At 38.5% G+C, this 72,089-nt stretch overlaps 1 protein-coding gene and 1 pseudogene across 2 annotated transcripts; both read left to right on the forward strand.

Annotated features, from left to right (window-relative positions):
* Window positions 1-14,537: 14,537 nt before the first annotated feature.
* Window positions 14,538-15,090, forward strand: LOC307055165 (large ribosomal subunit protein uL22-like; annotated as a pseudogene). The gene has a single exon. The product of its transcript is annotated as a large ribosomal subunit protein uL22-like (transcript).
* A 17,405-nt stretch (window positions 15,091-32,495) lies between these two features.
* QRFPR (pyroglutamylated RFamide peptide receptor) lies at window positions 32,496-60,072 on the forward strand (the record flags this gene model as incomplete). The annotated part of the gene is given in 6 exon segments (XM_079711458.1): window positions 32,496-32,832; window positions 43,071-43,165; window positions 54,841-55,080; window positions 57,183-57,188; window positions 57,192-57,276; window positions 59,828-60,072. Coding segments are annotated over 6 exon segments (1,008 nt in total).
* Between the last annotated feature and the right edge of the window lie 12,017 nt (window positions 60,073-72,089).

Raw genomic sequence — 72,089 nt, forward strand, 5'->3', positions numbered from 1 at the left:
ACATGTTCAAATATTTCTTTTAAGAATTAAATGAGCTAATGTATTTGAAAGCACAAACCCAGGATGTGGCATATGGAAAGTGTTCAATAAAATTTGTTGGATTTGAAACTAAGTCTTGCTTTTTTATTAAATGCACAAAGACACTATTCTTTTTTTAAATTTTCATTTTATATTGGAGTATAGTTGATGAACAATGTTGTGTTAGTTTCAGGTGTACAGCAAAGTGATTCAGTCATACATATACATGTATCAATTCTTCTTCAAATTCTTTCCCCATTTATGTTATTACAGAATATTGAACAGTGTTCTCTGTGCTATACGGTAGGTCCTTGTTGGTTATCTATTTTAAATATAGCAGTGTATACATGTCAAAAGACACTATTCTTTGAAACAAAGTGGAGTAAAACATGGCCAAATGCTTCCTGAATTTCCAGCTTTGCCATTTTCCATCACAGTCCTTCTGAATAGCTAAAAGTCACACACATTTGGGTTTCAGTCTCTAGACCCCTGACCGGCTCTTAGCTGATTGCTGACCAGTCCCACTATGCTGTTAGTCACTAAGGTATTAAAATAACTGTTAATATATTCTCCCTTCAGGGATCTATGATCTTAACTGGTGAAAGAGGATCTTACCATTGCTCTAGTCTTGAGAGCCCAAGCGGCTGGCAAGAATCTCCCTCTCTCATTTTACTCCTCTCAGGCCTGCCTCTTAGGTTAGTAAATTTTGTGATGGACAAAATACAAAAAACAAAATGAAGAGATGTATAGATCCCTGACAGTAATGAGCTGCTAGTTAGACGGAAGGTGGTTTTTTTTTGAGATTTTTATTTATTTATTTTTTTGTGAAAGGCAAAATTAGTGAAAACATTCTAAGTTTAAATTATTAACCTTAACACTTCTTACTTTTATGGAACACATTCTAAACATCTTCTCAGATCAGATGGAGAAGTAGGAATATATAATTATTGCTATTTTTAGTATAAAAAGAAACTAAACGGAGGAATGAAAGGATGCTTTAAAGATGTTTTTACTGACTTTTAAATTTTTTATTTATCACGTCTTTAAGCAATGCATACCAATGAATCATAAATAAATAAGTTTTTCACCAATGTGTACAAAACTGTACCAACTATTCTCTTTTGGCCTTTAGTTTCAATAGAAATTAATTATTCCAATAATAATTCAAGGAGAGGGGGGTTAAGTAGACTTAATTTTAGTATTGTCTTTGGATTCTCAAACATACTGAACTGTTAATCAGAATTTTATGAGAGCTGAGTCCCCTATGTGAGAAAAGCAAAGATTATGTAATCACAGGAGTTAAATTCTTCCCACTGAGCAGAAGAAAGAACTGTATTTAATTTCTGATCACTCTTTTAATATTCCCCACAGTTCCAAGTACATTGGGAATACAGTGAGACCCTGATTAATAGATCTTTTAGGAATGAAATTCATCTATCAAAAAGTTTTAAAAATAGTTCAACTCAAAAATCAATATATTATTTAATCAAAGTTGCACAATCCATGGGCCTGAAGGGTCAAATCCGTGTATAGGTTCTAGTAGCCACCCCCAGCTGAAGGTTCATAAGTTTGAACTAGACAAAGTTGCGATTTCCAAATTTTATCTTCTATTCGTACATTTTCTTGAATCAACTTTTTAAAAAATTCATTGCCTTTTTTATGATTTCCTCTACTTTTCTAAAATAGGAAAGATTCTGGTATCCTTCATTCAAATACTGACCTTTATTTCCCTTTTATGCCTTTAATTTTTAATTCTATACAGTCTACGTTGGACATCTACAAGCAGGTAGACCTTTGGTGGGGCTGACAAGAGTCACTGAATCACATTTGTACCCTTAGATATCAATTCCCAGGGGGTTCAGAGAGTAAAAGTGTCTGTTTTCCTTGGGTTTTGAAATTTGGAGTCTTTTTTTCCCACCATAGCTCTATCTTCTTTTTAGATCTATTTCCAGCCTCTTTCCCACCTCCCCCTCTGAGCAGGGAGGCAGGGTGGCGAGATAGAAAGAGTTTTGGGAGCCACACAGACCTGGGCTTGAGCTGAGTTATGAGACTTGGTTTTTCAGCTGAAAAGAAAACAATACATACTTTCTGGCTTGAGACAGAGGGAATATATGTAAAGCCTCTGATACATTATAGACACTGAATAAATGTCAGCTGTTACTGCACATAATACAGACACTCCTTTACACAATGTAACCCGTCTCTCCACTGTATTATTGCCAACTCATATTTTCTGTTTCCCAAAACACTTGATATTAATTCAATTAGTATTTAATGCAACTCTTCTGAACCCTTAGAAAGTAGTATAATCTAGTAGTATTTTACCTCTGGTAATTAAATTTCTGACCAATAAATGTATCTTTGGAATTATCTTTTTCATTAACAGAGACATGAGTATATTCACTATTCTTAAACACTGACTGATTATCTGAATTCAGTAAACAATAGATTTAGCTGTCTTCAGGCAGAAGTTGATAAAGTATCTTTTGGGAAGAGAGATGAGAAGAGGTTCTTTTGATCTCTTTCTAGATTATAGAGCCGGAAGAGATGTTTTAAAAACACACTTTTTCTCCAGATGTAGAAATAGAAGGCTTTGGACCTGAATTGCCTACACTTGGAAAGCTAGGAGTTCTCAGAAAAAGCCAGGTGATCTGACTCCTTAGTTTGCTCCCAGTGGGAGGGTTGACCAGACAAACACTGTGTCTACTGCAGCTAGTTCTTTGCCCCTGTTTAGTTGCTGGAAGAAAGTTCCAAAGAGTGACCTAGAGATCAAGATGAGGGTAGGCTTTAGGCCATCTCTGATCCCTATCTTTGTTATATGCTCCAAAATTCTGCATAGACATCCTTCACCTCTGAGAATCAGAAATTAATTTCTCTAATTTGGGAAACTAAAGAATTCATTGGTCTCCTTTTGCTCCTTCAGAGCTGTCTGTTTCTACCTTCTTTCTTCCCTGGCTGCCTTGATTATTCTTTTAGCCAAATGCCATGGCACGTGTGGACACCTGTGGATGTGAGAATGTTCTTTTCTTCTTGTGGTCATGAATGGTTATATTTGCTTTATTTTGATTCTTAGTAGTGGGCTGCCAGGTCTAAACTGTGTTTACTTTTTACCTGCAAACTCCCCAGAGAAAGCACAGCTATTTCTTAGGGCAAATGTAGCTGTGTATATATGTTTTTCATCTTTCTATGCACAAAAGGTTATAATGCATTATAAGTTTGACATCTAGAGTAAGAAATAAGAATCTCTGTGGTCCACAAAAATATCAAGTGCAATGAAAGAAAGATTACTATGATGTGGAAGACCTAGGTTCTAGTCTTATCCTTTTTTCTGTGAACTTATTTCTAACATATGGTTTTATATCATTTCTGACATCTTAAAACATCTGGGTTTAATCATAAAACAAGTTGACTGGACTTAATAAATTGTTCTCAAACTTGTTCGGACAGCAGTTTCTGTAAATCAGTATAATTTTGAGGAATACGGATCTATTTAATTCCATCAAACTAGTGAGTTACAAATTTTACAATTAGGTTATATAATAATAAATCACAACCACTAAAAGTATTAAATGCACCCGTTCAATTAAGATAACACTTAATAGTAAATGAAGAAACGATGAAATGACCAAAAGTTTATGAAAAAAATGATAGGAAAAAACACTTAAAATTCCAAGTATTTTAAATACTGACTAAATATTTTCTTTATATTGGAGAAAATGCCAGAGTCCAACATTAGATTTAAACCCCTTTTCCAATGTGCTGAAGACTAGGATTCTTTAAAAGAACTGTTTGAGAATCTCTGGATGTATCTACAAGCTCTAAGATATCTAAAATACCTCTTGATAAAAGGTTACTTCTTTTGATTTTAATTGTTTTTCAGTTGCAGATACCAGGTAGGTATTTTTTAACTTACTATAAACTCTAACTCACATGGAATAACCATTCAAAATGGAAATTTGTTTCAGGTACAAATTGTACTCTAGACCAAAGCTTTTGGAACACAGTGCTTTTTCCAGTGGTACTCCGATGTCTCCATGGAAACACTCTTTCCCACAGAGGAGACAAAAGGTGCACCCCAGGGTCTGGGTATGTTGAGGCCCATTGTAGGTACATGATATCTTTGAAATCTGGATCCTGTCTTTGAGAATTATGTAAAAAAAATTTCTTATAAAATTAAAAAAATTACTTATCAACAGAAACAACAACAACAACAACAACAACCCTACAGTTGGAACTGAGTTCAGATAGCTGTACTCTCTCCTGAGACCCACTGCTCTGTGGGGGGTGGCGGGTAGGGGTGCACATCCTTCGCTTTGCCATCCTCATCTCGGCTCTTGACTTCTTTTTATCTATCTAGCACAGAACCACCATCAAAATATCACTGCAAGGACAGAGAAAATTTCAGTTGACCTACAATAAAAACACTGGTTGCCCTGTTACAGACTAATTGCTGTGAGCAGGGAAAATTAAAAGTAAGATTTTGTTAAATGCCAGGTTTTGTGTCCATAGTAAACACTAGGCTGCCTGCAGCCATGTGTTGACTCAGCTCCTAAGTGCACGTTACATAACCTCAGGATAGCAGCTTTTAGTGGGAATGGAATACAATGTAAATTCTTTTAAAACAGGAAGGAGACCCTCCTTTGCAATGCCTGAATCCTGGGTGAAAGGAAACTGGTAAAAGACAAAAAAAAGAGAGAGAGAGAGAGAGGTGAAAGAGTATGTTAATTAATATATGCTCTTTTTCAAGGTAGTATTTATGAGGCAGCTCAAGCTGCTTTTGAAATATTTTAACCCTCCTGAAAACATTCTGAATATTCAGATAGCTGAAATTACAAATATCCTGTATTTTGAATCAGATAATTGCCTCAAGTTTTCATTTTACTCCCATTGTTCAAATCAACACCAAATGTCTAAGATACATTGTGTTATTTCCAAATATGAGAAGCAGAAATGAGGGGAAACATTGCCTATTTATATCTGTTTTACAAGTTCAAGATTAAGTTAATAGACACATAAAGAGAAGTATGTCTTAGATTAGTATGCCTCCATCTCTACCCCTAAATCTCTCACTTCTTTGTCCTTTTATGGAAACTATCCTCTCATTCATTCCTTCAACAAATAAATTTGAAGTTTCTATGATCTTTCAGAGACTGATGTTAGGTACTGGAGAAACAGGTATAAGATGATGCCCCATCCCTTGAGAAGTAGACATACAAGAGCGGGAAGGGCACATACAACACCAGTAGTGATTAGTGCTACATAGAAAAATAAAGCAGGATAAGGTGATAGAGAGTGCCCAGGCAAGACTATTTAGAAAGAGTGTTCCGAGAGAGCCTCGTATAGCAAGACATGCTATCCTTGACATTAGTCTTGGCAATGATTTCATTGACGTGACACCAAAAGCAAAGGCAATAAAAGTAAAAATAAAGAAGCAGGACTACATCAAACTAAAAACCTTCTGCACAGCAAAGGAAACCATTGATGAAATGAAAGGGCAACCTACGGAATGGGAAAAAATATTTGCATATCATATATGTGACAAAGGGCTAATATCCAAAAGATATTAAGAACTCATATAGCTCAATAGCAGAAACAAACAAACAAAAAACCCACAAACAATCTGATTTTAAAATGGGCAGAAGATCTGAAGAGACATTTTTCCAAAGAAGACATACAGATGGCCAACAGGTACATGAAAAGTGCTCAACATCACTAATCATGAGGGAAATGCAAACCAAAAACCATAATGAGATATCATCTCATACCTGTTAGCATAGCTATCATCAAAAAAACAAGAAATAACAAGTGTTGCGAGGATGTGGAGAGAAGGGAACACTTGTGCAATGTTGGTGGAAATGTAAAATGGTACAGCGACTGTGGAAGACAGTATGGAGGTTACTCAAAGATTGAAAAATAGAATTACCATTTTAATCCAACAATTCTACTTCTGGGTATTTATTCAAAGAAAACAAAATCTCTATTTCAGAAAGATATCTGCGGAAGACGGCGGAAGAGTATGACACAGAGATCACCTTCCTCCCCACAGATACACCAGAAATACAGCTACATGTGGAACAACTCCTACAGAACACCTACTGTATGCTGGCAGAACTCAGACCTCCCAAAAGGCAAGAAACTCCCCACGTACCTGGGTAGGGCAAAGCGGAGAGATTCCCGCAGAGAGGATCGGTGCCAACCGGCACTCACCAGCCCGAAAGGCTTGTCTGCTCACCCGCCGGGGCAGGCGGCGATGGGAGCTGAGGCTCGGGCTTCAGTCGGAGCGCAGGGAGAGGACTGGGGTTGGCAGTGTGAACACAGCCTGAAGGGGCTAATGCACCACAGCTAGCCGGGAGGGAGTCCGGGAAAACTCTGGAGCTGCCGAAGAAGCAAGAGACTTTTTCTTCCCTCTTTGTTTCCTGGTGCGTGAGGAGAGGGGATTAAGAGCGCTGCTTGGAGGAGCTCCAGGGACAGGCGCGAGCCGCGGCTGAAGGCGCGGACCCCAGAGACGAGCGTGGGACGCTGGGGCTGCTGCTGCTGCCGCGAGGCCTGTGTGTGAGCGCAGGTCACTGTCCACGCCCCCCTTCCGGGGAGCCTGTGCAGGCCGTCACTGCCGGGGTCCCGGGATCCAGGGACGGCTTCCCTGGGAGAACGCACGGCGCGCCTCGGCCTGGTGCAACGTCAAGCCGGCCACTGCCGCTGCAGGCTCGCCCCGCACTCCGTGCCCCTCCCTGCCCCCCGGCCTGAGTGAGCCAGAGTCCCCGAAGCGGCTTCTCCTTTAACCCTGTCCTGTCTGAGCAAAGAACAGATGACCTCCGGCAACCTACACGGAGGGGTGGGGCCAAATCCAAAGCTGAGACCTGGGAGCTGTGAGAACAAAGAAGAGAAAGGGAAATCTCTCCCAGCAGCCTCAGAAGCAGCGGATTAAAGCTCCACAATCAACTTGATGTACCCTGCATCTGTGGAATACATGAATAGACAATGAATCATCCCAAATTGAGGAGCCAGGAGTCAGTGCTGTGCCTCTGAGGTGGGAGAGCCAACTTCAGGACACTGGTCCACATGAGACCTCCCAGCTCCACATAATATCAAACGGTGAAAATCTTCCAGAGATCTCCATCTCAACACCAACACCCAGCTTCACTCAACGACCAGCAAGCTACAGTACTGGACACCCTATGCCAAACAAATAGCAAGACAGGAACACAATGCCACCCATTAGCAGAGAGGCTGCCTAAAATCATAAAAAGTCCACAGACACCCCAAAATACACCACCAGACGTGGACTTGCCCACCAGAAAGACAAGATTCAGCCTCATCCACCAGAACACAGGCACTAGTCCCCTCCACCAAAAAGCCTACACAACCTACTGAACCAACCTTAGCCACTGGGGACAGACACCAAAAACAACGGGAACTACGAACCTAGAGCCTGCAAAAAGGAGACCCCAAACACAGTAAGATAAGCAAAATGAGAAGACAGAAAAACACACAGCAGGAGAAGGAGCAAGATAAAAACCTACCAGACCTAACAAATGAAGAGAAATAACTGAGGCAGAAGAATGGATACGTGACCTTGAAGATAAAATAGTGGAAATAACTACTGCAGAGCAAAATAAAGAAAGAAAGAATGAAAAGAACTGAGGACAGTCTCAGAGACCTCTGGGACAACATTAAATGCACCAACATTCAAATTATAGGGTTCCCAGAAGAGGAAGAGAAAAAGAAAGGTACTGAGAAAATATTTGAAGAGATTATAGTTGAAAACTCCCCTAATATGGGAAAGGAAATAGTTAATCAAGTCCAGGAGGCACAGAGAGTCCCATACAGGATAAATCCAAGGAGAAACACGACAAGACACATGTTAATCAAGCTATCAAAAATTAAATACAAAGAAAACATATTAAAAGCAGCAAAGGAAAAACAACAAATAACACAAAAGGGAATACCCATAAGGTTAACAGCTGATCTTTCAGCAGAAACTGTGCAAGCCAGAACGGAGTGGCAGGACATACTTAAAGTGATGAAGGAGAAAAACCTACAGCCAAGATTACTCTACCCAGCAAGGATCTCATTCAGATTTGATGGAGAAATTAAAACCTTTACAGACAAGCAGAGGCTGAGAGAGTTCAGCACCACCAAACCAGCTTTACAACAAATGCTAAAGCAACTTCTCTAGGCAGGAAACACAAGAGAAGGAAAAGACCTACAATAACAAACCCAAAACAATTAAGAAAATGGTAATAGGAACAGATATATTGATAATTACCTTAAATGTAAATGAATTAAATGCTCCAACCAAAAGACACAGACTGGCTGATTAGATACAAAAACAAGTCCAGTATATATGCTGTCTACAAGAGACCATTTCAGACCTAGGGACACATACAGACTGAAAGTGAGGGGATGGAGAAAGATAGTCCATGCAAATGGAAACCAAAAGAAAGCTGGAGTAGCAATTCTCATATCAGACAAAATAGACTTTAAAATACTGTTACAAGAGACAAAGGAGGACACTACATAATGATCAAGGGATCAATCCAAGAAGAAGGTATAACAATTGTAAATATTTATGCACCCAACATAGGAGCACCTCAATACATAAGGCAAATGCTAACAGCCATAAAAGGGGAAATCGACAGTAACACAATCATAGTAGGGGAATTTAACACCCCACTTTCACCAATGGACCAACCATCCAAAATGAAAATAAATAAGGAAACACAAGCTTTAAATGACATATTAAACAAGATGGACTTAATTGATATTTATAGGACATGCCATCCAAAAAAGAGAATACACTTTCTGCTCAAGTGCTTATTAACATTCTCCAGAATAGATCATATCTTGGGTCACAAATCAAGCCTTGGTAAATTTAAGAAAATTGAAATCATATCAAGTAACATTTCCAACCACAATGCTATGAGACTAGATATCAATTACAGGAAAAAAAACTGTAAAATATATAAACACCCAGAGGCTAAACAATATACTACTAAATAACCAAGATATCACTGAAGAAATCAAAGAGGAAATCAAAAAATACCTAGAAATAAATGACAATGAAAACACGATGGCCCAAAACCTATTGGATGCAGCAAAAGCAGTTCTAAGAGGGAAGTTTGCAGCAATACAATCCTACCTCAAGAAACAAGAAAAATCTCACATAAACAACCTAACCTTACACCTAAAGCAATTAGAGAAAGAAGAACAAAAAAACACAAAGTTAACAGAAGGAAAGAAATCATAAAGGTCAGATCAGAAATAAATGAAAAAGAAATGAAGAAATGATAGCAAAGATGAATAAAACTACAAGCTGGTTCTTTGAGAAGATAAACAAAATTGATAAACCATTAGCCAGACTCATCAAGAAAAAAAGGGAGAAGACTCAAATCAACAGAATTATAAATAAAAAAGGAGAAGTAACAACTGACACTGCAGAAATATGAAGGATCATTAGAGGTTACTACAAGCCACTATATGCCAATAAAATGGACAACCTGGAAGAAATGGACTAATTCTTAGAAAAGCACAACCTCCTGAGACTGAACCAGGAAGAAATAGAAAATATGAACAGACCAATCACAAGCACTGAAATTGAGACTGTGATTAAAAATCTTCCAACAAACAAAAGCCCAGGACTAGATGGCTTCACAGGCAAATTCTATCAAACATTTAGAGAAGAGCTAACACCTATCCTTCTCAAACTCTTCCAAAATATAGCAGAGGGAGGAACACTCCCAAACTCATTCTATGAGGCCACCATCATCCTGATACCAAAACCAGACAAAGATGTCACAAAAAGAAAACTACAGGCCAATATCACTAATGAACATAGTTGTGAAAATCCTCAAAAAAATAGTAGCAAACAGAATCCAGCAGCACATTAAAAAGGATCATACATCATGATCAAGTGGGGTTTATCCCAGGAATTCAAGGATTCTTCAATATATGCAAATCAATCAATGTGATACACCATATTAGCAAATTGAAGGATAAAAAACATATGATAGTCTCAATAGATGCAGAAAAAGCTTTCTACAAAATTCGACACCCATTTATGATAAAAACTCTTCAGAAAGTAGGCATAGAGGGAACTTAACTCAGCATAATAATGACATATATGACAAACCCACAGCCAGCATCATTCTCAATGGTGAAAAACTGAAACCATTTCCACTAAGATCAGGAACAAGACAAGGTTGTCCACTCTCACCACAATTATTCAACATAGTTTTGGAAGTTTTAGCCACAGCAATCAGAGAAGAAAAAGAAGTAAAATGAATCTGAATCAGAAAAGAAGAGGTAAAACTGTCACTGTTTGCAGATGACATGACACTATACATAGAGAATCCTAAAGATGCTACCAGAAAACTACTAGAGCTAATCAGTGAATCTGGTAAAGTAGCAGGACACAAAATTAATGCAGAGAAATCTCATGCATTCCTATACACTAATGATGAAATATGTGAAAGAGAAATTAAGGATACACTCCCATTTACCACTGCAACAAAAAGAATAAAATACCTAGGAATAAATCTACCTAAGGAGACAAAAGACCTGTATGCAGAAAACTGTAAGACACTGATGAAAGAAATTAAAGATGCTACAAACAGATGGAGAAATATACCATGTTCTTGGATTGGAGGAATCAATATTGTGAAAATGACTATACTACCCAAAGCAATCTACAGATTCAATGCAATCCCTATCAAACTACCAATGACATTTTTCACAGAACTAGAACAAAAAATTTCACAATTTGTTTGGAAACACAAAAGACCCCGAATAGCAAACGCAATCTTTTTTTTTTTTGCAGTACGTGGGCCTCTCACTGTTGTGGTCCCTCCCATTGTTCAGCACAGGCTCAGGACGCACAGGCTCAGTTGCCATGGCTCACAGGCCTAGCCTCTCCACAGCATGTGGGATCTTCCCGGACCGGGGCATGAACCCGTGTCCCCTGCATCAGCAGGCGTACTCTCAACCACTGTGCCACCAGGGAAGCCCCAATGCAATCTTGAGAAAGAAAAAACAGAGCTGGAGGAATCAGGCTCCCTGACTTCAGACTATACTACAAAGCTACAGTAATCAAGACAGTACGGTACTGGCACAAAAACAGAAATATAGATCAATGGAACAGGATAGAAAGCCCAAAGATAAACCCATGCACATATGGTCACCTTATCTTTGATAAAGGAGGCAAGAATATACAGTGAAGAAAAGACAGCCTCTTCAATAAGTGGTGTTGGGAAAACTGGACAGGTACATGTAAAAGAATGAAATTAGAACACTCTCTAACACCATACACAAAAATAAACTCAAAATGGATTAAAGACCTAAATGTAAGACCGGATACTATAAAAACTCTTACAGGAAAACATAGAAGAACACTCTTTGACAAAAATCACAGCAAGATTTTTTTGGACCCAAATCCTAGAAAAATGGAAATAAAAACAAAAATAAACAAATGGGACCTAATGAAACTTAAAAACTTTTGCACAGCAAAGGAAACCATAAACAAGACTAAAAGACCACCCTCAGAATGGGAGAAAATATTTTCAAACAAAGCAACTGTCAAAGGATTAATCTCCAAAATAGACAAGTAGCACTTGCAGCTCAATATCAAAAAAACAGAAAACCCAAACAAAAAATTGGCAGAGGGCCTAAATAGACATTTGTCCAAAGAAGATATACAGATTGCCAACAAACACATGAAAGGATGCTCAACATCACTAATTATTAGAGAAATGCAAATCAAAACTGCAATGAGGTATCACCACACACTGCTCAGAATGACCATCATCAAAAAATCTACAAACAATAAATGCTGGAGAGAGTGTGGAGAAAAGGGAACCCTCTTGCACTGTTGGTGGGAATGTAAATTGACACAGCCACTATGGAGAACAGTATGGAGGTTCCTTAAAAAGCTAAAAATAGAACTACCATATGACCCAGCAATCCCACTGCTGGGCATATACCCTGAGAAAGCTCTAATTCAAAAAGAGTCATGTACCAAAGTGTTCATTGCAGCTCTATTTACAATAGTGGGACATGGAAGCAACTTAAGTGTCCATCATCAGATGAATGGATAAAGAAGATGTGGCACATATATACAATGGAATATTACTCAGCCATATAAAGAAACAAAATTGAATTATTTGTAGTGAGGTGGATGGACCTAGAGTCTGTCATACAGAGTGAAGTAAGTCAGAAAGAGAAAAAAAATACCATATGTTAACACATATATACGGAATACAAAAAAAAAATGTTCTGAAGAACCTAGGGGCAGGACAGGAATAAAGATGCAGACTTAGAGAATGGACTTGAGGACATGGGGAAGGGTAAGGGGAAGCTGGGAAGAAGTGAGAGAGTGGCATTGACATATATACACTACCAAATGTATAATAGATAGTTATTGGGAAGAAGGCACATAGCACAGGGAGGTCAGCTCAGTGCTTTGTGACCACCTAGAGTGGTGGGATAGGGAGGGTGGGAGGGAGATACAAGTGGTAGGGGATATGGGGATATATGTATACATATAGCTGATTCACTTTGTTATATAGCAGAAACTAACACAACCATGTAAAGAAATTATACTCTAATAAATGTGTCCAAAAAAACCAACAAAAAAATAAAACTATCATATGACCCAGCAATTCTACTCCTGTGTATATATGTCCAAAAAAATGGAAACAATTCAAAAATATATATGCACCCCAATGATCATAGAAGCATTATTTACAAATTGTTAAAATGTGGAAGCAGCCTAAGTGTCCATCAACAGATGAAAGGATAAAGAGGATGTGGTGTGTGTGTGTGTGTGTGTGATATATATCACACACACACAACAGAATACTATTCATCCATAAAAAAGAATGAAATTTTGACATTTGCAGCAAAATGGATGAATTTGGAAGGTATTATGCTAAGTGAAATAAGTCAAACAGAAAAGGCAACTACTGTATGATACCATTTATATGTGGAATCTAAAAAATACAACAAACTAGTGAATATAGCAAAAAAGAAGCAGACTCACAGATATAGAGAACTAGTGGTTACCCTTGGGGAGAACGGGGTGGGCAAAATAGGAATGGAGGAGTGGGAAGTTTAAACTATTGGGAGTAAGATAGGCTACAAGGATGTATTGTACAACATGGGGAATACGGTCAATATTTTGTAATAACTGTAAATGGAGTGAAACCTTTAAAAATTGTATAAAAATTAAAAATAAGAGAAAAAACAAGTTTTATTGCAAATATTTTTCCACTATATTATTTTAGTAATCGAAATGCATACCATTCTCTAAGGAAAAATAGGAATGTGTAAATTTAGGATGATGAGAGTTTGCTTGGGACTTAGAAACAGGGTTAGGAGCATAATACAAAAAAGAATGTGTTGCATGTTTCTGCTGTACTTCCAGTGGTGCAGGAGCCCAGTAATTACCACAGGCAAGAAAACAGACAATGGATAATGATCTAAAAGGGAAATTTTGGGTCTAGAAAATAATATTTAATGGGATGGGTTAGGCAATCTAAGTAGCACAGCCAGATTCCTCAAACTTTCAGTCCACTTTGGGATAAACTCAGTAGGCCGATTGGCATTGTTGCCTTGAAATCTACCCAAAGCTTCATTCATAGCTCAAACTTGACAATTCACTCTGTGCTTTTTTTTTTTTTGGAACAAAATAAGGTAAATTTTGAGCTGTATTAATATGATTTCTGGGCTTCCCTGGTGGCACAGTGGTTGAGAGTCCGCCTGCCGATGCAGGGGACACGGGTTCGTGCCCTGATCCAGGAAGATCCCACATGCCGCGGAGCAGCTGGGCCCGTGAGCCATGGCCGTTGAGCCTGCGCGTCCGGAGCCTGTGCTCCGCAACGGGAGAGGCCACAACAGTGAGAGGCCCACGTACCGCAACAACAACAACAACAACAAAAATATATATATATATATAATCTTCATTTTTAAGCATTTTAACACAAATCTACCTGCAAGTCTAGCTGTAAAGAGAACAGCAGAGGAAGAGAGACGAGGTACAGTCTGGAGCAATAGGGTTCTAGGCCAAATGCTCTTCAGGAAATATCCCGAGAAATCCTGGGAGAGGTGTCAAAGTGTTATGACACTTGCACACATTAAGAAGGATGAAAACTTAAAATCCCAAGTGGGAGGGTGTCAGCTGTTTATGCCACTCAGGATGCACGGTGCTGGCATACATTCCTTTTTTACCGCTCTGGGCAGGTATGGCCAGAGGAGCTGCTTAGAGTCATCCTTTTACCATGATGATACCATGTAGAAATTGGCTGAGGGTCAACAGTGTTTTGCCACTAAACCAGCTGAGAGAGTCACTGGCCCATCAAAGATAAAGCTTGTAACGAGTTAGCGAGAGCACTTTGGGGGCAGAATGTCACTGGGTAGCTTCTTTGAGTCCCTGCTGCAGATACGGTGAATTTGGGCTTCAGCTTCTATGTGATATAGAAATACTAGCCGCTGCTTTTCTGGTAAATGGCCTGAGGTGACCTCTAAAAATGGTTTTCTATTCCCTTGACCCAGAAAACCCCACAAAATCATGCAAGTCAAGAGGTTCAAATCTTCATGTTCACTTTAACACTCGTGAAACTGCCCAGGCCATTAAGGGTATGCAGAGCAGAAAAGCTACCAAGCATCTGAAGGATGTCACTTTACAGAAGCAATGTGTCCCATTCCTTTGTTATGGTGGTCGAATTGGTAGGTGTGCCCAGGCCAAACAGTGGGGCTGGACGCAGGGTCAGTGACCCAAAAAGATTCCTGAATTTTTACTGCACATGCTCAAAGATGCAGAGAGTAATGCTGAACTTAAGGGCTTAGATGTAGATTCTCTGGTTATTGAGTGTACCCAGGTGAACAAAATCCCCAAGATGTAGCGCAGGACTTACAGAGCTCGTGGTCAGATCAACCCATACACGAGCTCTCCCTGCCACATTGAGATGATCCTTACTGAAAAAGAACAGATTGTTCCTAAACAAGAAAAGGGGGCTGCACAGAAGAAAAAGATAACCCAGAAGAAACCGAAGAAACAAAAAACTTATGGCCTGGGAATAAATGCCACAAAAAAATAAATGCAAATAAAACTAAAAAAAAAAAATACTGGCCCCTTAGGACTGTGTGGCCATTCATTTTTCCTTGTGGCCGACACTGGCCGAGACCCATAATTGAAAGAGCTGTCTCTGCCCTGAGCATTGCCAACCCCAGAAAATATGAGAAGCATAGGCTTCTGCAATTTCATGTCTCTTCTCCAGACTGTAAAAACGCTGAACAATAAACATAAAAACCAACCAAACAAACCAACCAACCAACCAGCCAAACAAATACAAACAGTGGGCAGAGTTTTGAGTATGAATGGTTGAATCTCATGCGCTGTTTGGTATTCTTGACATCCAAGGAAGTTTATTAACATCCTATTTCCTGATATGAGAGTAATAGACAAATGATGCCCTCAGATTCTTAAATTGCATCCTGTCTGTCATCCTGATACCCTCTAAGTGGGTGTTATAACACAGTCCTCATTCAGGTAGAGATAATCCCAGCAAAACACGTTTCCAAAAGAAGTATGGCTTATTTTCTGCACGTCTGAATGCCAGAGTTGGGACTTTGATTATCAGATAGACACCTGATCCAGGAACATGACTACACATAATGAAGTCAGAAAGGAATTTCTAATTTGAGGCTTGATGAAGATTTACTTATTTCAGAAGCATTTCTATAGCAGTGTGAAGACACTCTTCTAGGTGGTTTACAAATATGAATTCTTTTAATCTACATAACAGCTTTTTGAGAGAAGGTACTTTTATGGACTCTATTTTACAGATGAAAAAACTGCCCAAGCTTCCCCAGTGAGTACATGGCAGAGCCAGGATTCAAACCTGGGAAGTGTGAATCAGTCGTGTTGTGCTGTGCTATGCCGTGCTACCTCTCACATGGACTTGCTGAGACTGACCGTAAATTTATTCTGTGATGGGAATTATACACATTTAAGCATACATGGGCTATACAAGAAGGGTATATGGTAGGTGTGGATGGCCTTTGGGTCTTCACTCAAAAACTGGCCATTGCCTTTGACCAGTGCAGCTAAAGGACTCTTCCCTTACATCCTATGCAGTTCAGAGTTCCTGATACTAATCATAGAGAGATTTTATGCCTTTGTTTATTGTTCCAAATTTGGTCTTTAAGCAGCATGCAATCAATTTCTTCAGAAAATGCTGTTTCTTTCCAAAACACTGCACAAAACTCTGGCTGCCTGCCTTGCTTACCAACCTCAGGAATTTTACAGCTCTCAAACTTTCTAATCTGAATACCCCCGGGTCTGCAGTGATCTTGTGGCTGTGGTCTTTCTGCAATCACTGGATTCTGCCTTTCTAACAGGCGATGCACACACTTTAATCTCCCTTCGGCCCAAAGAACTATCTGCTACTCAGACTCTGAGATAAAAACTGATTTCCCATTCTATGATACTCTGGCATTTCCTGGAAAATGTAGCATCAGTTACTATTTTTGTACTAGTGCCCCAGAAGTGGCCCTGGAGGAAAATCTCTGTTTAAACCAGTAGCATGTGGGCTACACTATCCTGGGAACATCAGCAACTCTGTGTTACCCTCATCATAAACAAATACACAGGAATAATAAAAGCTTCTGAGTATAGTCTTTGCATGAGTTCATACACCATCCTGAGGACAGAGGCCTTTTCCCCCTTGTGGCTCCCTTGATAAAGCATCTGCTCAAATGATCCCTGCTCCATTGAGTTGGCAATTAAATATTGTTTTTCATGGTGTTTACAGTGTTTCTCATAGTACTAGAATTATGTAATACATAAAACAAGTATGATGAACTCAGTGCAAGTACCTCCCAAATTGGGTCACAAAGCTGATTCTTTTCAGTTGGTTTTATATCTGCAGTTTGGTTAGCTGTCATTAGACTCATTTATTATAAAATGACCTATTTAATTAAATGAAACTCATTACTTGAAGCAAGGGAGTCATTATTTACATGAATGATTCTCAAACTTAATTATCCATTACAATCATCTAGGGAGTTTCCATTATATAATAACTCGGGTGGGATCCAGGTGTCATACATCTTAAATGCCCCAGGGGATTCCAACATTTAGCTAAGTTTGGGAACTACTGATTTACAGGGAGATTTAACATTTTTTATATTATTTAATTAGACTTATAATAATTGCAAACACTTGTGATATTGTATCTGCTACGTACCCGGGCACTGCTGTAAGCATTTTATGAATATAAACTCACCTAATTTTCCTTATGACCCTATGGTACTGTTGTTATCTCCATGTTACAGCTGATGGAAATAAGGGACAGAAATTAAGTGACTTATCCAAAGTCACTCTCGTTGTAAGTGGCAAAGTCATGATTTTTGTTCCATCAGTTTGGCTCATAACCATTATTCTTGCCTATTAAATGTTTATGTTTTTAAATAGAGCAGCTGTAGTAGCGGTGGCAGCAGGCGCTCAGAGGCACACTTTTTTTTTTTTTTTTTTTTTGCGGTACGCGGGCCTCTCACTTTTGTGGCCTCTCCCGTTGCGGAGCACAGGCTCTGGACGCGCAGGCTCAGCGGCCATGGCTCACGGGCCCAGCCGCTCCGCTGCATGTGGGATCTTCCCGGACCGGGGCACGAACCCGTATCCCCTGCATCGGCAGGCAGACTCTCAACCACCGCGCCACCAGGGAAGCCCCTCAGAGGCACACTTTTAAGCGCTTTGTATAAAGAAATACGTTGATAATAATGCAAAACTTCCTAAATGCCAACTCTTATTTGTAACTGCTTAATCTAATTTTATTTTTAATTGTTCTGCATTCAGACAAACCTCTTTTTCAATGTTATACAACTGAAATTAAGCCATATACTATGTACCAGGAACTTAAGTTTAACCGTTTGTTAACAATGTGCATTGCTATGAAAATCTCAATGTAATTGTCTTGCCTTTCATTCTCTTAAAAAAGTGATTCTCGGGCTTCCCTGGCGGCGCAGTGGTTGAGAGTCCGCCTGCCGACGCAGGGGACACAGGTTCGTGCCCCAGTCCGGGAAGATCCCACATGCCGCGGAGCGGCTGGGCCCGTGAGCCATGGCCGCTGAGCCTGCGCGGCCGGAGCCTGTGCTCCGCGGCGGGAGAGGCCGCGGCGGTGGGGGGGCCCGCGTGCCGCAAAAAAAAAAAAAAAAAAAAAAAAGTGATTCTCCTCTCCCCAAACAAATGAACAAACACACCTCTTTTGCTCTCGCCTGCAGTCGCATCATCACAGAACGTGTAAAGTCCTCCCTGGTAGCCTTCTCCTGTGTTGCAGGCATTCTTACCCCACGCTAACTGCCTTCCCAACATTCCTGGTTTACCCTCTTTCAGCGTTTCTGACAGCCAAGTTCAGCACAGAAAAAAATAGCTCAGGGGCCGTTAAGATCCAGGGAGAACTCACCTTTCTCTGATGTGCAGCGGCGGGGAGAGAGGGGCTCTTGCAGCCTTAGGCCTTAGGAAGGGGACCCTGTGCTCCCTTCTCCTTGGATCTATTTCCAGCCTGCCTCGTGATAACAGGCGGGGCTCGCTCATAAGAGGCCCTAGAGTTCCTGCAGCTGGAGCCACTTAACTGTAGCTGCCGCCAGCTGAGCCTGGCTGGGGGCCCTGAACTCTTCCTTCATGAAGGGCGCCACGTCACTCTTAAAGTTGGCCCATACATAACCGTGGATATAGTCTGACTTTTAGTCCACTCTCAAATAGGCTGTTGACTTACTTCTGTGATCATATCCTTCTTTATATCTTAGTTTTAAGAATGTGTCTCTGTTTTTCTCTTGTCCACGCTCACCTTCACATTGCAGCCTCTGATGCAGGCCCTGACCTGAGATAATCACCCTTTCATCCCTCTGGGGTCTGTAGTTCAAGCTCCAAATATCTGCCCCAGCCTAAGCCGGCCACCTGCTGCTATATCTTGCTGATATCCACAGTCTGCTTTCATGGCCTTAGGACTATTGCCAGGCCTCTTGAAATCCGTTTGTCAATTTCCCTGTATGTTCTTTGCTTTATTGTCAATAACTGCTGAGACTTGTCCCAGTGACCTTCTCTGTGCCTGCAGTTTTGATGTGTTTCTGATTATTGGTCTTTTCTAGTCTGACCCACTGCAAGTGCCATTTGAGCTGAGGTTTGACAGCCTTCTCTCCACTGGAGCTGGGGTTTATGATAAATTCTTTATATGCAAATGGAATTTTGTTTTTACTGAGCTATGTCACAGGCTTCTAGCAGTTTTCCCCACCTGTCTCAGGATGGCTGGCACAGATTTTTCCTTTATTAAAGGGGCCAGATCCTTTTTAGTAAAACATTTAAAAAACACATTTACACAGGGCATACCTGTAAGCAGGTGCACAGTAGTTTCTTAGGGTGTCACTGGGCATCATTCTTTCCCATGCCCTCCGCATCCCTCATCCACTTCTGCCATCACTGTCCAGCCTCTACCCGGTCTCTTTCTTCCCTCCATCCCTGCACTCCCCTCCTCATATCCCTCAACGGTCGGTTTCAATACCCATTCTTCAGGCTGTAGCTTCATATTAGAGTCACCTGAGTCACTTTTAAATTAAACTAGAGTCTCTTCAGGTGGAGCCTGGGCATTGGTGATGTTAAAGTCTCCTCAGATGACTTGAATGTGCCTCCAAACCTGAGAACTTCTGACTTAGGAAAATTTAGGCTTTGTTCTTTTCTAGGAAGGGCAAGAGGCTCTGCCACCCAGAATTATGCTCTATCTAACTTATCATTTTACTCCTAATATATAACACAGCACGTGGCATATCTTGGGGATAATGTGTGCTTGATGAGTAAATAAATGGACATTCTGAAATGTGTTTACACATTTTTCCTAAGGCTGGAGGCTACGATTTCTATCCACTGAACTCAACTGGCTAGAAAATTTAAACAAATACATTCCAAGCATGTTCTCATCCTATTATAAAAATTTTAGATTTTGACATTCCTGATCACTCTACATCTTAAAATTCAAAATATTTCCGCTGTTTTTATATATACTCATTGTAGGAAAAAATAGAAAACACTTCTAATCAAAACAAAGTAACTAAAAAGCATCTGTGCTTATACCACCACCGCTAACCCTGTATCATCTCTCCATTTACTATAACCACACATTGTTGCACATATTAAATTGAATCATACCTTATTCCTTCAGCAATATATTGTGTAAAATCTTAGTCTTATTAAAAAGTAACTTATAGACAAGTCAGCTAAACATTAGGGAGGTTAAAACTTAAATGTAAAAGCCCCCTAGAAGGACCCTAAGACCTTTCTAACACTCAGATACAATATCTTTCTTGTGTTCTATTGTTAGTCAAAGCCTTTAACGACATTTGTATTTGAAAAAAATGAACCTTAGGAGACTGTGAAATAGAGAAATTTACCCTACATATAGGCACAAAGAAAAGCATTTTAATAAAAATGAAAGCATTTCCTGAGGGTTTTGAGCCTTAAACTCATTATTTTAAACCTATGCTTGCTTTTTTATTTTCACAGAAGAAAATCACAATAACTAATGTTTATCAACCACTTTTTGATAGGCTCCATGCTAAACAATTTACATGAATTATTTTGCTTACTGCTCACAATAGAACTGTTAAGTAGGTATTACAATCCCCAGGTTATAATCAAGGAAACTGAGACCTAGACAGGTTAAAAAAAAGTCATCTTGAACTTCCTCGGTGACACAGTGGATAAGAATCCACCTACTGATGCAGGGGACACAGGTTTGATCCCTGGTCCGGGAAGATCCCACATGCCGCGGAGAAACTAAGCCCATGCACCACAGCTACTGAGCCTGCGCTCGAGCCCACAAGCCACAACTACTGAGCCCGCATGCCACAACTACTGAAGCCTGCACGCCTAGAGCCCGTGCTCTGCAACAGGAGAAGCCACCGCAGTGAGAAGCCCGCACACCTCAATGAAGAGTAGCCCCCGCTCGCCACAACTAGAGAAAGCCCGCATAGCAATGAAGACCAATGCAGCCAAAAAACAAAACGAAAAAGTCATCTGGGTTCTGCAGTTTGTGAGTGACAGAGCTGGGATTCATTCATGAACAGGGTATCCCCTGACCACAGTGTTTTACCATTAGTCTAGCAACACTTAAAATAATGTAGCATTTTGACAAAACTTGTTCTTAATAAAAACCTGTGCTTATAATCTCCCTCCTTTTATTAAGTTACTCTAGAGTTTTACTGGAGCTGGCCTCAAACTTATGGTTTAAAAATCCCCATTTTCCTTCTTGGAGAAATGGAGAATTTACCCATGTCTAGTTTACACTGTTTTTACACTGTTTTTCTTGGTTTTCTGATTTTCTAAAGATTCTCAGCAGTGGTTCTTCGGCCCCATTGGTTAAGTTAGTCATCCTCTTGCTTTCCGGCTGTACAACCTGTTGCCAACCTCCGTGCAGAATCGGAGGGGTCCACTTGAACAGTAGGACAACGCAGCTGAGCCCCTTAACTTTCCTAGCAAATCCACTAACGGTGGATATGCTGTGTCTAGAGCAACTGGATCTCTTTTCAATCAACAGCAGAGATTACCTCATTTATCTCAGTTTAGAGCCATTTCCTATACAGCTCCTGTCCAAAGCCTGACAAATAGAATTGATATTCAGGGCTGGTAGTTTATGAGACATGAATAGTAATACATTCCCTAAGCTTTTTCCTGTGGAATCAAATCACCAGAACGCACCATACCTGCATTTTATTATTTTGGTTTTCCATACACATCATTTTATAGAACTATGACTTGAATTATGCCATCAGCTGGCATCGTTTGCTATGGCTACATGCAGAATGTCCACCAGTACTGAAGACACCATCCATTATGTACTTCAGTGTTTCTTCTATAAAGGCTGATGTGGTAAGTTACTCCCCCACCCCCAAGAGTTCAGAGCCAGAAAGAGCTTGTTCTCTTCTGACATACCAGCATGCTTCCTTTCTTTTTTGAGTAATGAGGATTGCAGTACTTTATATTTTTCTCCTGGCCCTGACTCCCTTCTTGTCAGGAAGCTGGTATCTAAATATTCCACTCAGTTGCTGTAGTTCCTGTAATCTAGGTTCACTAGTATAAATACCTGCTTGGCTTCCTTCATTACCAACTTCATGCCTCAAGCCCCTGCCTCACCTTTTTTTTGGTTCTGTCCTGATAAGTTTATAGCTTTTTGCTGAGTAGTAAAGACAGCATGGGCTTAAAAGCCTGACTGACTGGAATTCTGAGAAACAGACTAACAGTTTTTAGCTGTGTGAACTTGAGTTTCGTAATATTCTCTATGCCTCCCTTTTTCATTTATAAAATGAAAATAATAAAAGCACGGTTGTTGTGAAAATAAAATAATGCAGGTAAAGTATAGTTCAAATGATACTATTAATGCATTTTTTCCTTTATTAAAAGCTGTGTTCAAATACACATAGCATAAGATTTACTATCTTAACCATTGTGAGGTGTGCAGTTTAGTAGTGTTAAGTGCACCCACATTGTTGTGCAACCAATCTCCAGAACTCTTCATGGCTTGCAAAACTGAAATGCTGTATATCCCAACAGCTCTCCATCCCCTCCTACCCCTACCTCCTGGCAACCACCTTTCTACTTTCTGAATTTGACTAATCTAGGTACCTCAGATAAGTGAAACCATACAGTATTTGTCTTTTTGTGACTGGATTATATCACTTAGCATAATGTCCTCAAGGTTCATTCATGTTGTTCATGTATCAGAATTTCCTTCCTTTTTAAGGCTGAATAATATCCCATGGTATATATACATATATATGACCATATATATATATATGACCATGTATATACATATGACCACGTTTTGTTTATACATTTATCCATCAACGGACATTTGGGTTGTTTCCACATTTTGGCTGTTGTGAATAATGCTGCTATAAACATGGGTGTACAAATATCTCTTCCTGACCTTGCTTTCTTTTGGATATATACCTAGAAGTGGAATTGCTGGATCATACATAATTCTATTTTTAATTTTTTGAGGAATCTCCATACTGTTTTTTATAGTAGCTGTGCAATTTTACATTCCCACCAACAGTGCACAAGGGTTCCAATTTATTTGCATTCTCACCAACACTTGTTATCTTCTGGTTTTGTTTTTTAAATAGTAGACATCCTCATGGGTGTGAGCTGGCATCTCACTGTGATTTTGATTTGCATTCCCCTAATGATTAGTGATGTTGAGCATCTTTTCATGTACTTGTTGGCCATTTGTATGTCTTCTTTGTAGAAATGTTTATTCAAGTATTTTGCCTATTTTTTCATCAGGTCGTTTTTTTGTTGTTGTTGAGTTGTAGGAGTTTTTAATATATTCTGGATATTAACCACTTATCAGAAATATGACTTGCAAATATTTTCTCCCATTCTATAGGCTGCTTTCACTCTGTTGATTATATCCTTTGATGCTCAGAAGTTTTAAATTTTAATGTAGCTCAGTTTATCTATTTTTACTTTTGTTGCCTGTGCTTTTCATGTCATATCCAAGAAATTATTGCCAAATCCCATGTTCTGTAGCTTTTCCTCTATGTTTTCTTCTAAGAGTTGTTTAGTTTGAGCTCTGATGTTTCAGTCTTTGATTCATTTTGAGTTAATTTTTGTATCTAAGTAAGGTCCATTGTTTTCTGCATGTGATATCCAGTTTCCCCAACACCATTTGTTGAAAAGACTGTCCTTTCCCCATTGAATGGTCTTGGCACCCATATTGAAAATTGTTTGACTATATATGTGAGACTTTATTTCTTGGCTTCCTATTCTATTCCATTGGTCTATGTGTCTGTCTTTATGCAACTACCACACTGTTTTGATTAATGTAGCTTTGTAATAAGTATTAAAATCAGTAAATGTGAGGCAACCCACTTTGTTCTTCTTCTTCAAGATTATTTTGGCTATTCAGGGTCCCTTGTGATTCCATATGAATTTTAGGATGGATTTTTCTTTTTCTGCCAAAAACATTTGGGACTTTGATAGGGGTTGCTTTAAATCTGTAGATCACCTTGGGTAGTCTTGACATCTTAACAATATTAACATAAAACTGATTCACTTTGTCATACAGGGGAAACTAACACAAAATTGTAAAGCAATTATACTCCAATAAAGATGTTAAAAAAAAATAAAGTTGGTCTGTCACTTAAAAAAAAAACCAATATTAAACCTTCCAATCCATGAACATGAAATATCTTTCCATTTATTTGTATCTTTAAGTTCTTTTAGCAACATTTTATATTTTTCAGTGAACAAGTCTTCTGTCTCCTTGGTTAAGTATATTCCTATATATTTTATTCTTTTTGATGCTACTGTAGATAGAACTGTTTTTCTTAATTTCCTTTTCAGACTGTTCATTGTTAGTGTATAAAAACATAACACAACTGGTTTTGTGGGTTGTGTTGGTACCCTGAAACTTTGCTAAATTGTTTATTGTTACAATTTTTGTGGGATCATTAAGTGCAATTTTTAAAATATAAGTTATTGCTAATCCTCTTTTATGGTAATTAATATGGATATAAAATATCCAATATATATAATTACATGATCTTGTACCCAAATTAGTGGAACCTAGCTCTTATTTGTTCAACTTCTTGCTCTCAAACAGAAAAAAAGCCTTTCTCTCTCTCTCTGGCTCTCTGTGTCTGTTTCTTTCTTTTTCTTTTTTACCATGATCACAAACATTAGTTTATTTCCTTAGAAGTTTTTGTGTCTGTTTTGTGTGTGTGTGTGTGTGTGTGTGTGTGTGTGTGTGTATATATATATATATATATATATATATATATATATATATATATATATGTTCTACCTCACCTCACACTCAGAGTTGACAGCAAAAATCATCCCAAACTTTCTGTCACTCCCATCACACCATCAACTCTTTCCACATTGGTCAGAGTTAAAAACAAAGCACCAGTTCTACCAGATACTTCTTCCTTTTTTTAAAAAACATCTTTATTGGAGTATACTTGCTTTACAATGTTGTGTTAGTTTCTGCTGTATAACAAAGTGAATCAGCTATATGTATACATATATCCCCATATCCCTTCCCTCTTGCGACTCCTTCCCACCCTCCCTATCCCACCCCTCTAGGTGGTCACAAAGCACCGAGCTGATCTCCCTGTGCAATGTGGCTGCTTCCCACTAGCTATCTATTTTACATTTGGTAGTGTGTATATGTCAAAGCTACTCTCTCACTTCATCCCAGCTTCCCCTTGCCCCTCCCCGTGTCCTCAAGTCCATTCTATACGTCAGCGTCTTTATTCCTGTCCTGCCCCTATGTATATATGGAATCTACTTCTTCCTTTTGAGAGACAAGATTCTCAGCAAAGTGAAGAAAACATTCACCATATACTATGTTTTTAGACTACTTATACTTTCAGTCAGTGTCTAGTTAATCCCCCATCTCGGACAATTTTGTAATCTTTTCTGGTAAAGACTTATTACACCCTCTGACTGGCAAAATAAACTCTAGAACATTCCCATAAAGTACCTTTGCCTTTTCTTTTATATTTTTAATTTTTATTTATTTTAACATCTTCATTGGAGTATAATTGCTTTTGCCTTTTCTTTTATATTTATCTAAATAATTTCTCCCATGTTTCTACCCTCAGGAGTAGAGAGTTCTTCATTTCTTCTCCTTCACTTGGTCAGCTTGTTTCTTTTGGAAAAGGAACCCTCTTTCACTACTGTCTTCCAGTCATTTTTTTGGGGGGGGCATGCCATGGGGCATGTGGGATCTTAGTACCCCAACCAGGGATTGAACCCATGCCCCCTGCATTGGAAGTGTGAAGCCTTCACCACTGGACAGCCAGAGAAGTCCTCTCCTAGTCATTTTTATTGACAACAATTATCAGAAGCCAATCCTACCTTCCCTGCCTTACCTTTTCCAGCTTCCCCTATCTCTAGCATAATCATTTCCACCTCAATGCCTTTAGGGAGGCTGTTCCCTCAGTGTTCCCTCCCTCTACCCTTCCTTCTAGGCCTGGGTCACACTCTACTTTCTCTATGCAGCATTTGTGGATTTGCTTGCATTTTTGGAACATGTCTTTTCTGTGTGTGGATGTGGCACATATCACCTTGCTCTGGGTTATGAATACTTGTGTCCATCCTGCCTCCCCAAGAAGATGAGAGGTTGGCAAACATTTTCTGCAAAGGGTCAGATAGTAAATATTTTCTGCTTTGAGGTCCAAACAGTCTCTGTTGCAAATATTCAACTCTGCCATTGTAGTATGAAAGCAGCCATAGACAATATGTAAACCAATGAGCATGGTTGTGTTCCAAACAAATTTTTCTGTTTTTATAGTCACTGAAATTTGAATTTCATACAATGTCCATGTGTCATGAAATATGTTCTCTTTATGATTATTTGCAACCATTTGAAAATGTAAAAACCATTCTTTGTTCATGGGCAGTACAAAAACAAATAGTGGGCCATCTTTGGCCCAGGCTGTAGTTTGCAGACCCCCTAAACTAGAGTATGAACTGCCTAAAGTCTGAGCTGTGTTTTATGCCATTGTGTGCATGCCATGGTGCTTTGTCCATCAGAAGTTACCTCTTAAAGGCAGGGAATGTGTCTGTTTCTTTTTTTTTTTTTTTTTTTTTTTTGCGGTACGCGGGCCTCTCACTGTTGTGGCCTCTCCCGTTGCGGAGCACAGGCTCCGGACACGCAGGCTCAGCAGCCATGGCTCACGGGCCCAGCCGCTCCGCGGCATGTGGGATCTTCCCGGACCGGGGCACGAACCCGTGTCCCCTGCATCGGCAGGCGGACTCTCAACCACTGTGCCACCAGGGAAGCCCCTGTGTCTGTTTCTTGATCACACTTAATTATGAACATAGTGCATGGTTTGCTACTGCCATCTAAAAAAGGTATTGGATAGGGAGATAAGTGTTCATTTAATTTTTCAGCTTTCTAGCAGTAAGCAGAGATCTGACGAACTGGATCACTAACGGTTTTCAGGGTTGGGGTGAGAAGGTCAGGAGTGCCTTGTGAGATCAGACTTGGGCTGTCTTAATAGGGAGCTTTTCACTTGGATGGGGATTGGGAGTAGATGGGTGAGATGGAGGGGGTTGGGAGGATGGGGGAGTAATGGTCGAAGAGGTGTGAATAAGTGGTGGAAATGAATACGTGTACAGTATCAGTAGGGAGAAGAACAAACACAGAATTTGAAACTTTAAAGATGAATTTCATCTTTTTTCATATTTAGCTCTAGTCCAACCCTAATATGAATCATGTATTATTTCAATTAAAATTCTCCTACTCTAGCTCCACAGGGTTTTGAATATATCTCAGGGAGCCACTGAGAGCTAATCTTTCCTTCTCACACCTCCCTGATTTCTAATACTCCTTATCTGTTTGAAGACTGCTGAGTAGACCTAGGGCTGAGGCATCCAGATCAGCACCACCGCTATCCACAGTAACATGGGTCCACATAGCACAGGCGATTGAATATGGTGACACCAGATTCACTCCAGCTTCTAACAGATCCTGAAATTTCTTCTCTGGATTGGTGTGCAGCTGTACTACTAGCCTTCTTTGGTCCCAGTACCAAGGCCCAGGGAGAGGCGGGGCATGTCTTCAATCTCTGTGACTTCTGCACTATTTGAGGGCTATCCTCTGTGACCCAAATCTACAACCCACAGTCCAGAGAATCAGGCTCACAGATGTGGGCTATCAACTCTACAAGGAGGTTTAGGTGGGCTGCAACCTTTAGGACATCTTCCTTTCTTAGGCTTCCATCAATAGTTACAATGTTGAACTTCATTTATCATTGCTTTTTTGGAATGCCAGATTCTTTAAAATATAATAGCACAACACTGTTGCGTTGTTTTTAAAAATTACCATAAAAACATTCCTAGATGTTTGCAGTAACATGTGGGTAGATGCCAATATTAGATTTAAATAACTACTTCATTTCCAATACCAGATGTAGGTCAGCAGGTGTATTTCTGAATATTTATATTCTGAGTTTTTTATGTTTCTCAGCTTTTTATTATCATGAAAGTTAGTGATAGAGAACAATGGCTACAGGACTCATGTCAAATTAAGGAAAGAGTTGGGGAAAAATTAGAAAAATGTAGGTATCTTAGTCTACTTGGGCTGCCATAACAAAATACCATAAGCAGTGTGACTTACATACAGCAGTTATAGAAAATGGGTACGTAAAGAGATACAGTCAAAAGCACTACAGTTAAATCTAAATGAGATGCTAAAAGATGTTTATATAACCCACAGGCAGGAAAAACAAATTAGAGAAACTAATAACAGAACAAACAGAAAACAAACAAACAAATAAATAAAATGGTTGACTTGAATCCTAACATAGCAACAATTGCATTTAATATAAATGGTCTAAATATATAAATTAAAAGAGATTGGAGAGTGGATTTTTTTAATTGACACAAAGATATATTTCTATAACAACCTCAACTTAAATGTAATGATATAGATAGGTTTAAAGTACAAGGAAGGACAAAGAAATATCATACAAACATTAATCAAAAGAAAGCAGGAGTGGTTATATTATTATAGCATAAAATCAACTTCAGAGCAAAGATAACTACCTGGTACAGAAAGGGACATTGTATAATGATAAGGGAGTTACTGCATCAAGAAGACATATCAGTCCTAAATGTGCATTCATTAAGAAATAGAGCTACAATATATGTGGGACAAACACTAATAAAGATGAAATGATAAGTAGACAAATCCACAATTATAGTTGGAGTTCCTCTCTCAACAATTAATAGAATAAGTAGAGAAAAAATCAGCAAGGAAATAGAACTCAACCACACCATCAACCAACAGGACCTAATTCCCTAAGACTGGTGGTAAGACAATGATATCCATTCTCATTACTGCCATTTATCATACTACTGGAAGCTCTAGTCATTGCAATAAGGCAAGAAAAGGATATATAATGCATACAGGTCACAAAGGAAGAAATAAAACTGCCTGTCTTCTCAAGTGACATGATTGTCTACATAGAAAATCCCAAGAAATCAACAACAACAAAAAACTGCCCAAAACTAATAAGTGAATTCAGCAACATTGTAGGTTTCAAGATCAACATACAAAATAATCACATTTCTATGTACTAGCAATGAATATGTGGAACTGAAAATTAGAAATACTATATCATGCACAAATGCTTAAAAAAAAACTTAAGTGCAAATCTAACAAAATACATACAGGACCTTTATGCTGAAAGCTGCAAAACACTGATGAAAGAAATCAAAGAAGATCTAACTATACAGTGAGACCTACTTTATTCACAGATTGGAAGACTCAACATAGTAAAGGTCTCAATTCCTATCAAAATCCCAGCAAGGCATTTTGTAGAGATACACAAATATATTATAAAATTTATTTGAATAGGCGCTGGCCCTATAATATCTAAAATAATTTTTACAAAATTATTTTATTTTACAAAAAGTATAAAGTGGCAGAAATCACTCTACTTGGTTTCAAGACTTACATAGCTGCAGTATTCAAGCCTGTGAGGTATTGGAGGACAAAGAAACACTTAGGTCAATGGAACAAAATAGAGACCTCAAAATGTCAAATGTAAAGCCATAGAACTTTTAGAAAAAGACATAGGAGAAAAATCTGGGGACACAGCATTTGGTGAAGAGTTCTTAGACTGGACATCAAAAGTATAACCTATAAAAAAAATCAAAAGTATAACCTATAAAAAAATTAATAGAACTTCATCAATATTAAAAACTTTGATCTGTGAGAGACTCTGTTAAGAGGATAAATAACAAGGTACAGACAGAAGAAAAATATTTACACACCATTTATTTGACAAAGGACTGGCATCTAGCATATAAAAAGTACCCTCAAAACTGAACAGCAGTTAGGCCAAACAGTTGAATTAGAAAGTGGGTAAACTATATTTTTAAAAATTTCACTGAAGGGCTTCCCTGGTGGTGCAGTGGTTGAGAGTCCGCCTGCCGGTGTAGGGGACACGAGTTCGTGCCCCAGTCTGGGAAGATCCCATGCCGTGGAGCGGCTGGGTCCGTGAGCCATGGCCGCTGAGCCTGCGCATCCGGAGCCTGTGCTCCGCAACGGGAGAGGCCATAACAGTGAGAGGCCCGCGTACCGCAAAAAAAAAAAAAAAAAAAAAAAAAAAATTTCACTGAAGAAGATATTGGGATGGCAAATAAACACATGAGAAGATATTCAACATCATCTGCTATTAGGGAAATGCAAATTAAGACTCAATAAGATATCACTGCACTGCACACTTATTAAAACAGCTAAAATAAAAGTAATGAAACTACCATATGCTGGCAAGGATGTGGAGAAACTGAATCTCTAATGTATTGCTGATGGAAATGTAAAATGGTACAACCACTCTGAAGAGTAGTTTGGCAATTTCTTAAAAACCTAAATATACAGACCATAGACTCAACAACCAAACTTCTTGGCATTTCCCAAAGAAATGAAAACATGTCCACACAAAGATCTGTACCTGGTTCTTCAGAGCAGCTTTATTTGTAATAGCCCCAAACTGGAAACAACCAAAACATCTTACTATGGGTGACTGGTTAAACTGTGATATATCCTCAGCAATAAAAAGGAACTATGGATATACCTAACAACTTGGATGAATCTGCAGAGCATGATGCTGAGTAGAAAAAGAATCAGTATCAAATGTAAATTGATACAGCCACTATGGAGAGAAGTACAGAGGTTCCTTAAAAAACTAAAAGTAGAACTACCATATGACCTAACTATCCCACTACTGGGCATTTACCCTGAGAAAACTATAATTCAAAAAGATACATGTACCACAGTGTTCGTTGCAGCACGATTTACAATAGCTAGGAGATGGAAGCAACCTAAGTGTCCATTGACATGAATGGATAAAGAAAATGTGGCACATATATACAATGGAATATTACTCAGCTATAAAAAGAAACGAAATTCAGTTATTTGTAGTGAGGTGGATGGACCTAGAGTCTGTCCTACAGAGTGAAGTAAGTCAGAAAGAGAAAAACAAATACCGTATGCTAACACATATATATGGAATCTACAAAGAGAAAAAAAGGTTCTGATGAACCTAGGGGCAGGACAGGAATAAAGACGGAGACATAGAGAATGGATTTGAGGACACGGGGAGGGGGAAGGGTAAGCTAGGACGAAGTGAGAGAGTAACATGGACATATATACACTACCAAACGTAAAATAGACAGCTAGTGGGAAGCAGCAGCATAGCACAGGGAGATCAGCCCAGTGGTGCTTTGTGACCACCTAAAGGGGTGGGATAGGGAGGGTGGGAGGGAGATGCAAGAGAGAGGGGATATCGGGATATATGTATACATATAGCTGATTCACTTTGTTATAAAGCAGAAACTAACACAACATTGTAAAGCAATTACACTCCAATAAAGATGTTTTTTAAAAAGGTTTTATACTGTAAGATTCTGTTTATACAACCTCTCAAAATATAGAGATGGAGAATAGATGAGTTATCAGCAGGGGTTAGAGGTGGGAGGACAGGCTGGGTGTGACAGTAAAGGGGCAGCTGCACTGAGGCCTTTGTGGTGATAGAAGTGTTTTCTATTTGATTTTGGTGGCGGTTACAGGAATCTACACTTGGTATAAAATGACATAGACCTACATACACACATATCATACACATAGCAAATTCCTGGTTTTGTATCGTGCCATAGTTAAATAAGATGTAATCAACTGGAGAAACCAGACGAAGGGTGCACTGGACCTCTCTGTACTATCTGTGTAATTTCCTAGGCGCTGTAATTAATTTTTTAATACAGAAAAATAATTAAAAATAAATCTTATTTTGCCTTGGCTAGCCCAAGGAGAAAGAGGAGAAACCGTGAGACTGTGGAAAACCCCAATACTCAATTTTACACATAAGCATGATCTGGGGCACGAGAAAGGGGCTCGGTGGCAGAAACTGGGGAGCCCGGGAGGAGTTTCCCTTGCGCAGAGGGTGCGGAGGCGGGGTCCCCGCTGCTGAAGCCGGGAGTGAGGGGCGCGCAGCCGAGCTCCAGACCCACCCTCCGCCGCCCACGGAGGCGGTGCGGTGTCTTCACCGCGTGGCCAGAAGGCTGGGGAGTGAGAAGCGCGGGCACTGTCGCTCCGGCATTCCGGACGGCCACAGCGCCGGGCTTCAGAGAAGAGCATTAGAACTTTGAACTACGAACATTTTTGGTCAACGGGATCGTCTCCCTCGCTTTGGCTTTCCGCCTGTTGATTGTGAGTTAGAACCCTGCACTGCTTTCCTTCTCCAGAAACTCCCGAGGTGCTGGCGGGAGCCCTCTCGTGCGCCCGAGTCCAGAGCGGAGGCTGCCCCGGCCTGCAGGGGGAGGGAGGCGGCCGCCGCGCGGGTCCCCCGGTAGCCCGCGCCCCGCCGCGCGGGAGTCCGAGCCCCGGGAGGTGGATGGCACGCGGGGCGCGCGCAGCATGTCGCTCAACATCACCCCGGAGCAGTTCTCCCGGCTGCTGCGGAACCACAACCCGACACGGGAGCAGTTCATCGCGCTGTACGGGCTGCGGCCGCTGGTCTACACCCCGCAGCTGCCTGGGCGCGCCAAGCTGGCCTTCGTGCTCACCGGCGTGCTCATCTTCGCCCTGGCGCTCTTTGGCAACGCGCTGGTGGTCTACGTGGTGACCCTCAGCGAGGCCATGCGCACCGTCACCAACATCTTCACCTGTTCCTTGGTGCTCAGTGACCTGCCCATCGCCGCCTTCTGCATCCCGGTCACTATGCTCGAGAACATCTTCAACAACTGGCTGGGGGGTGAGTCCGCGCGCTTTCCTTCTCCCCTAATCCCCAGCCTTCCAGGGGACCCCCTCCCCAACACACACTCTACTCTTCTGACTTTCTTCCATTTTTCTCTCTACCAAATGAATCCAGTGCCCTTTCTTAGAACTTCCTCACCTGCCCTCACTTGGAGATAAGTTTTTGCTCCTTTTGATTCCGTTCCAGCATTTTTCTCCGTGTCGCTTAGAGACACAAGTTAGGGAAATGCTTAGGAGAGTCTCACCGCAGTGGGGTGGGAAGCGGCACCAGTTAGTTCAGCTCCCTTTCCCACAATTACCAAGATTTTTTCCTATTTTTAAAATAAAAGTAAGATAAAATATTTCAAATAATAAAAACCCCAACATCCCCTCATTCCTCTAACCTCCAGACTCACTCCCCAGTTGCCCGTGGGGCTTCCAGGCAGATATTTGTACTGCAAGTATATATATGGACTTAAAACTTTAAAACAAATATAATGCATTTGCAGAAAAAAAAATCTAGTCCTTTTTTTTAAAAAAAAAAATACATGAACAGAGTCATACTTGGAGAAGGAACACAGAAAATATATATCCTCTTGACTGATAAAGGAAGAGGGATTAATTTCTCTTCCTTAGAATGGGAGCAGAAATGGCAGAGAACCATTTGGAGCCATTGTTGGGAGCAGTGTGTGGGAAAAAATAAGACACTGCACTTCTCCAAATGATGCAGTCTTTCCAAAGAGACGTGACTAGAGAGCGTGTTTTGTAACCCATAAATAGTAGTGGGTTGTATTCTCACCGGTGCTTATGGAGTGCCTTGGGGACGAGGAAACATTGATTGTACCTGTGTTTTCATGGGTGGATGTACTCTTGTGAACATCTCAAAATTCTTAGAAAGTGATTGGAAATATAGGGAGAATGTGAGAGAAATGAATCATTGTGTTTCAAACTCTGCTATTTCCACCCCTTCCTTAGCTAATTCCTTTTATTCTCATGGCGGGTGTTTCTTTCATCCTACAATTACCAACTTGAGATCCTCAATTTAAGTCTCTGGCATTGGTTTTTTTTTTTCATTAATTTGCACCAGGTTTATTGTTAGTGGATCAGGTTGCTAAAATCTTTGATTCCCATCCCATCTATGATATATATATTTCCCCCAATACACTAAACATTAGAGTACATAGTATTAGCTTGAAAGTGACACATAATGCAGAGTCGTAAATTGATTTATGGATTATTGACTTTTTTAGGCACTCTGATGAAATCATTATACTTGGGCATTTTAAAGTTGCCCTGTGCAACTAACACCACAGAACTAATGGAAAAACTTTTGACTGGTACATATGGCTTATTTTTTGAGAAAAAGGCACAGGAGCTTTCCCTTTAATTAAAGCAACTCTATACGTGTCCCCCTTTTTTTCTCTTCTTGGAAAAAGGTATATAGCAACAAAAAAATTTGTTTAAAAAAGGAAGAACTGGGGGAGAAAAGCACCCATATTTTTCTATTATTGTCAGAAACTCTTGACTTACAGATGTTACTGACAGATGGGAAGCTGACTATATGAGAATGGGATTTGATTATCTTCCACTGGAAACCTGAAGGAAATCTAACAGAAAAACAATTGTTAAGTGAGAGACATAAGAGCCAAAATAATATACTGAGCTATTTGGTTTCGGCATGGCTTTTATACATCTTTTCAACATGTTTCAGTTCTAGGTAGTGGCAATGTAGAATGTTGTCGACAACTGAAGTTCCTGATGTAAAGAGGTAAATAAAAAAGGGCTGCTTCACTGGTAACTAGAAGATATCTTATTCTGGGACAAATAGTACTTGTTCCTTTTAATTTGAAATTCTGTGGAGGAAGGAGAGGCTGCTGCTTGTCTAAAACAGTTCCTCCAGCACAAGTTATTAGGTCAAGTGGTCATAGGACCTGCTTGTGGCCCAGTTACCTTGGTAACAAAAATATTTGAGTTAGGAAATAATGCTTCCTAGGAGCAAAAGAGAATGTCCTCAATAAATTGTGTACTTTTCTTTCTATTTAGAGTCTAGGCCATGGGACTGCAGCATGAGCATCACCTGGAACCTTGTTAGAAATGCAGTCTCAGTCCCCATTCCAGACCTGGAATCTGCATTTTAACAAAATCTGCATTTAAAAAAATTCCCCATGTGGTCCAAATTCACAAGGAAGTTTGAGATCCATTGTTCTCTAATACACCATTGCTGTGTTCCACTTTAGGGACAGGTTATTTTGACCAATGGTAATAGGCCACCACTGAGCACTTTTCGTTAGCAAATAGACAGGCTAAATATTTCTCTCTGATTGTCTGTTATACCATAGAGGCCGTTACTACAATAACTAGGACTTTTGCCATTAGAGCTTATTTTTCCAAGACATAATTATACCAAGGAGGGTGTGGAATTTAATACAAAATCAACTTTATTTGTCTGCCTGATTTGTTGATGACCAAAATTCAGCTGAACCAAATTAAATGGGTAAAAATTTCCTCAAAGTAAATAAGCTATTATGAAGCTGTTTACTCCGGTTTCCAGAAATTACAATTTTCCTTAATAAATCTCTAGGTTATTGGGTGCTTTTTCTCCTTTCTGTAGCCTATACCTGCATTTTCAGAGTGAAATCTATGGGATGTTATTGACAAAGTACATTCTTTGCATAGACTTTGATATAATTTTTTTCATTTGTTCATTCATTCATTTACTGATTCAACTATTTATTGAATGCCTAATATATGCTAGTCGTTATGCTGAACTCAAATACAAGGGTGAATAGTACACAATATATGTCGTGTAAAGATTTTGAGGAAAGATAGCAGTTTTTCTGGAGAATGTGAGTAGTTCTGTATGCCTGGAGTTTAGCATTCAAAGGGGAAGTGGTGAGAGATGAAGCTGGAGAGAAAAGAAGAGAAATCATGAAGAGCCTTCTAGTGCTATGTTAAGGAGTTTGAATTTTATTCTGAAGCAGATGCATCACTAATCTGAAGCAGCGAATTTCAAACTAGGAGTTGCAACCTATTAATTAGTCATAAGTCATTGGGTGAGTCAGGATTAGCAATTTTTTAAAAAATGATATATATTAGAATAGAGAATTTCAAAGAGCATTTACATAGTAAAAGTTTGGTTGTGTGTGTATATATATGTATATACATATATGTATCCATACATGCAATAAGAAATATCTTTAAATTACGTGTGTGTGTGTGTGTGTGTGTGTGTGTGTGTGTGTAATGTAAAGGTATTTCCTATTGTGGGTCATGGTTAAAACCACTAGTATAAAGGGAGTCAAGTTAGAGCAAGTATGGTTGACCATAAGCAAATTAAACCCATCAGAACTCATCAGCCATGGTTATGTTCCATTGCTACCCTGTGGCAGTACTTCGTTACAGCCAACTCTCTGAATTCGATTACTAAAGTGGTGGAATTGATTATGCAATCTTAAGGAACACAGATAATTAAAAAATTGATTTACCTGTGGTTGGTTGCTAATAAAGCAGAAGTTTTTATTCATCTTGGAATGTGTGGGTGTGGATGAGACTGTGACAAAGGCAGACTGTTTAGACGAGATTATACCAAAAGATGCAAGTCGTGGCGAGTGGAAGAACGGCTATACACATGTTTTTTGCCTAAGGCCACCTAGCCCTCTGACTATTTTTATTACTGCAGTAAAATCAGAGCTGTTCTTGAAAAATATGTGGTGTAGTCTCTCAGAATAATATATTTTAATCCTCGAACTGTGTTAAGTGTAGAGATTACAAAATTGTAGGAGACCCACTACTCAAATAAATTTTAGAAAAATGTTATTCTGACAAGATTTGCAAAGTGGTGTTCATAAAAACAGGGTGGGAAGGAAGCAGGGAAATGTGAAAGATAAAGAGATGAGATGTAGAAAAGAAGAAAAACAGTGATAATCAGCTGTCTGCCAAGTCTTAATATAGAGACAGGTAGAGAATAGAGTTATACTAATTTGGCAAGTAGAAACGTAATTTTAAAGAAATAGGATTGATGCTTCCAAACCATTGAAACCCTAAATACTTACTTATTTTGTAAGGCCTCTTCTCCACACTAATTATGGAAAACCTGTGGTTTGGGGACTGTTTTTCACAGTGGCTGAGAGCATAGACTCTGGAGCCATCATTTTATGGGATATAGGAACAACCTTGGGTAAGTTGCTTTATTTCTCATCTCTTTCTACAGATGGAGGTCATTACAATACATATTTTATGGTGTTGCTGCCAAGCAGATTTTATGAGTTTATGGAGTTAATGCTGATTAGAACACGGTAAATGGTAAAAAGTGCTCTGGATTGGAAGTTAGTCTTTTAACTTTGAACATTATCATCATTGTGGCTCAGTCAGGACAAACGACACTTCTGGCAGGTATAAGGCATAAACAGGGACAAAAGAAAAGAGAGAGCAGAGGAGAGCAGAGATAGACTTTCATGCAGAACCACAGAAGTCAATGAGAGCAGTGCAGGGGAAAGAGATGAAAGATAAGCATATTTATTAGTCAGGGTTCTCCCGGGAAAGAGAACCAATAGTATGTGTGTATATGTATGATGTGCTGTGAAGAATTGGCTCACACAATTATGGAGGCTGAGAAGTCTCACAATCTGTTGTCTGCAAACTGGAGACCCCGGAAAGCAGGTGGCAGTGGTAGTTCGAAAGCCTGAGAGTCAAAGAACCAACGTTGTAGATTCCAGTCTGAGTCTGAAGGCCTGAAAACTAGGGTCCTCAAGGGCCGGAGGAGATCAGTTTCTCAGCTCAAAGCAGTCAGGCAGAGAGCAAATTCCCACCTTCCTCCACCCTTTTGTTCTATTTGGGCTCTCAACAGATTAGGTGATGCCCACCCACACTGGGAAGGGACATCTGCTTTACTCAGTTCACCAATTCAAATACTAATCTCCTCTGGAAACACCCTTACAGACACAACCAGAAGTAATGTTTAACCAGACATCTGGGCATCCCATTATCAATACAAGTTGACACATAAAATTAGCTATCACAGAGTATTGAGTAGAGCTCCCTGAGCTATACAGTAGGTCCATGTGGGGTGATAGGATGTTAACTACATTTATTGTGGTAATCATTCTGTAATATATAATTGTATCAAGTCATATTTTACACCTTAAACTAATACAAGGTTATATGCCAATTATATCTCAATAAAACTGGAAAAAAGAAGAAAAACATTAACTATCATAAGAAGTCATATCTAAAACACAAACTTTCTTTTACAACTAGTCTGTTCAGGAATAGTGTTTTAGATACACAGAGAGAAAGAACAGAGAAGAAGGAAACAAAACCAAAAAAAGAGAAGTCATAAAACATATATAGATTGGCATTCTCTTTAGTTATCATTTCTTTGAACATAATTAGGCACCCAATGGTATGCTAGAGCTAATTTGTACCAACTCATGATAACCAACTGTGTATACATCTATTCCAGGCTCCACACTTATTGATATCCTTTTGGTAGTTTGGGATTGGCCATGGTGACCATATTTATACCAGGGAAATTAGCAAATACTTAACGATCAGAAACTTTTTTTTTAACCTGGGGAGATGGTTGTTAACATTTATTAGCACACTACTGCTTGTATCCCTTGTAATGTACATGATAATCAATCATCAACATTCTAGGTATTACTCACCACCATTGCTTTAATGTATATTGTCTTTTCTCAATCAACTTTAATTCAGCATTTTACTTTTGTTTTTTTAAACTTTATCCTTGTCTGTATTCAAACAGAATTTCTTGGAATACTGCTTTGTAATTATACATTTATTTGTGGGATATTGTTTAATGTCTGCTCTCCTTCCATGAAGAACAGCTGGAAGTGTTTATGTTTTGTCTTGGTCTGTAGTCAGAGCCTTCAGTAGTATATGATCCATAGGTGAGTGAATGAACAAATGAATGAACGAGAAGACAGAATATAGAATGAAAAATTAGTGTGATAGACTAAGATATCCTCCCAAGCCCTCCCCAACCCCCCACAGTTGGAAGCAATGTTAGAAAGTAGACCCTGAAGAGAAGGCTCACTCTCAAATCCATTCTCTCACCCAGTGGTTCTCAAACTTTTCTGCATATTAAAATTACCTGGGTACTTTTTAAAGCCCTAAGGCCCCACTCACTCCCCACAATTCAGAATCTCTCAGAGTGAGATCTAGGTATCAATTTCTTTTAAAGATCCTCAGCTTATTACAACATGTAGCCAGGTTTGAGAACCAGTGCTTTCTAGGGCTTGGAATCTGGGATAGGTCTTGGAATTCCCAGTGTACACATTTCTGTTGTTGGGAAGGGTGTCTGAAGATCCACCTAGGAGTAACTGCTGAGAATTGTAACTGATGGTTACTGCTTCCATCTTCAGATATGACTGGTCTAAAGTTTTAGTTATAGCTTGAAACAAGCAAACAAAAATTCCCATTTCACCTTCTCCATCTTGCAAAAAACGTTTGTAGACTTCTCTCTCTTTCACCTTCCATCCTACAACTCTCTCTCATTCTTGCCTTTGTGCTCTCTTTTGGGATCTCAGGTTCATAGCGTTGAGTTAATAATATGATATTATTATCATTCTGGACAATAACCTTCTCTTGTTTATTATATTTATATTCTTTTTTTCCCTTAAATCCCCATTCCCTGCTATAGTTCATCTTCCCCTGAAAAGGTGGCTACAATAATGTGTTTGATATGTACCTTTAAATTTGTTTGTATTCTTCTTATATATGTTGCATAAATATGCATTGTTACTTTGCTCAGTGCTGTTTCCAACATCTGTCCATGTTGCTGTGTTTATCTAATGCTTTTATTTTTAACAGATAATTTATGTATTTAGAGTCCATCTTTGTATGTGATACAAGATAGGCATATTGGTTTATTTTTCTCCATGTAGAGAGCTAGTCTTTTTTACACTTCCTATAAACAACTTATAATTTCTCCCTTGATTTGTGGTGCCATTTTAATTACAAATCCATTTCCCATCTTCTTTTCTGTCTATTTTGAAACATTGTTTAGTTGTCTAAGACCACACCAGTGCTATAGTGTTTATTGCAAAGGCTTTTTAGCATATCTAGATATTGCATTGGGAAAGTCCCCATTTCTTTGACCTTCTTTTCAGAGTTGATTTAGTTATGTATGGACCTTTAGTTTTCCATAAGCATTTAAAAATAAGTTTGTCCCCCTGGAATTTTGATTGGTATTGTATTCAATTTATATGCTGTTTTGGAGATAGTTGACATTTTAATGATAAGTCACTGTGCAATGTTGTCATGTTAATTCTATGTGATAAGACAGAATAGTGGTCCTTCAAAGATATCCATAACCTAATCCTTACAACCTCTGACTATGTTGCTTTACATGGCAAAAGAGATTTTGCTGATGTGACTAAGTTAAGGATCTGGAGATGGGGAGATCATCCTGTATTATCTGGCTGGACCCTATTAATCGCAAGTGTACTTACAAAGGGAGTCAGGAGTGTCAGAAGCAGAGATGGAGATGTGGCAACCGTGCCAGAAGTCAGAGTGATGCAGGGCCTTGAGCCAAGGAAGGCAGTCAGTCTCTGGAAACTGGAAAAGGCCAGGAAACAGATTCTTCTCTAGAGCCTTCAGAAGGAATGCAGCTCTGCAGACCCACTTTAAACACCTGACTTCCAGAACTATAAGATATAAATGTGTGTTCTTTTGAACCACTAAGATTGTAGTAATTTGTTACAGCAGCAGTAGAGAACTAATACAATCACCTTTTACACATAGAATGACTCTATCTAATTAGGTCTTGTTGGATGTTATTCCTTCCAAACAGGAACCTGGTATGTTAACATATTGGGCGGACATGTTCTTCAGGGGAGGTTAGGATCCTTCTTAGCTCTAGGAGTTGGATTTCATTAATGTAGGTCAATATTTTAAATTTCATTCTCCTTGTCAATGAGTTTTAAAATGGGCAGGCAGCCCATTTTGGCCATAGAGTCTGAGGTTTTCCTCACTTTCATAAAGGGACTGAGAAAAGTGTATATTTTCCTTTCCAATCCTAAGAACTAAAGCATGCTGAGGAGGATGAAGTAATCCAAAGGAGAGAATGCCAATCCATGGTGAAATCATTCAGCTGTAGAATTTACTGCCCCATTATTGCTCTACCTCTGGAATCACTTTTATATGAAATAGTACATTTCCCTTATTGTTTCAGCCAGTTGAGCTGAATTTTCTTTTATTTGCAGTCCAAAACATCTAATTAATATATGGAACAAACAAATACAAAGAAAATAAAACTTATTTATTCCAAATCTAGACGTAATTATGATGAGAATTTTAGTGTGTTACTAAAATTAGTAACATTTAGTAATTAGTTTTCTCCTGAATATATTTTTAGCAAAATAGAAACCCTTGAGTGTTTGAGTGTATGTGTGTGTACATGTATATATCACTTGTTTACTGCTTGTTTCAGTTAGTTTTCATTTTAAAACGTCCATTGAGAGATGATTTAATAATTTACATTATATTGACATATATTTTACTTAGCCATCCCGCTATTTTTGGCATTAGTTTACACTAATTTGAGGTTATTTTATGTTTGGTGAGCAACTGACTACATAAATTACATGAATATTTAAAATTTTTTATTAAGCATTTCTGGGGAAGAACACTTTATAATGCATTTTGTTGCCTGATAACCGTCACATTCAAGAATTTTTTCCTAATGGCTAACCTGACCTTCTCCATTTCTTTCCTTGTATACAAAAAAAAGAAAAGAAAGAAAAATATTATTTGACAGTGAGTTATTTTAAGATTTTTAGCACAATGAAACCACTTCATTTCTGCTTTATTACCCTGATGTTTAATCTGGGCTTATTTTACTCTATTATTTGAAAGTCTAATTATTGCCATTAGTGGAAAGTAAAAAAACAATTCAGTTACTTTTCTAAAATGGTATTTGTAGCTATTAGAGTAATGAAAATAAGAAGAGAAATACCAGAAGAGACATAATTTTACTTTGGTGAACTTGTTTTCTGACACAAATATGCACCCAGAAGGTTCTTCTTGTAAAGTAGTTGAAGGAAGCACTCTGAGCAGAACTACAGAGTTAGTATCAGCTTGGCTCCACAGAGAAAAACCTCAGGGTTTTGCAATTTGTATGGTCCCTTGTGGAGGCCCACTCATCCTAAATCAAAATCTTTCTGAGGACAGCTCCAGCCCATGTACACAGAAAAGCCAGAAGTCTTTCATGTTGCCCTATTCTTAAATATGTAAAGGCAATCAAGGATTGTTAGGCAGTTGAAGAAAGTTTGCAGAATAAAAAGAAATAATACAAACAAACAGATAAATGAAACTAGAATAAATGGGTGATTTATAGATTTCTTTAGAAAAAATTCTAAGTGGTATTTTCATATCTACAGACATATTCTGAAGAATGTCTCCTCATTTGATATTTTCATAGTGGAATTCTTATTGGTTTTTAAGTCTCAACCTTCTACAATAAATGTATCATTCAATACAACACTTTTAAAGATGATTTTACATAAGAAAAATTTATGTCCCAAAACTTAATAAAACATTTTAAACAAAATGATTTATCTATAAATAAAAATTATCCAGCTATATTCCAAATACATTTGGTAGAACATCAAAATCACAAATAGATATTTTGAAAAGCATGCCTAGTGTTCACAATGGGATGTGTGTACTGAATGTTGCTGACACTAAGAGAAGCATCACATCATTTTACACATTCTTTGCGACTGAACCATTCTTTGCAATTGTTACTCTTGAAAGGAAGACTAGCTTTGCAAAGAGGTCAATGAAAAAGATGTTGAAGAATTATTTAAATGTATGATGAGAAATTAGCAAGTACTAAATTTGTTCAGGATATCAGTCTGAAAAATTTAATCACAGTGATAACCAGAAGGTATCCAATTAAACCACTAGACGTTGCTTGCTGAAAATTATTTGTGGGCTCTGCTGATACAATGATAATCATTATCTTTGAACTTGGTGGAGATATTACTGCCAGATATCTCTTATATCACCATGCAAATACTTCTATAAACATACTAGAGGAGAGTAAGTAAAGCTATATTCTGTAGTGTTTCATCCTAAAGAGTCAACTACATCCCTTGAAGATTCATTCAGGAGTCCCTACCTGAGCACAAAAGTGATATAAAAAAAAAAAAAACCTGACAGCTTCTGAGTTTTATAGTTTGCCTGAAATTGCACCTTTGCAACCCAACTTACTCATGATATCACTTTCCACAGCCAATGACAATGATCACATTTCAGCCCTCCTCACCTTTCAACTTTCTTCAAGTTTCCAGTCTGTTCCTTTCTTCATGGGTATCAGGTCATCCAAGGTAATTGTCCTGTTTTTGTTGCAAATTATATTTGAATTTTTCTAACATATTTATTAATTTCTGTGTGCTGGTTGCTATGCCTTGTTGGAAAAAAATATTCATGATGCACCATGAAAATGCTGCCTACAGAGCAACATGCACACAAACCATTTGATAAAAACGATTCTAATTGTTCTGGAAATTGGGAGCAATATTTTAAGCATTTTACATACTAAATGATGACTTAACTCTATTTTAGTTACACTTCAGGAATTCTGTTGCGAGTTTGATTTGGCATTTTAAATGATGGGGAATAGGCTACTAGTGCACATTTTCACACAGAATGTCTAATTTTCATGAATGAGTTACTAATGGTAAGTGGGAGATGTCTTGATTTAAGAAGATATTGTCTTCATAAATCAAGAGTAAGCGTCTCTGAAAAGAAACATTTTGAGAATAAGAAAAAGTTCTTAAAAGTGAAAATATGATTGCTGAATTTATATATAAATTATAAGAGCTAGAAGATAAAGAGAAGAAGATCTCTGTAATGTGGACCAAAAAAGACAAAGAGAATTTATAAAGCAAAAAATATGTATAAACAAAAAATATAAACATGAGGGATATAGCCAGGAATTCCAAAATCTGATTAATAAGAGTTCCACCAAAAAAATGCACAAAACACAGAGATAAAACACAGAGATAAGAGAGTCAGAGGTCTCCAAATTCAAAAGGCACACAAAGAGCAAAAGAATAAAAAATGGCCTAGGCTTCAACTCATATCCCCATTACATTTCAGAAGTACAATTACAAAGAGATCAATAAAAGCTTCCAAATAGTGAACCAGGATACTCATAAGACAGCAAAAATCAGTCGGACGGTATAGATGTGTTAGCACCAAAAGTGGATGCTAGAGGTCAATAAGGCAAGATCTTCAAGATTCCAAAGGAAGATAATGTTGAATTTAAAGTCAAATTATAGCCACTTTCAGATAAGCAAGAACTTAAGGAGCTTACTTTAAACTCATTAATTTGAAGTACTTACTTGAAAAAGATTCATGCAAAACAAGGGTGAAATACAAGAAATAAGAAGCCATGAAATAAAAGGAACAGTGGAGAAGGAATCCATTCTAAATGAATTTCAAGAACATGGCTATAGAACAATCTTTAAATAAATAAATAAATACAGCCATCAAACTTAGAAGTCAGTAGTCTTCTAGAAGAAAGTCTTAAAAAAACAAATACTGGAATTGATTCCAAGTTGTGTATATGTTATGTGAAAAGTTGAGATGTAATAGTAAAAATAATGATGGTGATGATGATTATGGCAGCAATAAATGTAGCTAACACTCATGAATGCACTTTCACATAGTGCCAGGCTCTGTCCTAAACACACTGCATTTATGATTTCATTTAATCCTCCAAGAGTCCTATGAGACAAGTATTGTTTCATCATCTACATTTTATAGATAAGAAAACCCAAGACACAGTGAAGTAAGGTAATTTTCTCTAGGTCACACAATTAACTAGTGGTTAACCCAAGATCCAAACCCAGGCAATCTAATTCCAGAGCTTATACTCTAAACTGTTATACTGTGTTGAAGAAGGTACATGTTTCTTCTTCAAGCTGGAAAAAAAGAAATGCAAACTAAAACTCCAGGAAAAATTCAATAAATGAAAATACTCTACAAAAGGTCATGGCCCGGATACAAAGCACATTAAAATATGGCACACTTTAGAGCAATGAGTAAATTCACAAGGATCATGACTATAAATTCAGAGAAAGAGAAATGTATTTGGAACATGTATATTGGTTTTGTAGTTACAATGTTTAAATAGTCATAATAATGAAAATGCTGCTTATAGTTTTAATCTTTTATAATTAAAATGTAGGCCAAGTACAGAAGACTTAACATGGCAATGGAAGAGAACGCAAAGCTATCAGTCTTAATAAAGTAAATATAAAGGTATAGCTGATAGAAGTTGGAAGGAAGAAGAGAGGGAGAAAAGGAGGAAGGAGGTGACATGAGGAGGTGAGGTATCATCATCTTACAAAGTGAGGGACAAGATAAACTGTTGGAAGCTGATAGACCAAGGAAAAGGGTGTTAAGTGTATTACTTTATGAGTCAAAGATAGAGGAAACCACATGCAAGAATTTAGGAAACACACTTCTCAAAAGCTTTTCAAAGAAATAATTGAAGAAATTGTTATAACTATAAGAAAACTAAAAGATGTGGGGAGAAGCAGAGGTGGGAGGTAATAAAAGTGAACTAAAAGCCTATCTATCCTAGAAGAAAGTCAATATAGACCATCTAAAATCAGTAAATCAAGAATATAAAGCAACTTGTTTAGCGATGTGAAGGTACCTGGCAGAAGAATTAAACACAAGTAGATGTCGGGGAGTAGGACAGCAGGTGAGAGGGGGTGGGCAGAGACCCATTCTTTTTTATCGTAGCCCTTCTGATTTTGAACGATTTGCTCATAATTCTTTGATTAAAAAGATATTTTTAAAAGGAAGATACAAATTTAATTTGTAACTGAAAAGTTGCCCCCCCCAAAACATCTCCCAGCCAGATGGTTTCACTGGAGAATGCTGCTAAACATTTAAAGAAGAATTAACACTACTTTTACACAAACTCTTCCAGAAAATAGAAGAGAAGGGAACACTTCTTAAACCACTTCATGAGGCCTCTTTTACTCTGACAAAGTAGACAAAGACAGTACAATAAAAAGAAAATTGCAAACCAATGTCTCTCAACTGCAAACTTAGACATAAAAATTCTCAGTATATTAGCAGACGGAATCCAACAATGTATAAAAAGGATTATACACATGATCAAGTGGGATTTAGCCTAGGTATGTAAGTCTGGCTCAACATTCAAAAATCAATGTAATCCACCAGAGCAACAAGCTAAAGAAGAAAACTCATATCATAGCAACTGACACACAAATAACATTTGACAAATTCTAACACCCATTCATGATAAAAGTTCTCAGCAAGTTAGTAATAGAGAGAAACTTTCTCAGCTTTATAAAGAGCATGTACAAAAACCTACAGCTAACATCATATTTAATGGTGAAAGACAGTGCTTTTTTTCTCAAATTGGGAACAGAGCATGGATGTCTGCTCTCACCACTCTTTTGTAGCATAGTGCTTGAAGTTCAAGCCACTGCAAGGAGGCAAAGAAAATAAATAAAAGATATAAAGTTTGGAAAGGAAAAATAAAACTACCTCTATTTGCAGACATTATTTTCTACATAGAAAATCCCAAGAATCTACAAAACCTCCTAGAATAAGTGAATTCAGCAAAGTCAAGGTATATAAGATCAACACACAAAACCCAGTGGTATTTTTATATTAACAAGTAACGTGCAGAAAATGAAATGAAAAATACCAAACTTTATAATTACTCCAAAGAAAGTGAAATACTTAGGTATACAGTAAACAAAACATAGTTTTCTGTTCTATGCACTGAAAATTACAAAATGCAGATGAAGAAAATCAAAGAATACATAAAGAAATGGTGAGACATGCTGTGTTAATGGATTGGAAGACTCAACATATTAAAGATGCTGGTTCTCCCAAAATTGATCAATAGGTTTAATGTAATTCCTATCAAAATCCCAGCAAGGATTTTTGAAGACATAGACAAGCATATTCAAAACTTTATAATTGGCTTCCCTGGTGGCGCAGTGGTTGAGAGTCCGCCTGCCGATGCAGGGGACACAGGTTCGTGCCCCGGTCCGGGAAGATCCCACATGCCGCGGAGCGGCTGGGCCCGTGAGCCATGGCCGCTGAGCCTGCGCGTCCGGAGCCTGTGCTCCGCAACGGGAGAGGCCACAACAGTGAGAGGCCCGCGTACTGCAAAAAAAAAAAAAAAAAAAAAAAAAAAAAAAAAAAACTTTATAATAGGCACAGGGCCTAAAATAGCTAAAATAATCTTGACAAAGAAGTGGGAGGAATTCCTCTGCCTGATATCAAAGCTTCTATGTAGATAAAGTAATCAAAACAGTGTGGTATTGGCAGAGAGATAAACACAGATGAATGAAGCAGAATAGAGAATTTAGAAATGGATCTGCACAATATGCTCAAAGGATTTTTGACAAAGGTGTGATTCAATGGAGGAAGGATTGCCTGTCCCACAAATAGTGCTGGAGCAATTGACATTTATAGGTGAAAATAAGCAAACAAAACAAACAAAAACTTAAATCTCACACTTTATACAAAAATTTATCCAAACTGGATTGTAGACTTAAAAGTAAATGTAAAGCTATGAAACTTTGGGGAAAAAACATAGAAAATTATCAGGGCTGAGCACAGAATTCTTAGAGTTCTTAACTGACACCAAAAGCTCAATGCGTAAAAGGAAAAATTGATAATTTGGACCTCATCAAAATTAAACATTTGCTCTGTTAAAGCCCATGTGGAAAGATGAAAAGACCAGCTACGGACAGGGAGAAAATATGTACAAAGTATATATCTGACAAAAAACTAGTATCTATCAATAGAATATATAAACTCTCAAAACTCAGCAGTGCAAAGACAAACAGTCCAATTCGAAAATGAACAAATCTCATGAAGAGAAATTTCATCAAGGAGGATATACAGATGGCAAACGAACACATGAAAAGATGTTCAGCATTGTTAGAAATCAGGGAAACCATGATATCAATACACATCTATCAGAATGGCTAAAAGAGAAAATAGTGACAACACAATGTTGGCAAGGATGTGGAGAAACTGGATCACTTATACATTGCCAGCAGGAATATCCAATGACACAGCCGTTCTAGAAAATAATTTGGCAATTTCTTATAAAACTAAATATGCAATTACCATGCAGCCAGGGAATTCCATTCTTGTGTATTTATCCCAGAAAAATTAAAGGTTGTGTTCACACCAAAACCTATATGTTAATATTCATAACTGCTTTTTTGGTAAGAGTCAAAAACTGGAATACCCCAGATAGTCTTCAGTGGATGAATGATTAACCAAACTGTAGTACATATATTCTGTGGAGTATTAGTCAGCAATACAAAGGAACAAACTGCTGATAAATGCAACAACTTGGATGCACGTCCAGGGAACTGTGCTAAAAGAAAAGAGCCAGGCTCTAGGCGCACGGGCTTCAGTAGTTGTGGCACGCAGGCTCAGTAGTTGTGGTGCATGGGCTTAGTTGTTCCATGGCATGTGGGATCTTCCCAGATCAGATGGAGCCCGTGTCCCCTGCATTGGCAGGCAGATTCTTAACCACTGCACCACCAGGGAAGCCACTGGAACGAGAAGCCTGCACACCACATGAAGAGTAGCCCCTGCTCGCCGCAACTAGAGAAAGCCCGCGCCCAGCAATGAAGACCCAATGCAGCCAAAAATAAATAAATAAATAAGTTTAAATAAAAAAAGAAAAGAGCCTATCCCAAAAGGTTATTTACTATATTGCTCAATTTATATACCATTTTTGAAATGAGAAAATTTTAGAAATGGAAAACAGACTAGTGGTTGCCAGTGGTTAGGGGCAGGGAGGAGCAGAGGTGGGAGGGGCATATGGGTCTGGTTATAAAAGGGCAACAGGAGGGACTTTTGTGGTGTTGGAAGTGTTCAGCATCTTGGCTGTGATGGCAGATACTTGAACCTATTAATAAAATCTATAGAATACACGCACACTGAAATGAGTACAGGTAAAGTTGGAAAATCTGAATAAAATCAGTGGATTGTATTAACATCAATATCTTGGTTGTAATAGTTTACTGTAGTTTTACAAAATGTTACCATTGGGGGAAACTGGGCAAAGTATACAAGGGATCTTTCTGTATTATTTCTTACAACTGCATGTGAATCTATAATTATCTCATAAAATTTTCAATTGATAAAGAGAAAGAAAAAATGAGAGGTCAGGAGGGTATAGCCCTCATGAATGGGATTTGTCTTCTTGCAAAGGAGATGCCACAGAGCTCTCTCGCCCTTTCTGCCAAGTGAGAATACAGTGAGAAGTCTGCAACCCGGAAGAGGGTCCTAACCAAACGATGCTGGCACTCTGACATCGGGCTTCCAACTCCCAGAACCGTGAGAAATAAATCTCTGTTGTTTATAAGTCACCCCATCCATGGCACGTTGTTATAGCAGCCCAAATGGACATGCATCCTCTCAGAGCCAGCTGGGCAGCTTCCATCTCCTTCCCTAAGTCTAACAAGAATTCTGGAGAAAAATGGCTCATCTTCTTTGCTGTCAGTTTCCTCTTGCAGTCTCTCTACTGAGTCTTCTTCTTGGCACTTGGAAACTGTAAGAATCTTCTCCCTGTCCCTCCACTCTGCAGGAGTTAAGGTTCCTTATGGCTTTCCTCCTCCTAGCCTTCCCCTTTGCCTGGAGCCAGGGTTTCCTTTCCCTGGGCTAAGTTCTTCCCTCTTTTCTGCTACTCAAATGCAGCATTATTGCAAAGTTCACAAGTCATAGGATAATTACTAGATTGCTTTGTAAAGGTCTTATGCTAAATAGGAATACAGTCGACCCTTGATGAACACAGATTTGAACTGCAAGGGTCCGCTTATATGCAAATTTTTTCAATAGTAAATACTACAGTACTGTACGATCCAAGGTTGTTTGAATCCTTGGATATGGAAGGAAGACTGTGAAATTATACTGATTTTCGACTGTGCCCCAGTCAGTGCCCCTACCCGCCACGTTGTTCAAGGGTCAACTGTAATTATCAGGAGGGCTGAAATTCTAGGAGAGATGGGCCGCACATCTGTTTTAAAATATTTAGCAACAATGGTTCTCCTCTTCCGTCTGTATGGTTTACATTGGCAGATTATTCCAGTCCACTTTCGGATTTTATAACTTCATCTTTAAAATTGTGGATGATTTATATGCTGGAACCCCATTAAATTAAACTATAAATAGATGCAGTTGGAGCTGCTCCAGTTGAAGCAGGGCTGGAGCTTAGAGGCCCCTCTCCCTTCTTGGCAGTTCCCACAGCATCCCTGCAGGAACACAGGGCTCCATGGAACGCTGATGGAAACCCTCAGCCTGATTCATCTCTGGGAGGACCTTCCTGCTGGGGAATTCCATGGTTCTGTTCCTTTGTGGTTCTCAGCCACAGTTTGTATAACAATTCTCACTTTGACTATATTTAGTTTGTTCCCCACTCTCCTACTGTAAGATGTGGTTGAGGGAAATGAGGTAGGATTCAGGATTTGGTAAATTTGCTCATTAGCAGCTAGTTGCTTAAGAAACCTGCTAGAGGGACTTGCCTGGTGGAACAGCGGTTAAGAATCTGCCTGCCATTGCAGGGGACATGGGTTTGATCCCTGGTCCAGGAAGGTTCCACATGCTGCGGAACAACTAAGCCCATGCACCACAACGACTGAGCCTGTGCTCTAGAGTCCGCGAGCCACAGCTACTGAGCCCGTGTGCCACAATTACTGAAGCCCGCGCGCCTAGAGCCTGTGCTCTGTGGCTTCACCACAATGAGAAGCCTGCACACCACAACGAAGAGTAGCCCCAATGAGAAGCGTGCACACCGCAACAAAGAGTAGCCCCCCCTCACCGCAACTAGAGAAAGCTCATGCAGCCAAAAATAAAATTAATTAATTAATTTAAAAAAAGGAAACGTGCTAGAAAAAACTAGAAACTTACAGGCCATATTGGGACAGGGTGTATCAATTGTTTGAATATGGCTTAATTTTTTTGTACAGGAAATTAAGGAAATTATATGCTAGATTGTTTTATAATATGTTAGACCATTGTTTCAATAATGGTTGTATAAAGTAATCTTTCCTTTAAAACTGCAAATGTCTGTTCACTTTGTTTATTACCAACCTTGGAACAAATTATTCACAGACTAGTTATCATCATTAGATACCTTCATGCAAACATAGCTCATTATACCATTTTCTAAATTAATAAAAGAATGCTTTTCAATCTTTTCTAAGTATGAATACTTGTTCTTTTCACTCTGTCCTTTCCACTTGCATCCATTTTAAAGGCACTATTACCCAGGAGTGAAAACAAATACTGGCCAAATTGTTTTCAATTTCCAAACATCATTTTTAGAAATAATGAGATCTTGTTTCTATCTGAATCATTGAGACCTGCTCTGCATATGCTGGGAGGTGAGGATGGGCTTGGTAGATAGGGGAGTGGACACCATTCATGTCCAGAGCAAAGAGTTCATGTTCTGGAAAATAAAGTAATATAAATAAGTTATGGTGGGAAATAGAAGGCAATAAATATTTAATGAAAGCATTTGTTCCTAACCCAGTAGGCAAAGGAGAATTATTGTAATTTCTTACCCAAAGGTCTGACGTAGTAGAAATGGAAGCAGCAATGGAGGCAAACTGTAATAGTAGGATTTGGACTGTGTTATCTCAGCATTAACATACACACAGAAAGAACATTGACCAGAGTATTCTACATGTTAGGAAATCTACCTTCCAGAGAAAAAGTAATAAAAGAGAAGTAAAGTAAGTTTACTTGGTTTACAAGCAACAGTGGATAGCTAAGTAGCTTAAGAGGAGGGGATATACTGGAAAGATGCTGGAGGTTCACAGGATCAGTGTGAAGCTGGAGGAAAGGGCCTGCAAGAGGCAGGGACCAAGGATGCAGAGAGGTCAGCAGCCGTAACTAAGCAGTGGTCTGTTCATGCTCATGATCTGGTAAGCACGGGGCCGCACTAGCTCAAATCTCCCCCTTCCGTCTTCATTGCGCTCTGTCAACAGATTAAAAGAATTGAGGTAAATTTGGCACATTTGGAGCTGATAGAGTCTTTGAGAGAAGCCATCCTGTTTGCCTTGTCTTCCCTAATAGGGCCTCTTCCCTAACCTGCCCACATAGGGGAGAGTTCATGCACCAGAGGGAATTACGCTTCTAGTAGCAAATGAAGTTGGATGCTGGTAATCAAAATATGAGAAAGAGGGACTTCCCTGGTGGTCCAGTGGTTAGGACTCGGTGTTTTCACTGCCGAGACCTGGGGTCGATCCCTGGTAGGGGAACTAAGATCCCACCAGCCACATGGCTTGGCCAAAAGAAAGAAAGAAATAATCATAATTCAGATTTTTTTAAAAAAAAATATGAGAAATAGCCATTCCAGGCAGGCTCTAAGAAACAGATCTCCTACATTAATATCAGATAATCCCATAAGGAAAAAAGGGAGGGACATCCCAAGAAAACAGTGCCCTACATAGGAAATTCTAAGATTATTATCCTAGTTTAAAATTGCCATTTGTGGGAAGAAATGTCACAAAGGACACATTCTTGCAAAATAACTGAGACCTATTCAGTTCACACTGGGAAGCCTAACGTGTAGAGCTAGCTGACTGTAGAGTCATCAGAGAGATTCATCAGCAGAACAAGAAGCTGAAAAAGAAAGGGAAGGTCATTCATAGAAATTTAACAAAGGGCAGAGAAAAGTCAAAGCTCTTTAATGCCTATTTTGCTTAGTCTTCTAGACCTTGAAAAGTGACCTCCAAATTAAATTAAAAAGGCAAAACAAAGACGGTTAAAATGAAAATAAAGATCCAGTATAAGTGAATAGATAGCAAAAGAGTGTCTACCCATTTTTTAAAGAACTCAAATATTCAGCATAGATAAATTACATGCCACAACACTGAAGACACTTGGAGATGTGATCAAAAAAACAGTCAGTAATTTCTTAGAAAGTTGGCTGGAGAAATGTCAGAAGTAATGAGTTGGGCAAATGCTGTCTAGATTCATGAAAAGAGTAAGATAGCAGATTATGGAACTCCTCTGGGTGCAAAATCCTCAAGTGAATTATTAAACAGATGATTTGTGAGCATTAGACAAGAAAACTGCCATGTAGCATGGATGTGTGGAGATAAGTGAGGGTGAGGCAGTGGGAAGAGGTAGAGTTGGAAAACGTGGGCTCACGTATTTGTCTTGTAACTAAACAGCTGTGTAGACGTGAGCAAATCACTTAACTCCTTTGCGATGCAGTATATTTATCTGGGAAATAGGCTATGGAACTAGATGTTCTTTAATGGGCAGTTTAGCCACAAAGAATCTATCAGCTCCATATGTACCGAATTTACCTCAATTCTTTTAATCAGGCTGCCATTTATTAAAGAACATTCCTGTACTGGATGCTTATGTCATTTTATTGGTCCTATGACAGGTGGGTATTATTAATCCCTTTTTACAAATGATGAATTGGAAGTTCAGAGTGGCTAACTAATAGATTAGGTGAATCAAGATCAGAGTGTATCCTGATATCAGGGAATCAGCTGATAAATTTTCCATGCTACTGTGATGGACAAGTTGAATAGATTTAGGATGGATAGCATTACAATGAGATAATACTACAATGAACATTACAGTAATAATTTTTGTTTGGGTAGTTATACCTAAAATTTGTTGATAATGGATCCATGTCCATTTCATGGGAAGTTTCTTCTGGTATTTCTTTAACTTTGGCCTGTCCAACTTTTGTGTTTGTATAAACAATTTGGCTGAAAGAATCAAAGAAATTCTGGTCAAATCTTCAAAAAAAAAAGAGCAGGAGAAATATCCAGATTAATAATTTATTCATATATTCATTTATTCAAGTGTCACATTCAAAACAGGATTTGAGGTAAGTTAATTCATTCACAGTATGATCAGTATTCAAGCAGTGAACTATACTAATACTGAAAGTAAATTCCTTCACTTAGCATCAAAACTATCTTGTTGGGAAGGAAGGGCCTTAACTTTGAAAAGGCTTGGAATTTGGGGAACTGGAACAGAGGTTAGGAGTGTGTGGGATGGGCTCTTAGGTAGCCATTTGGAGCTTCCAAGAAGGATTGGAATGGAATTATCTTGAGCGATATCTAAGTCATTTCTTTTCCTAAGTCATACGATGAGAAGTAAGGGAATCTTGAGTTAACAGAAATTTTCTGTTAAATGGACCCAATTCATTTCAAGTTGATTTCAGGTTAAACAGAAGCCAACCATTTGAAAATTCTAGCACAAAAGGCTGTTGTTTATTTCAGTTACACTCACAGAAGGGGATGTTCAGACCCAGGAAAGCAGTACAGCCCTACAATTTCTGCCTTGGAAGGCCACATTCTAAGCACGGTGGGCTCCCTTCTGGGCCACATAGTCACAAACTGGAGAAAATTCAATGGAAGGTGTCCAGGGAGTTGAAACATCTGAAAAACATGTCATAAGGAATAGCTGGGCCAAATAGAAAAGACTCAGGAGTGACATGAAAGTGTCTTTTATGATGAAATATCTATTTAGGTCTTCCACCTTTTTTTTTTTTTTTTTTTGTGGTACGTGGGCCTCTCACTGTTGTGGCCTCTCCCATTGCGGAGCACAGGCTCCGGACGCGCAGGCTCAGCGGCCATGGCTCACGGGCCCAGGCACTCTGCGGCACGTGGGATCTTCCCAGACCGGGGCACGAACCTGTGTCCCCTGCATCGGCAGGCGGACTCTCAACCACTGCGCCACCAGGGAAGCCCTGCTTTTTTTTTTTTTTTTTTTTTATTAGTTTCTGCTTTATAACAAAGTGAATCAGTCATACATATACATCTGTTCCCACATCCCTTCCCTCATGCATCTCCCTCCCTCCCACCCTCCCTATCCCACCCCTCCAGGCGGTCACAAAGCACCGAGCTGATCTCCCTGTGCTCTGCGGCTGGGAAGCCCTGCTTTGTGTTCTTTTGATGCTGCCTCTGGCTCTTCTAACTGAATTATGTTTATTTTAAAGATTAAGTATAACTTCTTATATGAAAAAGAACACATCTGCTGCTTGGAAGAGTGGACCAGCCCTGGGCACCAGAAAATCTATACTACCTTCATCCTTGTCATCCTCTTCCTCCTGCCTCTTATGGTGATGCTTATCCTGTACAGTAAGATCGGCTATGAACTTTGGATAAAGAAAAGAGTCGGGGATGGCTCAGTGCTTCAAACTATTCATGGAAAAGAAATGTCAAAAATTGCCAGGTCTGTTTAATGGAATATTCACCTCTGTTTAAAATATTTTTAGTTTGACATATATACACAAATATGTATAAAATAGATAACTAATAAGAACCTGCTGTATTAAAAAATATATATATCTTTAATTAGTTGTGCTGAAAGAGACCATTGCCAGAGATCTCAGAATTCCTGGGTAATTTAGTCAAAGTGTCATTTGTAATTCACGTTTAGCACATGGACTGACTTTAAACTTTTGAGATTTTATGTATGGCAGGAAGAAAGGGTGATTACTAGCTCCCAAATCAAAGGGGAAGTCACTGTTATAAATAGTTACTCGGAATTTTTAAAATCGTTGTATTTTCTTCTGCATGTCAATATGATGCAGTAGGAATTGCTGTGGCACTGTCCTCTCTCTGCCACTCCTCACCAGCCACATGATGTGGATAAGTCTTCTTACTCCCAAGGCCCCTGCTTTCCTCATGTGTACCAGGAAGCACGATGATATCCATCCTTACTTCCTCCCACCCAAGGATGATGCTAAAACATGTGAGATGACGTGTATGAAAATCCTTTGGAAATGAGAGTATGTTATTTATTTAAAATTATTATTATTCGGCTTCCCTGGTGGCGAAGTGGTTGAGAGTCCACCTGCCGATGCAGGGGACACGGGTTCATGCCCCGGTCCGGGAAAATCCCACATGCCGCAGAGCAGCTAGGCCCGTGAGCCATGGCCGCTGAGCCTGCGTGTCCAGAGCCTGTGCTCCGCAACGGGAGAGGCCACAACAGTGAGAGGCCCGCGTAATGCAAAAAAATATATATATTATTATTGATATATTTTATTTTTACCTAAAAGCTTTACTTTCTGATATTGATTAATAGAAATTTAAAAACACAATTTACTGCTATGATACTCATGGGCCATATGGTTTATTTTATAATCTACACTGAATGGCTATTAAAAACAAAATCTTAGGGGCTTCCCTGGTGGCGCAGTGGTTAAGAATCCGCCTGCCAGTGCAGGGGACGCGGGTTCGAGCCCTGGTCCGGGAAGGTCCCACATGCTGCGGAGCAGCTAGGCCCACGTGCCACAACTACTGAGCCTGCACTCTAGAGCCCACGAGCCACAACTACTGAAGCCCATGTGCCTAGAGCCCGTGCTCCACAACAAGAGAAACCACTGCAATGAAAAACCCGAGCACCTCAACGAAGAATAGCCCGGCTCACAGCAACTAGAGAAAGCCCACGTGCAGCAACAAAGAGCCAACACAACCAAAAATAAATAAATAAAATAAATAAATTAAAAAAAAAAAATCTTAGACGTCTAGTGGTTTGATGAAATTTATCATTTCTACAAGTGTACAGCGACCTCTGGTGTTTATATAAAGAACTCCTCCCTCTCGACGTGCAGGGTGCTGGACTGTTCAGCACCTTGGGACATACTGCTGATTTAGCTCTCTCACTTCCTCAGAAGAAAGGACTACTATGCTGAGATAATAAATAATGAATATGACTCTTTGTAAACTTGAAAATGTGTAAATCTCTTGCAGACATTAATCTCCTTTACAGGACTAATGGAGAAAACTCCGTTTGAATCCCTGATTAATCATATTACTTAGTTATGTAACGGAGGATTACCGTTTAATTCTGTCCTGAGGGCTTCCCATATTTTTCTATCACAGGCATAAGTGTTCTTCAACATAAAATGAATAAGAGCTTTGACACTGAAGTTAGACTGCTTACGTTTAAATCCAAACTAGCCTTTATAGTTTAAATCTTCTGCTAGCTGTCTGACTTTGCAAGTTACTTAACCATCTCTGTGCCTCACTTTCTGCACCTGTCAAATGACTTTTTGGGACGATTGAGGACATAATCCATGCCAAGCATTGAGCACGGTGCTAGACCCACAATGAGCACATATCTTTAGAATGTTCACATTATGAGAAATATAGGGATGTGGGTAATAGAAATGGAAAAGATGAAGAACAGTTCATAATCTGTCATGAGCTTCATTAACATTTGAAAAATATCATTGAGAGGTCTAGACTTTAATTTTAATAGCTTTGCTGTCAGCTTGACACATCTGCCAAGGAGAAGTTAACTAATGCAATATATCTCTGTGGGTCCACGAAGAAGAAGTGAGCTGTTGTTATGATGGTGACAGTGGTGGCTCTCTTTGCTGTGTGCTGGGTACCTTTCCACGTTGTTCACATGATGACTGAATACAGTGAGTTTTTTTCATTCTCATTTGATGGAAGTTCTAGTTCATTTCCTGCTAGAATGGAAAATGAATCATTGAAATATGTTGCCATTCACTTGGGTAATCAAATATCAACCTTTTAATAGGTTTCTTTCATGTTTTCAAGATCACTAGATCGTTATGTGGCAGGTAATTATGTATGAGTATCATCAAAGCTTTAATAATTTTAGGGCTTCCTTGGTGGCACAGTGGTTGAGAGTCCGCCTGCCGATGCGGGGGACACGGGTTCATGCCCCGGTCCGGGAGGATCCCACATGCCGCGGAGCAGCTGGGCCCGTGAGCCATGGCCGCTGAGCCTGCGCGTCCAGAGCCTGTGCTCTGCAACGGGAGAGGCCACAACAGTGAGAGGCCTGCATACCGCAAAGAAAAAAAAAAAAAGCATTATCAAAAGACCTTCTTTTAATGTATTTAATAAAATGTTAAAAATGATGTATATCGGTGTTTATCAATAGAAACAACTCAGAGATAGAAAAAAAAACCTGAGTGCCTACCAATATAGGAATGACCAAAAAAATTGTTATATCTATATGACCTACATTTTCAAAGAACATCTATTGCCATGTGTGGCTGGTGAAGTAGTGCTAATAAAATGAGAAAACTACACATTCAGGAATTTCCTCCTAATACTCAACCTGACCCTCTCTACTCCCCACATAGTCTGTAAAAATAAAACTCCTTTCTTTATCACTCCATAAAGAGTTCTTTTCACAATCTCAGCTTACCAAAGTAGCCTTAACATGTTTTTCTGCTTTATTGCTCTAAAATTCAACCTGGATCCATTTAATTTCATTATCTGTAAGGCTAGCAGGCTCTATAAATACAATGTTGAGAAGTTATTACTATGAGTAGAGGTAAAAAAGAAGTTCAGCTACTTTTCAAATGTAGTATTTATAGGTCTTATGGGGAGTACAAGAGTCCTTGAAATGTTGAAACAAAAACAGACCCACCTATTAAAAGGTGTAGACTGGCAATATGTTATTCACTGCCAGTGAACTGATTCAACAAATATTTTTGGAGCTCCTACTGTGTGTCAAACCTAGACACCTTTTTTCCATTTCATGGTCAGGAAGATTCCTTCTATTCTGAACCAGATGAGGCTGAAAAGAGTTGGCTGGCAAATGAGAGAATAGGGGAAAGAGTCATAAAAATCAGTTGAATCTATAAGTTTTAAAAACATACAGAGCTTTACTGGCTTAGATCTCAAGTTCCTTTTCCTCTTGCTCACTAAAATTTTTGTTTTCCAGAACTGTGATTATGATGTTTCTATAAAAGAAAGAAATCAGAAAGAAATGAGATAAAATAACATTAAAATGCTCCTATCTGAATCATCAGAATTATAAGACAATATGAGTAAATGCTACCGTTCTGACTCCTTTGGTTTCTCGTCACTATGCTAGATTCCTTAGCTGCTGATATGCTTACAAAACTGTGTTAACTCAGGAAAACCTAGAAAAATAGATACAAAGAAACTATTTTTAAAGTTAATTTTTAATAAATTGGCAAAGGCAATTTTAAAAAAGGGAGACAGGGGCTTCCCTGGTGGCGCAGTGGTTAAGAATCTGCCTGCCAATGCAGGGGACACAGATTCATGCCCTAGTCCGGGAAGATCCCACATACCACGGAGCAACTAAGCCCGTGCGCCACAACTACTGAGCCTATGCTTTAGAGCCCGTGAGCCACAACTACTAAACCTGTGTGCCACAACTACTGAAGCCCGTGCACCACAACTACTGAAGCCCACGTGCCTAGAGCCCGTGCTCTGCAACAAGAGAAGCCACTGCAATAAAAAGCCCACACACTGAAACAAAGAGTAGCCCCTGCTCGCCTCAACTAGAGAAAGCCCACATGCAGCAATGAAGACCCGGCACAGCCAAAAATAATAAATAAAATAAATAAATTTATTTTTTAAAAAAGGGAGACGGCAAGGAAAAAGAGCATCCAAGAAACCTACAATTATATCTCTTCACTGTAGAAAGTAGGCATTCCAGTATGACAGTATTTCTCTGCACTCCACCAACCTGAGTGGTTTAAAAAATAATTAAGGAATGATTTCTTGTTTAAGATAGCAGACTATCTAAACATATTTTTTTTCTCCCGAGATCCTATCAGAATGACAATGAAAGAAAACAAGGTGTATAAACTCACAACAATAAAGAAAAAGAGAGGGTAGTCACAGTGGATGAGAATTTTCAATAAATTTCTGGAAAACAAAAACTGGCTGTAGATTATGAACATCATATTGAAACCGAGGGTAGTCATCAGTTAGATCCTAACTTGCTTAATAAATAATGAACTGTAACCCCCCTTCCCTGATCAAGCTCATTTCAATTGTTTTTACAAAAACTTGCATATCCTCCAAGCGTCACCTAACCTAAACAGTAAGATGTTTGCCTGAGCTGTTTTCCCAGAACTTGGAGTCAGCTGTGTCTAGTTTGAGCTCCAACCAGTTAAGACTGGTTAGAACACCAACTCTCCAACTGGGCATGCATAAGTGTCCTCGGTGACCTTTTGACATCAGAGGGCCAAAAACTCCACCTTCAGGACATGCTAACCCCAACATTTTCCGAACATGTGCCCCATGAAGAAGCATGTAACTTAGTTGTTCCTGCACAGGACAATTACTTCACCTTTTTCTTGTTTCCAATCACATTTCCCCACACTTCCCATGCCTCAGCTTTATCCAGTGAATATCCCGAGACCCTCGCCTTCGGGGAGGCGGATTTGAGATTTGTTCTCCTGTCTCCTTGCTTGGCTGCCTCATGAATAAACCCTTTCTCTGCTGCAAACCTCAGCATCTCAGTATTTGTCTTGCTGCACATCAGGCAAATGAGCCCGGTTCAATAACAAAAAAAATGAAAAAAAAAAAAACTGTGGAAGTCAGAGGTTAGAATATACACGGAGAAGACCACAAGAGCAAGAGAGAATTATTCTCTTCAGCAGAATCCTAGAGAGACTCAGGATCTTTTAGATAGTATCTGCATGGGAGAGTGAGAGAAAGAGATGCATGAAAATGGCAGACTTCATTGACGGTTTGTCTACGGAACAGTTAGCCACCCCAGTCCAACTCCATCACTCACCACGAACAGAATGGCCGTCAGGAAGGTATTTGCCCCTCAGTCCTCAACACTTCCTCCAAACACACACACACACAGGTTTCCTCTCGAGAGAAATTGGAGGAGAAAAACAGCATTTAGTGTGAATACTGACAGAAGCTGCAGTGTTCTGGAATGTTAGAGTGCCCAAGTGTGATGACCGAGTCCATACCCAATCTCCTTACATCAGAGCCAGCCACTTGCCACCATCAGCCCATGTGCACAGAACTCTTAGTCAGTTCACACTTCTGCATTCTTAAAGGATTGTTAGACATTTTCAAAAAACCTGAAAAGTGAAGGAACAAGATTAAGATAAAGAGATAGAAAACTAACTCTAGAATAATCAAATAAACCCAAGGTAACAAAAGAGAACTTAGAGATAAATTTAATTACTATTCTCATAGAGATTTAAGAAGATATTGCTTTTATAAAACCAAAAATAAGCATGCTACAGAAAAGAACAATTGAATTAATAAAACCTCGGTAAATTAAAAAACAGATTGCTGAAATTAAAAATAGATAATTTACTCATCCTTATTCCCCATATATTTAATAAGAGCCTCCGCAAAACTTTCTTCAAAAATGTTTTCTAAAGTATGTTTGTATGGCAAACCTCTTGAGGCTATGTTTATCATTCAGAGTGCTGTTTGGAGACAGATAGCACATTCACACCGAGTACTTTGAGGCGAGATTAATGGCCACTTACAAAGGAGTGAATAGGGTACAGAAAAACAAAGAGGTTAGTGAAGTACCAGCTGCTAAAAGCAAGGCATTCCTTCCATCCCTGGGCCTGAAGGGATGACAAGATGGAGGAGGAAGAGGAAGAAGAAGAGGAGGAAGAGGAGGAAAAAGAGGAGGAGCAAAAGAAGAAAAAGAAGAAACTGAGAGATAGAGAGGGAGAGAGCTGTGTGAAGACAGTGACTGAATAGGAGCTATGACCTTGGGTAGAAGCATGAAGCCAGCCCATACTGCCCCTCATGGAGGGTGCCATGGATACAAATACGCTGACCTGATTCCTTCCTCTCTTTGATCTACAAGGGGTCTCTATTCCCCAAAACAATCAAATGCCAAGGGAGCCCCTTGATCCAGGTATGGAGCAGAGTGATGCAGGGTAGATGGTTCAGAGTGGGCAAACAAAATATCCAGTACCTGTATCCCTGAATATATGGCAGTCATGTGTTCATATTTAAATGACTGTTTAGCTGGATATAAAAGTCATAAGTTCTAAGTTCATTTCCTTCAATGAACCTAAATCTATAATGTTTTGTCTCTTTGATACCAGTGTGGCTGTTTAGAATCCCAATGTCAGTCTGAGATACCCTCTTTCTCTTTGGTATCTTTTAAGACTTGTTCTTTGTCCTTTGAGCCTATAAAATTTTACTATCATGTGTTTAGATGTGTATTTTTTCTTTGGTACTCTTTGAGTACTTTCAGTTTGAGGTTTCAAATTTTTATTTTTGAAAAGTTCTAGTTATTATTTCTTCAGATATTTCCTTCCCTCTATTTATCTTTATTTTTCCATCTGGGATTTCTATTCTATGGACTTGACACTTCTACTTTCATTCTCCATTTCATTCAAGTTTTAATTAATGATTTTTTTCATCCTTTAAAACTTCCTTGATGTTCTTCTGGGAGAGTTTCTTTTTTTTCTTTTTTTTTTTTTTTTTTGCGGTATGTGGGCCTCGTGCTGTTGTGGACTCTCCTGTTGCGGAGCACAGGCCCTGGACGCACAGGCTCAACAGCCATGGCTCACGGGCCCAGCCGCTCCGCGGCATTTGGGATCTTCCCGGACCGGGGCACGAACCCATGTCTCCTGCATCGGCAGGCGGACTCTCAACCACTGCGCCACCAGGGAAGCCTGGGAGAGTTTCTTAATCTGATATTCATGCTCAATAATTTGTTCTTGTTCTAAATCCACTCTGCCTTACAATATTTTTATTTCAAATTTCATATTTTTCGTATGCAGTGTATCCACTTGATTTTTCATTGTAACTGTTAGTTTCTTTTTCATGTCACCAGAATCCTCCTTAACATTCCTTGAAGGATATTTATGATGTTTTATTTTAAATTCTTGATCTCTGCATTCATTTCTCATGACTACATAGATTGTTTAGTCTATTATCTTCCTTTAACAGCAGCTGTGATTTTCAGATGTCTCCTTAATTTACTCTGTGAATTTATTTCCCTCTTAAAGTTTTAGAGATCTTGGCTAGCAATATGCAGGGTGCCTGAATATTGTCCTCTTAGTGAGTTTACAGAAAGGATGTGCTCAAGGGGCAGAGCTGCCAGTGCCCCAGTTTAGACTATACCATCCTGGTTTGTTCCTTTCCCCCTCAGGCAAAACTGGCCATCTTACTATGATGTCAGCTGAATTCCTTTTTCCAGTGAGGATGAAGCCATGCACATTTTTACCCTAACAATTTATGTATCCATCCAATATATATTTGTTAAATGACTTCTATATGCCAAATTTGCATTTGCAAGATAGTTAGCTCTCATTACTGTTGACTCTGTTCATAGAATAGGCAATATCTTTGAAAAAACCTAACTGATCATCTTGAATACAAGTATCAATACATGCACATAACTTTACTAATAGCCATTTTCTAAACTTTCAAGAACATGATAAAGCAAGAATTTATAAAATGTGCAAAAACTAGAATATTTTTGCTGTAAAACAATAATTTATACTTTACAATGCAGCCTGATTAAGTGCAAACTCTAAGACACTGCAATAGGAGTTATCTCATGATTCCTGTCTTGATGTTTATCATTACTCGAGAAGGCACAATATGTATATAAAAAGACAATTAACAAGAGACAGCAAAGCATGTGTCAAATGAGAGATATAATATCAATACAGAAATTTAGAGAAAGTCCGGGAGTAGTCAAGGAGACAGTAAAGAAACAGTAGATGAAATCTGAAGTATTTAGACCAGATGTGGGGTTGGAATGACCTAGAGGTGGTAAGGGAGAATTTTGTAGAAATTCTAATAAGATGGTTTTAATGGAAAGATCTCTACTATGAGTAGGGAATAGTGCTTGGACAGTTAGATTGTGTAGAAATTGTCCAGAATAGTCAGCAATGGGAAATGTGTCAATAAGAGATGATCAAAAGGGTTTCTGAGTGACAAAGTAGGCCAGATTAAAGCAAGATCTCACAAGCTTTAGTGGTCAACAGAGGCAGCACGGTCTTATAACTTTTTCTAACAATGCCAAAGAGTAAATCGGGTTGTCTGGGAAATTCAGATCAGCAGAGAAGGTGAACACAAAAAGAACAATAAATTAAGAGGGGTTTTCCTGAAAATGCAACAGCTGTTCTATTTTTAATAATGGAAAAAATCATGAGAAAGCAGAAGAAAATAGATAGTAAGGAGGAGAAGAACTGATATGGATTTGTAAAGGAATGAGTAGATATGAAAGGTTACCCCTCTGCCATTAGGCACAGATAATAGGAGTGGATACAGGAGGAGGTTAGAGGTTAGGAAGTGTTAGATGTGGCCCAGAAAACATTGGTAGGACAGATTTTTGTGAATAGGTGAGATTGTGGGTTGTCTGATAGCATTGTTCCAGTTGAAAGTTGGATGTGGCTGAGCTTCTAGACATCCTCTTTCTCTCACCACCCCCCTTGAGGGAGAAGGAGGAGGATGTTTCTCTCCTTTGGGCTCTGGCCTTGCTGGTAATAAGGTCTTCTGAGATGAAATCTCACTGAGGCTTTCAAAATTGGATAGAAGAAATGTTATCTCTTAAGATTGCCAAAGAATTGATTAGAGCTTTTTGTTTCCATGGTTAGAGATAACATACTTATCCTTTCATAATACATGCCTATGTCACAAGAGAGACTATGTCACAAGAGTCACTTCCAAGATGTAACTATGTACTGGGGGGAGGAAGTAAGTAAAATCACATAGATTTATCTTTCTTATGTCATCTTTCTATGGGAAGGACAAACTATTGTTGTCTGCATTTCCTCCTGAAGAGCTCAGCCTGAACTGATTTCTCTCCCAGCTCTTAAAGCATTTTTGCCCATAGCACATGTCTCTGTCATTCGTCCTGCTCTGCCTTCTGTTGTTGACTTAGATCTTGTTAGTTTTTGCATCCTCATGTAACACATATACATACAGACAGATTTCTGTAAAAGTGAGGGGCGGGTAGGTTGCTTACCTGGTTTTGCCCACTCTAGATACCAGAATCTGAATATATAAATAAATGTGGCAATACTTTTCAGCAAGCCATTGAATTTTCAGTCAGTCAACAGTAACCTTACCCATGGGGGATAAAGAAACACATTCTATGCTGTGCCATGCTGCTCTACTCATGGTCGCATCTGCTGAGGCTTCCCAGTGTTGTTTTGAGGCCCGCATTTGTAGGTTAGGGGCCTTGTTTTATTTCATTTTTTCTAAATATCGAGTTCCATATTTTAATACCCCTGCCCTAACCTTGCCACCTGTACCATTGAAGGGCTGTGGTGTGTGCTGTAGTTCTTTCTCTCTTATCTGAGCACACTATTTCTATAAGCTTTCTGTAGATATCAGTATTTTTCTTTCCTGGTGACAGCAGTAATTGAAAGGTGTAAAAAGCCTGTAGTGGGCATTTGTTATTTGTGGGTTTTGCCATATTAAAAACATTCATCCTTTTTTTATGGTAAAAGTTTTCTTTGGGAAATCACTCTTTCCCCAACTTAGACTATGGCCTTGGACTGGAATTGTCCCTGCTCACAATTCCAGGAATTTTCCATGACTAGTGTAATCCACAGTGATGGGTTTAGGGATGGGCATATGGCCCAGTTCTGGCCAATAAGAGGCAGGCCCAGGACAGGAAGTTTTGCTGACTTTGAAATAGAAAAGTTCTTACTTTCTTATGGGACTCAGGACAAGTGCTGGTGCAGCCATTTTGTGAATAAGCCAAATGGTGACTTAAGAATAAGGTCTCCGCTGAGGAAGTAAAGGCACAAAACAGAAAAAGAGGAACCAGGCCTGGATTAAGAGTCACTAAAGGAAATCAGCTCCTGGAATACTCAGATACATGTGTCAATAAATTCAATTTTACTTAAGCTACTTGCATTTTTTTTGGTCACTTGCAACTGAAAAAGTAAAAGCCATTGAATGGATAAAGCTGCTTTAAACATCTGTGTGGAGGTCTTTGTGTAGATACACGTTTTCAAAAACCACTGAATGAATATATTGACTGCTTGGAGTTCAAATGAAAATGAATCCCTGGCTTACTAATGCCTTGACATTTTCCAAGTGTTTACTCATTCATTTATTCAACACATTTAGTGAGGGCATATTCTGTATCAGAAATTTTGTTAGATTCTGAGAATAAAGTGGTGAACAAAAGGAGATATCGTTCCTGACCGAGGAGCTTAATGTCTACTGGGGAGGCTAGATATTATTCAAGAGAGACACACATCAAAATCAAGGTGGGAAGAATTAAAGAGATTGAAGAGAGACTTAGGTTGAGTGGGCAGGATTTGCTGGTGCATTGGCTATGGGGAGTGGGTATAGAGGGACGGGTCCCAGGTTCCCATGTAATATAAGGGTAGATGGTGGTATCATTTGATGAGATGGAAGACCCTGGAGAAGAGCATGGAAATCTTCTCTAAGACATGTTGAGTTGTTTTGTTTTTGAAACCTCCAAGAGATTCTAAAAAGCCAGTTGAATATAGTGGTAAAATTATTAAATATTTTCTTTGCCAAATGGCTTAAGCATTTCATTATTTCATGCTCAATATTGTATGAGTTGCATTTATGCCTCATCTTGTAGGCTCCTTCAAGGGAATATATATATACATATATATATATATGTATACACACACATATGTATATACATTTTATACATATATAAAAGATATATATGTATGTAGGTGTATATATTATATATATATATACATACATGCACAGACATATATATGACGTACAAAGCACAGTGCTTTGCACTTCATAGTGATGAAATATTTATTTGTTGATTTGAATTGATATATATCCTTTTCTTCCCCAAGGGTCACATGAGTTTATTCTCATTCTATATTTATAAACAACTTGAGTCATATAGCATAGAGGAAATGTAGCAGTTCTCTTATAAAATGCATGTGATACTTATTAAAGCCCTACTAAAGATAGGAAAGCTGTGCAGGAGAACAAAATGGAAAATACATAAACTTTGATATTGAATCACTGCTTTTGAGAACTTCATAATAAGCTCTCTTATCTAACATTTTATGTCTCTCGATTATGAAATTCTTGAAAATTTTGATGGGATGTCTCAGATCTTCCATTAATGAAACATTTGTGCTAGTCAGAGTAGGAAGCTGGGGTAGAGGATGAACAAAAGGTCTGAGTCAGAGTGTAGATACTATTATCCAAGGTGGTGTGTGGGAAGAACTGAAGGATGGAGAAGCCCTGGTTAATTCACTGGTCATCACCAAGACTTTAATGCAGGGATATAATACCTGGGCTCTTCTGCTTATTCCAAGAAGAGGAAAGAACTTTTTAATCTGAGAGGAGGGACATTTATCATGGCCTGAAATACCTTTCCTATGCCCCATCCCCACTCCTTTTCTAGTTAGTCGACCTGTGGAACAGTGAAAGAACACGGGCTAAGGTCATATTCTTGGGTTTAAATCCCACTTTTGCCACTTATTTGCTGAATTGGTATGGGTCAGTCACCTGATGTCTTTGACGCTCACATTTCTTATTTATAGAATGAGGTTAGAGTATAATGATTCAATGAGATTGTATGGCTAAAAGTTTAAAATCTAAAACTTAGAAATGTAAAGTATACCACATTAATTTATTTGCTTTAAATAAAATTAAATAAATGTAAAATTTAATAAAATTAAATCTCACTACAGTCTCCATTTTACTAGGTTGGTGAGAAATTTAAACACTGAGTCACTGGTAACCCCTTCTGCAAATATTAATTTATTTATATTTTGCTGTCATGGAAGGTTGAACCTTACTGTATAGGTTTAATTTAAATGCCTACTCAGTTTGAACTAGGTTTTTCCAGGAACATGATTTTCTAAAAAAAAGGACAGAGTATACACATAATTAAACAAAGATAAATGAGGCAGACTATAAACTTTCTTTTAGTAAAAATAATAGAGATATGAGGAATCGCCAATAGCTGTTTGGAGTCATTTATCTGATGATTGCCTTACTTTTACAGATCACTGAGAATATAAAAGTCAAGACCTAAAAGTAAAGCAGACGTTCTTTTTTTTCTTTTGGCCGCGCTGTGTGGCTTGTGGGATTTTAGTTCCCTGACCAGGGATTGAACTCTGGTCCTCGGCAGTGAGAGGGCGAAGTCCTAACCACTGGAATTCACAGATATTCTTATTTTGGCCACTGAAATGGAAGTGTTACTTTTCTCAGATTATAAATCTTTATTTCTTCACATTTGGAAGGATATGGTAGAAAGGATAGTAAATAGATAAACCCATTTATATTTGGTGTTAGAATGCAAGTATATTTAAATTACAATTGTACTTGATGTTGTGATTGTGTTTAATATTGGGATTGTTATTAGTTTAGCAAAACAGTGAAGTTGTCCTTTATGTAGCCATAAATTTAATATGTGTTTATTAAGTGCCTCCAGTGGCTAATACACTGGGCATGCAACACAAAATAAACACTCACCCTGAGAACTTATAGTCTGTATTGGTATAAGGAAGGGAGAAAAACCTCAGGTAAAATGGGCAAGTTAAGATAACAATACAGAGCTACAAGAAATCAGCTGGTTTGGAATCAGAGGAGGAGGCTATGCTGGAGATGGTGGTGAAAAGCAATCAGGAAAAGGCAGTGATAGAAATGACCATAAATGGAAAGAAAAAGGCCTTAAATGACTAGATGTATTTTTTAAAACTACTTAATACTTTTAGTTAGAAGCTGATTTATGATTTATTGAGTTTCTATGCCCTAAAAATTTCTGTAGATGTGTTTTTTTCTGTCTTCTAGCAATTTCTATTATTTTCCTATTTTTCTGTTTCATAATTTTTCTGAAGTATTTTTTCTTTATGTTTTATGCATAAGAATGATTATTCAGTCTTCAAACTAAGACTGAGACTTTCCCAATTGGGACTTCTTGGTTAAACTCTCCTGCTTGCATCTTACTATGTAGACTTTTTTTTATATCTTCTGTGAATATAATAAATAAATATAAATAATTATAATATAATTATGGTAATATAATATGTAAATAAATAAGTGCAAGTAATAAAACTCATATCATGCTGTTGTGAGGATTAAGAAAACATTTATGTAAATACACAAAAGCCATGATTCACATGAAAGCACTTAGTTATCCCATTGATAGTAGTTTCTTCCCTTCAGAATTCTACCTCTGGATTTTTCTGAGAACTCAGTTATTCCAAAAGATTATTTCTGGGAACTGAAAAATTTGAAATACTTAACTCCATTCTGGCTGAGAAAGAGAGGAAAATCTCTAAGGGACATGTAAAGAGTTAGATTTTGTTCATTTTTATAAGAGTAAGGAAAAATTATTTTTCTTAATGCTTAGCAAAAAGTTTTGCCTTTGCTTTTAAAGAAGACCTGGATTTTTTTTTATTGCAATGTATTTCACATACCATAAAATTTACCACTTAAAAGTATGAAATTTAGTAGTTTCCAATATATTCACAAAGTTATGCAATTATTGCCACAAACTAATTTCAGAATGTTTTCATGGCCCTGAGTTAAAAATACTGTACTTATTAGCAGTCATTCTCCACTGTGACCTTCTTCCAGCCTCTGGAAACCCCTAATCTACATTCTGTCTCTATAGGTTTGCCTTTTCTGGACATTTCATAAAAATGAAGCCATACAATATGTGGCCTTTGTGTCTGGCTTCTTTCACATAGTATAATGTTTATAAGTATCATCATCTTGTCACATGTTAGTTCACCGCTTTTTATGGATAAACAATATTCCATTGACTGGATATACCACATCTTGTTTTTCAATTCATCTGTTGATGGACATTCGGGTTTTCTTCTATTATGAATGATGCTGCTATGGACATTCATATATAAGTTTTTGTTTGAACATATATTTTCAATTCTCTTGGATGTATATACATAGGATGGAATTGCTGGGTCATAAGGTAACTTTACATTTAACTTTTTATTTATTTATTTATTTTTTTGCGATACGCGGGCCTCTCACTGTTGTGGCCTCTCCCGTTGCAGAGCACAGGCTCCAGACGCACAGGCTCAGAGGCCATGGCTCACGGGCCCAGCCGCTCCGCGGCATGTGGGATCCTCCTGGACCGGGGCACGAACACGCGTCCCCTGCATCGACAGGCGGACTCTCAACCACTGTGCCACCAGGGAAGCCCTTTACGTTTAACTTTTTAAAGAACTGCCAAACTATTGATATTTTCTACAGTAACTGCACCATTTTACACTTCCACCAGCAATGTTCGAGTTGTAATTTCTCTATAATTTCACCAGTACATGTTACTTTCTAATTTTTTTTATCATAAACATCCTAGTAAGTATGAAGTGGTATTTCCTTGTACTTTTGATTTGCATTTCACTGATGACTAATGATATTGTGCATCTTTTCATATGTTTTTTGTCAACTTGTATATCTTCTTTAGAGAAATGTCTATTCAAATCTTTTGTCCATTTTTTACTTAGATTATTTATCTTCTTATTTTTGAGTTGAAGTAATTCATTATATATTCTGGATATAGCTCCTTAACAGATTTATGATTTACAAATCTTCAACTCATTTTGAGGTTATCTTTTCTCTTTCTTGATAGAGTCCTTTGATAGACAAAAGTTATTTTTATTTGATGAAGTCAAATTTATCTGTATTTTCTTTGGTTACTTTGTGTTTTATGTGATAATATTTTTAAAAAATCACCTAATCCAATGTAACAGAATTACATCTAAGTTTTCTTCCAAGAGTTTTAGAGTTTTAGCTCCTACATTTAGATTTTCAATCCATTTTGACGTATGAGTCCAAATTCCTTCATTTGCATATGGATTGCACATGAAGAAATTGTGCAAGGAATTGTGCAAGGAATTGCATAGTTGTCCCAGTGCCTTTTATTGAAAAGACAATTCTTCCCCTCATTGAATGGATTAAGCACATTGACCAATAATCAACTGACCAGGATGTTTAGATTTATTTCTTGACCCACAATTTTCTTCCATTGATGTATGTGTTAATTTTTATGCCCATACCACACTGTCTTTTTTTTTTTTGCGGTACGCGGGCCTCTCACCGCTGCGGCCCCTCCCGCTGCGGGGCACAGGCTCCGGACGCACAGGCCCAGCCGCTCCGCGGCACGTGGGATCCTCCCGCACCGGGACACGAATATTCCACTGTCTATTCTACTACATAGACCTTTAGAACTAAACACAGTAAAATTTTCTTCAGTTTCCCAGTGCTAGGCAGGAATCCACTAAAACATAAAAGCACATCATTGTTGATTTTATTCTAAATTTTCTGGAAATGAACCACAATTCTTCCTCAAGAAAATTTTTTTACAATTACTCACATTTTCTATTATTAATCTGATTTATTGCACTGTCATCCTGTATCAGTTGGGATTCAGTTACCAGATACAGAGCACATAGACTCTAGCCTAGTATGTTTAAGCAGAGTAAGTCTTTTTTTTAAAAAGCCAGATATTTGGCACCTAACATAGATGGGTAGGGAATTGGGAAGCCAACCCCCACTGCTGGCTCCAGGACCACACCACTTCCACCATGATCCATTCCATGAAAATGGATGTCCTGTGTTTAACACTGGAGAATGAGGAACTCAACTGTGGGAGCCCTGTAAGACCTGCCACAGAAAAGCCAAATGCCTCTGTGACTATCTTTACCAGCAGGATCCAGGTTTTTGCCTACCCTACTTTTATTCATTCTCAAGGCGATACTGCTGGGACACACTCAGGTTTCTTACTGTTTTTATTATAATTTATTTAGTCACCACTTTGAGCCACTTAGAAATGTAAACAAACTTTAAGAGTAAGTTTCTCTTTAGATGGAAAGATCTGTCTCCAATGGTACCTTTTTAAATGTGTCCTTTGTTTCTTTCAGCTTTTATATATTTTTAGAGACTTTCTATTGTACTCCTTTTCACATAACTCATTTACATAACTGCTAATGTTTGCATATTTTCTTCCTTGAGTTAAAGTTTACTTCAATTCCCTCTCTACATCATCATTACATATTTCTGAGATGAAAAGTACTTATATTTTCCAAGTATTTGAAAGAAGAATGTCTACATTTAAAATGTCTGTGTCTACGGCGATATAATGCTAGAGAAGCAAATATTTACTTGAAGCCAAAAGAAAAGGAAAAAAAATCATGTGACAAGGGGAAAAATCTATAATAAAAAACTATGATCTTTACTTAAATCAGTGGGGAAAACTGCCAACTGAGAACTTTGAATGAAGGGTAATTTTCCGTTTGTGTTATGGTACAAAATAAAAGACTCTTGAATTTGGAAGATAATATTCTATAAGGAGATTCACAGAACACAGAATTGTATAAATCTTTTTCTTGCTCTCTTCATTCTACTTAGATATCTACTCTGCATTTGTTGTGCATTCTTTCAGTAAAAAATGTCATTTCTCTAGCTTAATCCACCTATGTCCAAGTATGAAATGTCTTGTCAGTTCTCTCCTTTTATTATAAACTCTTTTCAGTGTCCAAGGTACATAGAGAAA

This window comes from Hyperoodon ampullatus (genome assembly GCF_949752795.1).
Source record: "Hyperoodon ampullatus genome assembly, chromosome: 1".
Taxonomy (NCBI): domain Eukaryota; kingdom Metazoa; phylum Chordata; class Mammalia; order Artiodactyla; family Ziphiidae; genus Hyperoodon; species Hyperoodon ampullatus.